This window comes from Podarcis liolepis (assembly GCF_965112155.1).
Source record: "Podarcis liolepis genome assembly, chromosome: 17".
Taxonomy (NCBI): domain Eukaryota; kingdom Metazoa; phylum Chordata; class Lepidosauria; order Squamata; family Lacertidae; genus Podarcis; species Podarcis liolepis.
In genome coordinates this window covers 1,006,117-1,076,592 of record NC_139571.1, presented here as the reverse complement: position 1 = coordinate 1,076,592, position 70,476 = coordinate 1,006,117, and the positions used below count along the sequence as shown (strand labels likewise).

The 70,476-nt window shown below is 45.0% G+C and overlaps 2 protein-coding genes across 7 annotated transcripts; one reads left to right on the top strand and one right to left on the bottom strand.

Moving 5' to 3' along the window:
* Window positions 1–10,447: 10,447 nt before the first annotated feature.
* LOC310696681 (zona pellucida sperm-binding protein 2-like) lies at window positions 10,448–41,668 on the top strand. 4 transcript variants are annotated; one of them, XM_083482437.1, is made up of 21 exons: window positions 10,448–10,687; window positions 12,230–12,288; window positions 14,209–14,301; window positions 14,757–14,881; window positions 16,213–16,359; window positions 17,075–17,170; window positions 17,284–17,451; window positions 18,141–18,237; window positions 19,442–19,665; window positions 28,180–28,333; window positions 29,485–29,696; window positions 30,370–30,487; window positions 31,930–32,135; window positions 35,380–35,494; window positions 36,293–36,462; window positions 36,945–37,018; window positions 37,292–37,419; window positions 38,821–39,010; window positions 39,524–39,662; window positions 40,019–40,115; window positions 41,468–41,668. In XM_083482437.1, exons 1-21 carry the CDS (start codon window positions 10,473–10,475, stop codon window positions 41,545–41,547), a joined length of 2,907 nt encoding a protein of 968 aa, XP_083338563.1. In that variant the 5' UTR covers window positions 10,448–10,472; the 3' UTR covers window positions 41,548–41,668. The 4 variants fall into 4 exon arrangements, with proteins under 4 accessions (XP_083338563.1, XP_083338566.1, XP_083338564.1 ...); XM_083482438.1 differs by lacking the exon at window positions 40,019–40,115 and having other exon boundaries at window positions 10,552–10,687; XM_083482439.1 differs by lacking the exons at window positions 10,448–10,687; window positions 12,230–12,288; window positions 14,757–14,881.
* A 2,096-nt stretch (window positions 41,669–43,764) lies between these two features.
* LOC310696743 (transforming protein RhoA-like) lies at window positions 43,765–66,987 on the bottom strand. 3 transcript variants are annotated; one of them, XM_083482672.1, is made up of 6 exons: window positions 66,496–66,632; window positions 48,209–48,344; window positions 47,327–47,487; window positions 46,139–46,259; window positions 45,549–45,679; window positions 43,765–45,052 (listed from the first exon to the last, which is right to left on the bottom strand). In XM_083482672.1, the coding sequence occupies exons 3-6, from the start codon at window positions 47,480–47,482 to the stop codon at window positions 44,879–44,881; spliced, it is 582 nt and encodes a 193-aa protein (XP_083338798.1). In that variant the 5' UTR covers window positions 47,483–47,487; window positions 48,209–48,344; window positions 66,496–66,632; the 3' UTR covers window positions 43,765–44,878. The 3 variants fall into 3 exon arrangements, with proteins under 3 accessions (XP_083338798.1, XP_083338797.1, XP_083338796.1); XM_083482671.1 differs by lacking the exon at window positions 48,209–48,344 and having other exon boundaries at window positions 66,496–66,987; XM_083482670.1 differs by lacking the exons at window positions 48,209–48,344; window positions 66,496–66,632 and adding an exon at window positions 65,920–66,060.
* Window positions 66,988–70,476: the final 3,489 nt, after the last annotated feature.

The following is a 70,476-nucleotide window of genomic DNA, read 5'->3' as shown; positions in this document are numbered from 1 at the left end:
GTCAGAGGTTTGGAGCTGTTGGGACTTATCTTGGAGGGAATTGGAAACATGTTTACTACTTGAAATATGCTTTAAAATACTACATGGAGTTTAGTCTGGACTATGAGAAAGGGGCTGATCTGTCGAAAAGGGTCAAAAACACTATCAAGCTGGAGTTCCCACGAGTGAAAGGAAAATATGAAGAAGAACTGTGGAAGGGACATGGAAGAGATTTGATGGCCTCGGATATAAGATCACCAGGTTAAATGGGCCAGACTAATTGGGACAAAAAGGACTGATAATCTCGGGACCGGGGGGTGGGGACGCTGGAAGAAGATTGGATTGTTTTTATTCTCTTTTTTTTATATCGTCAGAAATGTTTTTATGAAAGTTGCAAAAATGTTGAAATGAAATTACTAGGCTCTTGTAAGAATGTTTAAAGAATTAGGTAAAAAGGTAATGGTTATGAGAAGCTGGTATAAATAAGATTTAAATTTTAAATATTAAGGTTTAACATAAGATAAGATGAAAATAGAGCAAGGTAATGTATTGACAGAATATTATGAATTATGGAAAGGATTTGCTGTGACAATTATCAATCAAGATACAAGAGATGGGAGGAGGAGGAGGTCATGGAAAGAAGGTAAAGAAAGTGGAGAATTTGAAAATGAGGGTGTTATTTTTTCTTTTTCATTTCTTTTTTTGTCTTTTTTGTAATTTTGTTTTTCTTTTTTCTTTGTGATTTTAAAAATTCTTTTTTCAATAAAGATCATTTTAAAAAAAATACTTCTATACAAACAAACATCTCTGCTTTTCTCCATCTCTTTCTGTATCAGAGTCAGGCTGGGGTCATGCTTATGTAAAAGGGCCACTTACTAAAGCAGGGGGCAAGCCAGAAGAGTAGAAGGTACTATTATTCTTAATCCTTTGTTACCCAAAGGTCTCCAGATGACTTACAACATATTTAAAACACACACCCATATACAGTGGTACCTCGGGTTACATACGCTTCAGGTTACATATGCTTCAGGTTACAGACTCCGCTAACCCAGAAATAGTACCTCGGGTTAAGAACTTTGCTTCAGGATGAGAACAGAAATTGTGCTCTGGCAGCGCAGCAGCAGGAGGCCCCATTAGCTAAAGTGGTGCTTCAGGTTAAGAACAGTTCCAGGTTAAGAACGGACCTCCGGAACGAATTAAGTACTTAACCTGAGGTACCACTGTACATATGTACATATGGTACTTGCATCATATATAAATAGGTTGTAAGTACCATAATAACAGAATTAAACAAACCCCAAAATGGCCACAGGAAGCATTGGTAACACACTGATAACAGGTAAGTACTCTGTTGACCATGTTGTTGGCATTTGTCTGTCTAGAGAGACAATAGAAGAGTGTGTCATCAGAGATAAATTCAAACTATTGGATAGTTACAGCACCTGCTGTGACTGCAGAGACCGATACGGGAGCGACATGTTTTGTTGCAGCTGGGGCAGATGAAGGTGCCTGGTTTCGCTGTTACAGATGCACCATGACATTTCATCTCTCAGCTCTCACCCCCAGTGGTCATTTTTCCTCTGGTCACTGCTGTGGATGCACAACCTGACTGTTTCCAGACACTCTGGTCATCTGCAAGGAATTCTCATATGGCAGGTTTAATGTTGCCAGCCTTTGTGTCACATTTGCAGACATCTTTTTAACACAGATTTGGTCTGCCAGTAGGCCTGGTGCCTGAAGCCAGCACCCCAAAAAGCACATCCTTTGGGATCCTGCCATCTTACATTCTGTGGACATTACCCAGCATAGACGACTTCCCTTGGTCAGTCTGGCTCACCGCCTTCAGGAGTTCCTGCAATAAGGTCCAAAAATATGATGGTGGCTGGAATGCGGGCCACTGAGCTTCATTGTACCTGTTATAATTATTTTAACCTGTTTGTTTGTTTAATTCAGTCCCTCTTCATGCCACTCATACTTTTGTAACCTTTTGGCTAAACTACTGCAACACAGTCTTTGTGTGGCCGTCACTAGCAATGATTCAATAGAGTGAGACAGCCCATCTTCTGTTGCCTTCCAGGAGTAATTAAAGTTGATGGTTTGGAATTATAAAGCCCTAAAGCAAGGTAGCCAACATGATGGCCTTCAGACGTTGCTGGACCACAACTCCCATTGTCCCTGATGGTTGGCTGGGCTGGCTAGAGACAATGGGAGTTGGAGTTCAACAATATATGGCAGGCACCACAAGTTTATGAATTTATGCCTTCTGAGGGTGTCTGAGCCGGCACACCTGCATGATCTCTAGTTCTCCATACCACTAAGGTGACTAGGTAAAAACAATAATGTTACAAGAGTTGGGTGCCACCCATTCTCTCTGCCGGTTGGTAGCAAGATTCCAGGGGGTTCCAGGTGTTCACCCAGGGTCTGTGATCCTTTGGGGAATTGAGACACATTGGAGACTGTTGTAGCTTTAAGAACTATGGTTTATTCACCTCTTTACACATTCAGTCTGCCTATAGAGAGTCCAGATCTTACAGCTTGGTCATTTCGAGAGGTGCTTGTCCCCCACAGCAGTGCAGGTCTGGAGTCCAAGGCAACTCTCCCAGCCTGCCTTCAGCCAGCCTACCCAAGATGGATCTCAGTCTCTGACCTCTCCCTTCTTCCCAACACACCTTGCTCAAAAGACTCTTTTTGTGTCACCTCAAACACACACACCAATCCCATGGCAACCTCAGTTTGCCCAGGCCCAAGATTCCTCTCAGATGGGCCATCAACAGCTTTTGTCATGTTAATGCATCTATCCTGAGTGAGACCCTGACTTGGAAAGTAAGCTTTGCCAGCACTTTTCCATTGGTCTCCAATCTTCCCTTCAATCCTTCAGATAATCAAAATTCTACCATTTATTAATTTCTAGGGTTTAGGGGGAAGAGAAGAATGGAAGAGAAAGGACAGGACTGCTGCACCCTTAAGAGTTGGGCAGCAGAGGCAATTTCAGCACCTGCCATTTGCCCCTTTCCCATGCAACCAAAGTGGAGACAGTCTAGCAGCACACACAACAGAAATGTGTGCACCACTCAGACCCTCCCCAGGAGGAGGTGTAAGTGAATCTGTTGTATTGATCTTGAAGCAAGGGCCCCCAGCTTCAGGGTCCCCCCCCAACTGCTTCCTTTTTTTAAAAAAAGTAAGCAAGCAAAAGTCTCTTGCAGAACAAGAGATACAGAGGGAAATATGCAGGTGCCATTCCAACCAATAGCTTTGTGAAAAAGGATCCCACTACTGCCTTTTAGTGTTTTAACCAATGATTGAGGTCACAAATATAATTTATGTTTATGACAGTCTTCTGTGCTATAGAGAAAAATCTAAAGTCACACATGCACCCGTTTTTGTAGAGGGGACTTCCTGGTTAATTCTAAAAGTGTTTTTCCCCCTTGCAATTGTTGCCTCCCACTTGGACTCCATGCTTCATTAAAAAAGAAAAGAAGGCAAGTCTCTAGTTCTTGTACAATGACTGCCACTCAAGATTTATTAATATAATTGCCTTAAATTATTTGAGGAGCCTTGGTCCAACATGTACTGAACTTCCTGTGGTGAGTCCCAGAGCCTAATTACATGCTACATCCAAATGCATGTAAAAGTATTTTGATACCCTCCCAAAAATGCAAACTGCTTTACAAGAAGGTGGGGAAGATGTTGCCCTGTCTGTACTGCAAAATCTCCCTCTTCACAGGATTCCAGTTATATGTTTCCACTGTGCTTAGATGTCTGCTTGGAAAGGTAAGTAAATGGCTAAGTATTCCCCCCCCCCCCCCTTGCAAACCATCTAGTCTAAATTTCCCTCTCCAGAGGAGTTTCTCTTTCAAAAAAAAATGGCTTTAGGACACTCTTACACACATCTGTAGTTAGGTGCTCAGATGAGGTTTGTTGTGTGTTTTATCCCCAGCAAATTGAATGCATGGCACATTTTAAAGAAAAGAAGAATGAATATCCTGAAGTCTGTGAAGCAGAGATTTGGGGGAGTGTTGGCCATGCAGAACAAAACAGAAGAAGCCCTTGATGACCAGTTACCTGAGTTTCCTGAGATGGTTAAGCAGGTGAGGGAGGACAGGCAGCTGGGCAGATGAATTGGAGGATTATGTATCTCAGTGTCCTTAGACACCACCTCCTACAGGTTACTTAAGCAGTTCTATCTTACTTGCTGGTTTCTGAAGCCAAAAAGGCTGTAAATCCCATTTCAATCTATACCCCCACATCAGACTGTTCCTGGCTAGAAAGACTGTTAAGAGGAAAAAGACCTTGCATGCACATGCATCCTCCCCTCTTCATTCCAACTAAACATCCATCTGACTGTCTTGGTGGATTTCCTGCCTGAAGCACAGGAAAGTGTCTTCCTCTCCTGCTGTCAGGCCAGACATTGCCTTGTCAGATTTTGTTAGTTTAATTCAAGTGTGGGCTTGTTCAGGTTCTGCATACAGCCAAACAAGCATTAGAGCTGGAATGAAACTTGTGCACAAAGAAACCACCAGCTTCCCTGGACTGGGAGGAGAGGTGTGTGCTGTCAGGGGCGGGCAAGGAGTGGCTCACAGACCGATGGGAGCAAAGTGGAGTTGCCAACTCACCAGAAAAATAACTAGCTTGTGTCTTTAACAGCAGCATGTGGTGTAGACATCCACAGGTGGTGCTTTTCATAGTATGGAGATAAGCCTTAGATTACACCTGCTAACATTTGTTGCTAGTTGTTGTTAAAGGCAAAGGACATCAAAAATAATAAAAGCTGGCAACAGTAGAGCAGAAACATGAAGTCTGAGTTTACTCAAAAATAAGTCCCATTAAATGGGATGTTCCCAAGCAAACATAGACCTCTTGCAGTCCAAACCTAGGCATCTATACTCCCAAGATCTGGCCTTTTGAGTGGTGGCTCCCCACTTGTGGAATGCTTTCCCAGGGAGGGAGGCAAGCCTTTACCTGTTTTTAGGCACCAGGCAAAGACTTGTATCTTTACCCAGTTTATACTTTAATTTGAAGGGTAGCATTGAGGCCTCTTTCTGTGGAATCAGTAAGTCCTCATGTGTTTTATCTGTTCTGCTATGTTTTTAGATTTTTATTGGATGAATGTTCTTAGCTGGTTGTCACTTTTTGGTTCGTCTGTGAGAAAAGTGACCAGCAAATACAATAAGAAGTAAGCAAGTGTGTACAAAGATTGCAGCCTTGGCACCATGGCTCTCCATCTCCACCTGTACTAATGCTTCCAAACGGGGGGTAATGAGGACCCTTAATGGGGTTACGCCTTGCCTCAGAATCACAGAATCATAGAGTTGGAAGAGACCACAAGGGCCATCGAGTCCAACCCCCTGCCAAGCAGGAAACACCATCAGAGCACTCCTGACATATGGTTGTCAAGCCTCTGCTTAAAGACCTCCAAAGAAGGAGACTCCACCACACTCCTTGGCCGCAAATTCCACTGTCAAACAGCTCTTACTGTCAGGAAGTTCTTCCTAATGTTTAGGTGGAATCTTCTTTCTTGTAGTTTGGATCCATTGCTCCGTGTCCGCTTCTCTGGAGCAGCAGAAAACAACCTTTCTCCCTCCTCTATGTGACATCCTTTTATATATTTGAACATGGCTATCATATCACCCCTTAACCTCCTCTTCTCCAGGCTAAACATGCCCAGCTCCCTTAGCCGTTCCTCATAAGGCATCGTTTCCAGGCCTTTGACCATTTTGGTTGCCCTCCTCTGGACACGTTCCAGTTTGTCAGTGTCCTTCTTGAATTGTGGTGCCCAGAACTGGACACAGTACTCCAGGTGAGGTCTGACCAGAGCAGAATACAGTGGCACTATTACTTCCCTTGATCTAGATGCTATACTCCTATTGATGAGGCCCAGAATTGCATTGGCTTTTTTAGCTGCCGCGTCACACTGTTGGCTCATGTCAAGTTTGTGGTCAACCAAGACTCCTAGATCCTTTTCACATGTACTGCTCTCAAGCCAGGTGTCACCCATCTTGTATTTGTGCCTCTCATTTTTTTTGCCCAAGTGCAATACTTTACATTTCTCCATGTTAAAATTCATCTTGTTTGTTTTGGCCCAGTTCTCTAATCTGTCAAGGTCGTTTTGAAGTGTGATCCTGTCCTCTGGGGTGTTAGCCACCCCTCCCAGTTTGGTGTCATCTGCAAATTTGATGAGGATGCCCTTGAGTCCATCATCCAAGTCGTTGATAAAGATGTTGAATAAGACCGGGCCCGAGACAGAACCCTGTGGCACCCCACTAGTCACTCTTCTCCAGGATGAAGAGGAACCATTGATGAGCACCCTTTGGCTTCGGTCAGTCAGCCAGTTACAAATCCACTGAGTGGTAGCATAGTCAAGACCGCATTTTACCAGCTTCTTTACAAGAATATCATGGGGCACCTTGTCAAATGCCTTGCTGAAATCAAGGTAGGCTACATCCACTGCGTTCCCTTCATCTACCAGGCTTGTAATTCTGTCAAAAAACAAGATCAGGTTAGTCTGACATGACTTATTTTTCAGAAATCCATGCTGACTATTGGTGATCACAGCATTCCTTTCTAGGTGCTCACAGACTGTTTTCTTAATGATCTGCTCCAGAATCTTCCCTGGTATTGATGTCAGACTGACTGGGCGGTAATTATTTGGGTCCTCTCTTTTCCCCTTTTTGAAAATAGGGACAACATTTGCCCTCCTCCAGTCTGCCAGGACTTCACCTGTTCTCCAGGAATTCTCAAAGATGACTGCCAGTGGTTCTGAGATCACATCAAGACAGTCGTTTCCCTTAAACTGTTTCTACAGTCACAGCAGTAACCCTTCAGCGGTTTGACTACACCTGTGAAGGTGCACTCTTCCCTTGTCCCTTGAGACAGGCATTTGCTGACATGAGGCAGGAAAAAATATAGCTAGAAAACATGCAAACAGAGATAGCAGGGTTGCCACATCTTTATTTGACACTGCTCCTGTGTCAAGTTTGACCCACAGACATTAGCAAGTGACCATGTTTATCCGCATGCATGGAAATGCCATGAATTCTGCCATTTTCTGTAGCCCAAGCTGCCTTTAGCACAGGAGCAAGAAAAATGTTTTTCTTGGTTAGTTGGCAACCTCTGAAATAGAAAGTAGGCTGAAGATGGGTCTCATTTTGCAAGCTGGACTTAGTGGTTGATCTCTAAATGAGAAGCCTAACCCAACATGCCATGAGCACTGCGGTGACTCCTCAGACACCCAGTGTTATCTGCATCTCAACATAAAGATGCTGTGAAGACAGTGGTCTGAATGGTGCAGCAGAAATTCTTCCTTTGCCTTTTGTCCCTTTGAATGTGCAGCAAAAGCTAGTTTTTTAACCCCAATTAACTGCTGGCAGAATGCTTCCGCTGTGTGCTTCCTGCCCAGCTTGGCTGGCTTTGACTTATTTAGCCCACAGAATATTTAACAGGAGGTGAAAACAACAAGGCCAACATGCCATCCAAGCCTTTGATCACAACTTGTAGTCACCAGTGAATTTCTTCCTGTCTTTGTTGGCACACGGACCTCTCTCTCTCCAAAGGCAGCCTCAATCAGCCACCAGGAGGCAGGAAAATAAAGTCAGCCTCTTGAACCAAATAGTCTGGGTGGAGGCAGCATTCGGTCCCTCCCTCTCTTTCTCAGAAGTAATGACTAAACATCTTCAGCAAGTTATGAGATGGCTATACTGTGAGTCCTGTAACTCTCAAATGTAACCCACAAGGTCAGTACAATGATACCTTCACTGGGACAAATCAGTATCTACAAACGGCATATAAGCTTGCACAAAAAATGTTTCTGAGCTAAAGCCCTTGGCTGCTGTGTATTTTCAGTCTTAAGAAGGCAGGTAACAGGAAGAGACTTTTGCAGACTTGACTGGCCCTGAGCAAATCACAACAGACCTTCAGTGTGGGTTTGAGCAGACCCCCACCTCCAAGCCCTAGAAATTATCTTTCCTTCTGGCAATGTTCATAAGAAACAAGGAGGAGATTACCACTCTCTGTACCGACAGAGACCCTTGGCCTTGACCCACTACAGGTGAACCTCTTTATGCCATGTTATGCCAACAGTGTGACGGGCAGCTAAAAAAGCCAATGCAATTCTGGGCTGCATCAATAGGAGTATAGCATCTAGATCAAGGGAAGTAATAGTGCCACTGTATTCTGCTCTGGTCAGACCTAACCTGGAGTACTGTGTCCAGTTCTGGGCACCACAGTTCAAGAGGGACACTGACAAACTGGAACGTGTCCAGAGGAGGGCAACCAAAATGGTCAAAGGCCTGGAAACGATGCCTTATGAGGAACGGCTAAGGGAGCTGGGCATGTTTAGCCTGGAGAAGAGGAGGTTAAGGGGTGATATGATAGCCATGTTCAAATATATAAAAGGATGTCGCATAGAGGAGGGAGAAAGGTTGTTTTCTGCTGCTCCAGAGAAGCAGACACGGAGCAATGGATCCAAACTACAAGAAAGAAGATTCCACCTAAACATTAGGAAGAACTTCCTGACAGTAAGAGCTGTTTGACAGTGGAATTTGCTGCCAAGGAGTGTGGTGGAGTCTCCTACTTTGGAGGTCTTTAAGCAGAGGCTTGACAACCATATGTCAGGAGGGCTCTGATGGTGTTTCCTGCTTGGCAGGGGGTTGGACTCGATGGCCCTTGTGGTCTCTTCCAACTCTATGATTCTATGATTCTATGATTCTTCATTGGTAATTTTAATATTTCTTGTAGAAATATTAGTACAATCAAGCAGTATATAAATTTGTTGGTTAAATAAAAGTAAAAATGCATCTGTTGAAATTCTGCTCACTAAAAACATGGGTGTAGGAAATAAAAAGCAGCTAATGAGACTTGCATAGCGCATCATGCCAGTCTTTAAACTAAAATGTTTAAAAACTAAAATGTTTAAACTAAAATGCCTTCTAGGCAAAATTATCTGTCTGTTTGCAGCCAAAAGTGAAAGCTTTGAAAAGCAACAGTTCTGTCAATAGGCGATAAAAGGAATTGAAAGTGAGAGGAATTTATAATATGGCAGTTGCCCACATTCCTAATCCCAAAAGTTGCAAACGCACAAGGTCAAGTCACATCACCCCCTTTTCTCTAACTGACCATCCCAATAGTCTCCCAGTGTTTTGTAACTCCCCCCCCCCTTTCCAGGAGGTACAGCTTTCACTCACTTCTTCTGCCTCAATCAAGTCTGGCGAGGGTTTACCAGGGCTTAGTATGTCTAGAAAAAGAACAAAAGTACCCCAGGTCATGTGCAGAGTGCACTCCATCACCTATAATAAATCAGTGAGGTGGGTCCTCCAGTTCAGGGAGTATGGCTTGCAACCAAGCATAAGCTCCAGCACCCATTCACCTTGGTTCTTAAAGTATGGCATCTTCTTTCTTCCTCTCCATACTCTATAAAAACCTATAAAGTTTCCAGACCACTTCATGCATCAGATGAAATGGATAACTCAAGGGGTGGTCTAGGCTGCGATGGGTGTTGTTTTTGGCCACTCTAGGCAAGTTCAAATACTTCCCTCCACTCTCACTCATCTAATGGCATGCTGAGCCACAGAATAACATCACATGACCAAGAGTTGACCAAAATGCTATGTTCACATGTTCATTTTAAATGCCTGTCCTGGCTTTATTTCCTCCCATCCCTTTACATTTCCACCTCAGTGGCAGGCCGCCAAGGGAGATCAAGAGGCTCTTGAGTGCGTCCCCTGGAATGCAAAGGATCATGTGGCCCATCTGGTGAGCTTCTGGAAGCTTCAGTCAGAAGTGTAGGTGGTGGCTCTCTCGCCAAGTGCTTGTCCAAATTGGTGTTCTTTCTTTCTTTCTTTCGTTATTTGCAGGACTATTTCTGCAGCATGTTGTTGATGTAATGCTGTTGGCATTGCCTCAAGAGACAGTGGAATGTGTCTGCAATTCTAACCCCACTTACAGAGGAGCATGCCCAATTGAATTCAGGGGGTCTTACTTCTGAGCAGACATGGATGGGATTTGATTGGTAGACATTTTAACAGCAAACGTCCCTTAAATTTTGGCTGAAATAAGAAATAAAGTCTTCAGGGTGACATGGGAATCATGAGGAATCCTTTAGCAGTAACGGATTAATAGGGTTCTGCTCTTCAACAGTTGCATTAAGTGAAGACTGTGAGATACTCAGAGATTGTTCTTAGGTGCTGCAGTTTTTTAATGATGTGTACAGCCCCAGAAATGATTTCAGTGAAGGGTGGCCTAAAAAGGTCAAATGAAGAAGATGTATGGTTCGAATGCAGTTGCAGGACTGGTTGATGAAACGCTTGGAATTCTTTTCTGATTTGTTAGCTGAGGGTGAATATGGACAGGGCAGGAAAGACAACAGGCAGCTGCTGGAGGAAGCTTGTGTTTTGAAATACTGTAAGCCCCCCCCCCGCCTCCCCCCTGGGCCACATGGAGGCGGAGGAGGACAGGGGAGCAACTCTTTCTGGGTGAAAACCAGACCAGGTGGGACGGAGATGCTGCCCGCAGGCTCCCCCCCCCCCAGGAAAAGGGCAGCTGCGCGCCCCCTCCTGTCCGGCCAGCGCCTCTCCTGCGCGGGCGGGGCAGCTGCTAATTGGGCGCAGCTGGGCGGGCGCGGAGCCCTTGAAAGGCGCGCGGGGCGCGGCGGCGGCGGAGGGTCGGGGACGCCTTGCTGGTCCGGCAAGATGGGGAGCTGGAGCCCCGCGGCCAGGTGAGTCGGCGGGGGGGGGGCAGGTGAGAGAGAGGGGCGCTTCTGGTACTGGAATGAGCGGCCAGCAAGGTTTCCTGCGCGGGGGCCGCCCGGTGCAAACTCCCCTCCACGGATAAAGGAGGTTTCCTGTTGAACCTACTGGCTGTAGGGCTGCCCCCAGGAGTCCCGTTGCCTTCCGCACCCCCGCTGCTTCTACTCCGGGAAGCCACGGCCAGTCGGTTCAGACAGACAGAAGCGTTTTTGTTAAAGCGAGACTCCCTGGCCAGGCAGGCGATGCTATTATGTACATCTGACTTCACTGGTTTTCTAGCCTGCTCTTTCTTAAAGTCGTCTTGATTTCTATGTTTTCACTAGGTTTTTCACTTATGGAAACTGTTCTGATATATTTGTGATTAAGCTGCAAATAACTCTTGCAGGTCAGGCGCTACATCCTCCATACACCTGTGGTCTCCAACCATCGCAGGGCGCTCTGCCTTCTCTCCCTCTCCACTATTGGCAGCCTCTGGTGGCTGCCTCACCTTGCCTAATGGCTGGGCCACTGGCTAAGGCTCAGTATTCTCGTGGGTATGTGTAGCAACTGGGGTGTGGAGAGTGTCCTAGCCTGGAACACCTTAGTCTTCTCTCCTCCACAGACTGTTTTCCTCCCAGCCGGCTGCTCTTTTCACACCCTCCCACCCCAGACTCCCCAACCCCGAGAGAAAGAGGAGACAGCCCATTGGGCATGCTCCAGATTAATAGAAAACTTTGTTAGCAAAGATGCCAGAGCAAAACTCTTCCAGATTTGGAAGCCATCTTGGGATTCATCTAGTCAATGCCCTCTGCTCAGTTCAGGAAACTTGCAGCTAGTATCCCTGGCAGGTGGTTGCCAAGCCTCGACTCAGTGCCAGATTTAGGGCAGTGCGGGTGGTTCCTTTGCACAGGACACCAAGCCAAGGAGAGACACAAGAACAACAACAAAAACAACCAAAAAAACCTTTGTTTATATGGGGACCAACTCAAAATTAGGCCCCAGCCAGACAGGCAATTGAGTTGCCACAATTATGATGTAGTGCACTTGAGAGCATGCACAGAGCATGTGAGAGCAAGGATGGCATGAAAATAATATTTAGGGGGGTGCCAGAATTTGCCCTCCCTCAGGGCGCCATATTACCAAAGTCTGCCCCTGCTGTGCTTAAGTACTTCCAGTGAAGGAGATGTTGCCATCTTATGAAAGACTGTTGAATGGCTCTTGCTGTTAAGCAACATCTCCAAACATGTAGCTGAAATCTGTTCCCTTGCTACTTCTGCGCCTATAGTTTTGCTTCTACCCTTCTGGAGCAACGGTAAAGATGCAGAACCATCTTTGGTGTTATCTCCCTTTGGCTCCCCCACTCTTGTTCCGTGTTTTGCCAGGTTTCTAATAGCTGAGGCAGTTTAAGATTAAATTACAAGAAAAGAAAAGAGTGACAGTCTGGGAGCAACCTAGGAAAGGCTGGCCTCCCTCTGTCTGCCTTCCACTGTTTGCAGGCAGCGTCAACCACTGTTCCATGATTCTCTTTTCAGGTTGCTGCTTCTTGGCTTTCTGGCTCCTGGAGTGTGCTTTCAATTTGTTCCTGTAGCAGGTAAAAACCACTTGGCTAGGTGAATATAATGCCTAATGTGTTTTTCAAAGCTTTTGCATGCCCTTGATTTCCTTCTTGTTGTGAATAGTCTGTTAATAGGGAAGGAAGAAGGTACATCATTTTCCTCTTTAAAGAAGGTGTGTCCCACTCTTGAACGGCTTATTCATGCAAAGTAAACAGGACAGGAGTTGGCAGCTCGGCCCTTTTCCAGGCGTCTGTCTGCCATGGAGTGGATGATCATAATACTTGCAGCTCCTGTCATGGGTTGGCCAAGATTTGACAGTTGCTGGGTGAGCCCAGACCCATTGAGAGCCACCCAGCTGCAGGCAATGCTACTCTTTGCACTTGGGACACTAGCATACTCTAAGTTAGCATATACAGTGGTACCTCGGGTTACATACGCTTCAGGTTACAGACTCCGCAAACCCAGAAATAGTACCTTGGGTTAAGAACTTTGCTTCAGGATGAGAACAGAAATCGCGAGGCGGCGGCGCAGCGGCAGCAGGAGGCCCCATTAGCTAAAGTGGTGCTTCAGGTTAAGAACAGTTTCAGGTTAAGAACGGACCTCCAGAACGAATTAAGTACTTAACCTGAGGTACCACTGTACTGCTTGCTAACATCTGACTTATTGAGGCCCTGAGAGCAATGCAGAAAAGAGTACATCATGAATAAATACACCATCTGCTGCCACAAGGGACCTGAGTACATTTAATTCAGTGAGTTTTTGCCCACCAAAGTTTACAATGAGAACCTGTGGCCCTCTGCATGTTGCTTGACCACAACCCCCATCATCCCTGACACTGGCCCTGCTGGCTGCACCTTGTCAGTGGGTGGAATCCAACTTCCAGAGGGTGGCAGGTTCTCCACTGCTGGCTCAGGGCATATTTTTAGTCTTGAAGACTTGCGTTGAAGAGAAGTCTACCGATTGCTGTAGAAGCAAAGGATGCAAGTCCTTAAGAATTGATCTGTTCCCTCTTTATGTGGCACTCTTAACTGAACTTCTACAATGTTTCCACTCCTACCCCAAGCCCATCCTACTTAACTGGCTGCATTTCTTTTTCTTCCCCTGCCCATTCGCAAAATAGCCCCTGCAGCCTGGCTCCTTTTGCCCCCCTCCTCAAATAGCGAGACCAGCATTTCTCAAACTTGGGTCTCCAGCTGTTTTTGGACTACAGCTCCCATCTTCCCTAGCTAGCAAGACCAGTAGTCAGGGATTACTGTACTTCACAAAAATGGATCTAGTGCTGATCCTGCTTTCTGTCTTCCCACAAGAGGAGGAAACTCAGTGGGTGCATTATATATCATGGGAGAGCCCTGGGGCTGCTGTGTAAAAAGACTAGGCAATCTTCCACCCAGTTCATGTGGCCAGGGAGAAGGAGAACTGAAGTTCACAGGGTGGGCAACACAGAAGTCAACCCTAGGAGCAAATCAGTTTCCTATCTTGGCTCTTTGTCTTGGAGAAAGAGTCCATGCTGGTCCTTCTGGAGTAGACATTCTGGAAACCCTTTGGAATGTCATTGTCAACCTGGAGCATAAAACACAGCTGTGAACAGATGGAGGTAGGTAAAGAAAGACTTATTGAAGAACAGCAACACGAAAACAAGATTTGGCTGTCATTAAGTGGGCTACTGTTAGATGGCGCTGGAGGGAATTAGGGCTGCCACCTTTTGAACTCCCCTCTGGCTGTTCCTCTTTGTTCTTGTTTAGAGGGTGCAGTCGTAGGATGGAGGGCAAGGGAAGGGAAATGAGGAGCAAGCCCGTATAGATGTGTTGAGCATCCCCAAGAGGCTCAACCTGATACTGGGACCATGGCTTGTGAACCATTTAGGAGTTTTGCTCCCATGTTGACTTGAGCCTGATAGAAGGTCGGTGCCCAGTTTGCTAACAACTTTGATTTTTTGTTATCTCCTTGCCCTTCAGATCAGGTTAACGTGCAGTGTCTAGGCAGCCTTGCCCGACTCCGATTGAGTTCAGCCTATTTCCAAAACAAGTACATCAGCTTTGCTGCCATTGGTGAGTTCAGTTTCTTTTCCTGCTTTTGATGAAGAGAAGACTTGGGCGTTGTTCTACATGTAACATTCTTTCTTTCACCTTTGGAGAGGGGGTGCATGGGTCCCGCATGTGCGCCTTAACCAGGTTCTGGCCAGTGGCCAGATGTTTGCTTTGCTTCACTGGCTTGAGACAACCTCTCCAGAGATGCATTGGCTGATATCATCACTGAGGCTTGCAAGACTGTTTCCTGGTGCATGATGACTCTTGTTAGCATGCAAAGCCCATCTGGCCAACTATCGAGTATCTGGTGCCACAGCCTGTAGGTGCCTCTTGTCCCACAGTCAGACGTTTGCAGCAGGGTCTCAATGAGGTATGTTAAAGAATGAAATATTAAGGCACACAATGCTGTTGTGGGTAACTATTCTGAAGCGATTTCCCTTTCCCTCATCTAATGATCTACATTCTTGTCCTTCCAGACCAGTTTGGCAGGCCCTGGCCTATAGACGAGGTCCAGTCAGCAAAATGTGGATACACCATTTCCCAAGACGTTTGGGGGAATATAGAGCTCCGTGCCTCGCTGCTTGGCTGTTATACTCTGATGGTGGGATATAAGGCTAAGCTGTATGCTGCAGGGATTGTGAAGAGGCTTCTGGACTGTTTATGGGAAGCTGTCTTAATGCTCAAAACAAACTGTTTTGCACAGCGGTGAGGAGCCGCCAACATAATGAGGCCTGGCGTGGGTCCCAGTTTGGCCTGTGAGGTGATTCCCCCACAAAACACACCCACTTGCCCCCATGCCTGATGTCATCTATGATATCATGTGTGGACATAGTCCAAAAGGAACAGCTGGGTCCTTAAAGCCATTTCCCCCATTGTTCCTTTGCAAATGGAGTTCCTTGATACTGCTGACTGACGCTGACAGGAAGGCCCACTGGGATGGGCAGCACTAGGGCATTCTCCATTGACTGTTGAGGCAGAGTGGATTGAAGCCTAGGCAATGCTGACAGCCTGTGAGAGACTTGGGGACGTTTCAGATCAAAAGGGCAAGGCACTATGAAGCACTGAGGCCTTATTTTACCATTCAGATGGCCCAGAGCATGCAGAACTACCTCCCGCCAGAGCTGTGCTATCTGCTTGCTCTGACCAAAGCGGCTGAACCTGTGTGATGGCCTTTGAATTCTGCATCTGAGTCTGTGCAGTGCCTGGAACCCATAAGTCTTCCTGATGGGAGTGAAAGTTATGAGCAGAAGTATGTGCTTAAGCATGGAGACTGCTAGAAGAAGGTGACGGAGTTGGGACATAAGGCAGTCACTGTTCCTGGTCTTAGGAGCATCTTAAAGTTGGATCTGCATGCAATGCCCTGTAGCTTCCATGAGGACTAGCAATTTAAAACAAGCAGGAGAATACAAAGAATACAAACAAGGGTGCCATCTAGGGAGGGGGGTCGTTGTATTATGTTTCAGGCCACCTGTGGTTAGTCCTCAGGAACACCTTGACATCTAGTTATTCCACTAGGTGTACGAAGCTAAGCACAGCTAACTGAAAGCAGGTGCTTTTTAATCTCTTAAAATTTGAAAATATCCACAAATAAATGTTGTGTCAAGTTCATTTTAGTAGGCATTTCTTAATGCAGTGTCTATAAAGTCCTTCAGCCGCTTTCCTTTTAAAGACCCTTGGAAACATATGCCAGTCCTTGACCCGCCCCAAACACTGTCTTGTGGCTAGGGCCTCTCTCTCCAGCCAAACTGACAACTTTCCCTCTTGCATAATTGCTGGATTGCAGACATTCTAGCAGCTTTGTTCTCTGAGCAGCTGGAATGTTTGTTACATATTTAATCCAGCTCATCCTATACTGCGGGAGGAACACTTCCACCACCGCAAGCATAACCCTTAATGCAGGTTAACTGTTGGTCCTCTTCTTCCCACATTCAGGATGACCAGCGCTTCACTTTGAACATCCAGATAACAGCAGCGACAGACCCTGGGATGCAGCATACGGTGGTGCTTAATGTTCCAGTGAGCTGCTCATATGGCCCGTGGCAGCCTCGAGAAATAGTCTGTGAGGCAAACTATATGGAGGTAAATTTTTATATTAGGGAGCCAAGCAGCATTTTGAAATGCATGAGAGGCGTACCTTGAGATCTGCTGCCGCCTTTCAAGAAGCCAAGTCTCTGAGCATGAAGACTTTCACTTCCTCGAGCAGGAGGTTGCAGACACAGTGTACAGATTCCCCCAATGGCACTGCAGTTCTTTTTTTTTAAGGTGATGGGAATTGTAGCTCTGTGAGGGGTAAACTACAGTTCCCAGGATTCTTTGGGGGAAACCATGTGCTTTGAATGTATGGGGTGTACACAGCCTGTATTTACAGTGTACACTAAAATGCTCTTGAACCTCTCTGACTCTGCTTATGTCATGTGTGAAAGTTGATCTGGGAGTAGAATGTGGAGGAAAAATTGTGTGTTCCAGATGCACATGGGGAGAGGTGGGTGGCAGGCTTAAAGGTTAGAAAAAAATATGAGATGCCAAAAATAATTTGAGGTATACACTTCAAAGGCCAGGAGCCTTGCTCCTTGATTTCATGTCGGTTGCCAGAAGAAGCAAAAATGTTTAGTTGGCAAATCCTAATTGCAAAGTGTGTGTCTGTGTGTGTGTGTGTGTGTGTGTGTGTGTGTGTGAGAGAGAGAGAGAGAGAGAGAGAGAGAGAGAGAGACTCGGATAAGGCATGTGGGAGATCCTGTACAGAGAGTAGCTGTGAAGTCTCTCCCAATTACAATGTCCCCTTTCCCCACTCAAGGTCTCTGTAAGAAGGAACGTACCACCAATCCCAGATGGCTTTCTTCAAGATCAACCTGCAGGTCCCCCTGAGGACTGGGCTGCTGCCTTTCCGGAGGTATCTCTCTCCTTTGCCACAACTGAGAAAGAACTGGGGGGCAGCAGACTTCCCTATGGGAGGTTATTTTAAAACTCTGAAATTATTTCTTCCCTCTCCTCCCTCCCCCATAGGCTGTCGCAGGGGCCTCCTCCATCTGGCAAATCGTCTTTCACATGGATGCCAGGAGGAAGGCTATGCGGGTGGAAGAAGCTCATGCTGCTGGCTATGGAGTCAACACCACAGACACGAGGATTGTGCTCAGGGCTCCCTACAATGCCACTGAGGCTCAGAAGGTGGAGGTAAGTGCATAACCCCCCCCCCCAAAAAAAAATAAGGAGGTGCATGTCAGAAGGAAACAGCAAGAGTTTGAATGGTTTGTAGAATTAAGAGTTGTATTTTTGTGTGTGTGTCTTTACTCTGCTTTGATGGCCTCAAGCTGTAAAGCAACTTATAAAATTGTAAAGTAAAAACAAAACTTGCATAAGATAAATTTTGCACATATATTTACCTTGATCCCTTCAGCATGGAGCATCCCTGGCATGGCCAGGGACACCTGTGTCTTTTTGAGCTTGGAAAATGTGCACTTTAGTAATGAGAAATGTAGTGGGTGGGTAGCATGTAGTCAGCAGAATGCCTTGGCTAGGAAGTCTCTCTGAGTGTTAGATGATATATTTCTGCAACTGAAGTAGAAAACTGGGAGTAGTACTAATGATGGTGATGGAAGCTAGACCCTTGACCAGGGCTTTATGTAGACTCATTATCTGTACTAACTTGGCATGAATGGATTTGAACTGAGCAACAAGAGGTGCTGAACTATTTGGCCAACATAAATGATGCAAACTAAGCGCAATTTGAATGGCATGTGCCTAATTCTGCAATGCCATTGAAAATAACTCTGCTCTTGCTAGTTCACGGGAAAAGGGACTGAGCTGTGAGGCACTGAAACATGAGAAATGGCAGAGACAGGAGCTGCTGCTTCTGTTTTCAGGTCAATGGGATTCCCTTCTCCTCTGTGAGGTCCAGCACCTACTACAAGCAGCGCTGGATGCTCCTAATGGTGGACACAGCAGTGACCTGCCCTATAGGTATGTAAACAAGGGGGTCTGTCTTTTGAGCTGTAGACCCCTTAAGCCCACAAGAGTTTCCATGCTTTGGATTCCCTCCTTGATGGGAATTCAAAACAGTTGCATTGAAAGGTGAACCTACCTTCTTCACATCTTCTGAAACAATATGAAAACAAACACAGCTATACTTAAAAAAATGCTTCTCTGAATTTTGCAGTACAGTTCTTCAGACAAGTAAGGTGTACAGCATTGCTTATACTGGGGATAAAGTGTGCATAAACATTCATATTAGTGAAAATTGGGGGGGGGGGACGACTCACTGCCAGAACTCACTGGAACTCAGTTGAAGCTCTACTCAGGTTGGTGCCATTGCAATTGTACAAGAACAAGGTGAATGCTGAACGATTTTCATGTGGACTTAGCCTTTCCCTTTTTTATCTTTTGCAAACTAATGTTGAGAACTAAATTTGAGGTTAGAAAAATGAGAAACAAAGGACTTATTCACACCTTCCCTCCACTCTTTCCAGGCACAGTCTGTAATTTAAAGCTCTGTGTCTGAGTGCCCCCCCTTCTTTTTTTTTGTTCTGGAGCTTTCCCTGTGAAAACCCAATCCTAAAGCTCAGTCAGAGCAAATGGTCAATCTGCAGAAAATCAGAACTGACATTTGCTTGAATTCAGCTTTAAATAGTGGGTTTTTGCGGGGGGGGGGGGAGCTCTTGGACATGGAGCATTGAAGCAAGGACCTCTGCCAGACTTTAGAAAGAGCAAAAGGCAAGTAAGTGGATTCAGCCCCAAAAGGAGCCAAAACTGGCATGTTCCTCCATCCACTGACAAGCTGTTTGCTTAACATTCATCCTGGTTTGCTTGCACAAAAAACTTATGTGGAGGTTAGATTACATGCCGTCTCTGTCATTCTGATTTGTTTGCTGGGTAGTTATTTGCCAATGAGCATCCAACCTGCATTCATTCCAATTTGCTTGCAGTGTGTCTTCCTGTTGCTCATTCATTCATCCCACACTTCAGTGCCTTTCTCTGTCACTTTCTGACCCTCAAAGAGCCTGTTTCTTTTTCAAAGTGGTTTTGTTGTGCTGGGGCAACAGAACCCTTTAAGCCACTCACTGGGAAGTCTAAACTTCTGGAATGGGCTTCAGTCTCTCCCACAAAAGAGTGACCGTCTGGAGACTCCCTAAGCTTCCCTCTCTCCCTCCTCTCTCCCCTCTGCCAGATGGTGTGTACTACTCGAAGGAAACAATTACCTGGACTATTCCCAAGAGCATCCCTCCTCTCCTGGTTGGAGCTGGCATTGTCAAGGAGCTGCAAGTGGACATGGGGGTCAACCTGGACAAACTGTCTACACAAGACATCAGAAGTTGGGGATACTCACTGGCTAGTGACAAGGATGCTATTGTACTAAAGATGCCCATTGGTGCACCGGGTGGTAACTACAAGGTGGGTACGGATGTTGTTCCTGGATGCTTTAGATCATTCAGTGGTCTAGCACAAAGTGTTTTTGAATGGGGAGTAATTTGTTAAGTGGCAGGGAGGCAAATGGATGGCCATACATTGCTTCACTCCTAAACTATGTACTCTACAAGAGGGGTGGGCAGAAGGTGGATTGGGATCTACTGGTAGTTTCTGGATTGTTTGTAATGGCTCAGCAGGGGGTTGTCTCACAAGGCATATTCATACAAGGTGTCGATGCCTATATGGGCCATTTTTTTTGTGTGTGCGCCATTGTCAACATATGAGTGCTTTCCATTTTATGCCTCCAAAATATCAATATTTCTTCATGCCTAGATGGGCTTGGTTCACACTCCGTGCTGCCCCTTTCCCATAATAAGTTATTCCAACCCCTCTCCCTACAGGTCAGGAAACCTGGGGTCCATTGTGGCCATGACAGCAGGTATTTGTTTACCAGTATGCATGCACCTTCGTAGTGGAATTGTGCAACAATTTTCCATCAAAGCCAAATTTGAAGCATGACTTTTTTATTTTAAAAAATTGAAATACAAGTTTTTCGGTCTATCAGATTTGCACAAAAGAGCAAGTCAAAAGAGAGATGTGTGTGTTGTTTTCTTTTAAAAAGATATTTATTAAAAGTTTTTAAGATATAACAAGAAAAAAGAAAAATAAACATACAAAATAAAAAACAGTTAAAAACACACATTAATTTTCAATAACATAACTTCCATACACTTATTTCCTCGGACCTCCTCATACCTCCCTTCTTTGTATTCCAGTTCGATTTGTTAGTTCAGCAAATCCTTACCATTAAACTTTTACCCATTTGTGAAACCTCCTTTTTTTCATATCTCTTAAAGCATTACAGCTGGAAACCGCTTAGTTTCTATCCAACATCCTTCTAACATTCATTAATTTTACAATGTTTCTGTAAGTAGTCTTTGAATTTCTTGCAGTCTTCCTTCACCGACTCTTCTCCCTGGTCTCGGATTCTGCCAGTCATTTCTGCCAATTCCATGTAGTCAATCACCTTCATCTGCCATTCTTCCAGGGTGGGTAGATCTTGTGTCTTCCAATACTTTGCAATAAGTATTCTTGCTGCTGTTGTTGCATACATAAAAAAAGTTCTGTCCTTCTTTGGCACCAATTGGCCGACAATGCCCAGGAGAAAGGCCTCTGATTTCTTCAGGAAGGTATATTTAAATACCTTTTTCAGTTCATTATATATCATTTCCCAGAAAGCCTTAATCTTTGGGTACGTCCACCAAAGGTGAAAGAATGTGCCTTCAGTTTCTTTACATTTCCAACATTTGTTATCGGGCAAATGATAGATTTTTGCAAGCTTGACTGGGGTCATGTACCACCTGTATATCATTTTCATAATATTCTCTCTTAAGGCATTACATGCCGTAAACTTCATACCTGTAGTCCATAACTGTTCCCAGTCAGCAAACATAATATTATGTCCAACATCCTGTGCCCATTTAATCATAACAGATTTCACCGTTTCATCCTGAGTATTCCATTTCAACAGCAAATTATACATTCTTGACAAATTCTTAGTTTTGGGTTCTAACAGTTCTGTTTCTAATTTTGACTTTTCCACCTGGAAGCCAATTTTCTTATCCAAATTATATGCCTCCATTATTTGATAATAATGAAGCCAGTCTCTCACTTTGTTTTTTAATTTCTCAAAACTCTGCAATTTCAATCTATCTCCGTCTTGTTCCAAAATTTCCCAGTATGTCGGCCATTTGGCCTCTATATTGAGCTTTCTCTTTCTTTCTTTTTTATAAAATTTTTATTTGGTTTTCTGCTTTTATAAAGACAAAACATACACAAAGAAGACAAAAGACAAAAACATGTATAAAATCAGCAAATCCCCATTTCATAACCTTGTTCCTTGACTTCCCCCCACCTCCCCTCGTGCATCCCAGTTTCAAGATTATATCAGCAAGTTGGTGTTTCTCCTCTTAACAATCTTATTCATCTTATTACCTTTTTTATAATAAAAATTGATTTTCATAAGTTGGACTTAAGTTCTCTTCCATCGATTTTCATTTTATCTTAATTAAGAGTCATCTTAACCAAACCTAGAAGTCTTAAGAGTTTATAAGAGTCTCTTCTTCCCTCCCTCCCATCCCCGGTTTTTGTCCCTTCCCAATAAAAATCCAAATTCGAGATTCTCAGCCTGGGTTCCTCACGTCCGAGGCTTTCAAATCTCTTTCAGTCCCTCTTCGCCTGTCCTGTTGGTAGTCCTTTATGTCAGTCGTCGAGTCTGGGAAAAGTTCTTTCACCATCAAAGTGTATCCTCTTCCCACAAGAAGATTCAAAAGTAACTGCTGAAGAATTTCCACAAAGTCTATCCCTTCAAAGTCTAAGTCCAAACGGAGGCCCCAATCATATTTCTTTATTTTAAATTCCTGTATTCCATTTTGTCTTGGGACCTCCTCCTTCTTCTTCTGTGTCTTTCGCAGACTTGTGGTAGATATGTTCCCAGCGTCTCCTTGCTTGTATTCCGCAGATGTCAACTTTTGGTTGTTGCTTCCCAGGATTACTTCTTCTTTTTCTTGTTGTTTAGTCTCTTCCAGCTCTGTAGATATTGTTTCCCAATCAGCTGTGGATTCTTTCTCATTGAGGTCCTCAATACAAAGAGCAGAGTTGCCTGTTCCCAAGGTCATAGTCTCAAGTTGTTTATTCATGGCCAAGCTCTGCTCTTGTAAGATTCCCACCAGTTGAAACATCCTTTCGATTTCCACTAGTAACTTTCCTTCCACAGCCATTGTATCCATTGTAGTTTCACAGAATTCCCCCTAGGGGGAATCTGGTTACTTATTTGCCTTTTCACCAACAATCCTTTAACTGATTATTGTTACTTTGTTTCCAACAGTTTTAGCTCAATTATAACTCGTCTTAGTCCAGAGGGATCTTAAATGGCAATTTCTCACTTTAAACCGCCCGTTTGGCAGCTTTGACAGCTGTCAAACTCCGCAGCTCTTACGCAGGCACAAAAGCAGGACGTTCCCGAGCCCGGGAGGGGGGGTTGTTTAAAACAAAAGGAAGGTTTCCAAAACTCCGCTCTCCAGCCCAAAATTTCCTTTAGTTAAATCTTGGAAGTTAATGTCCTTTTTCACTCACCCCGCCAAGGGTAGGCTCTCCAGCTTAGCTCTTGTGTCGTTACTTAGATCGTCTGCAAGGGGGGGGGGTGCGGACTTCCTTTTAGCACACCCCCCGGTCGTCTCCAATTTAGGGTAAATTTTTTAAAGTCCCAATCCGTCTTACTCACGGGTGATTCTTTCAGTCCAAATTTTCAAGGAAGGAAGTCAGCGCTCTCTGGTCATGGCTCGCGGCTTCGCTCTACCAAGGTAGCGATCGACTCTCAGTGCCACGCCACCCCCGTATCCCCTCCGCAGCCTTTAAAAAGGCTCTTTGCGAATCAGGGGGGGCGCTTAAGGCACCCGCCGAGTCTTCAGTCCGCAGGCTTCCGCGCCTGCGGTTTTTAAGGGTCCCCGCGTCGCCGGCGCGGCAAAGACCCATCCTCGGTAGAGCCGATTCCCTCCGCAGCTCGGAGGGAATCCGCCATTTCCAGATCGCGTCAACCCGGAAGTCCCTCTATATTGAGCTTTCTCAAAGCTTTTGCTTCCATTGGTGAGAGCCACCTTGGGGTTTTATTTTCCAACAAGTCCTTATATCTTATCCAAACATTAAACAAAGCTTTCCTGACAATATGATTTTTAAATGCTTTATGAGCTTTGACCTTATCATACCATAAATATGCATGCCAACCAAATACATTGTTAGAACCTTCTAAATCCAAAATGTCTGTGTTTTCAAGAAGTAGCCATTCTTTCAACCAGCAAAATGCTGCTGATTCATAGTTTAAGGTCTGGCAGGGCAAATCCACCCCTTTCCTTTGCATCTGTCAGTATCTTAAATTTTATTCTGGGCTTCTTGCCCTGCCAGACAAATCTAGAAATATCTCTCTGCCACCTCTTAAAACAATCCATCTTGTCCACAATTTGCAATGTCTGAAATAAAAACAACATTCTCGGCAGTACATTCATTTTTATCACAGCAATTCGGCCCAACAGTGAAAGCTTCAAATTTGACCAAATTTCTAAATCTTTTTTCACTTCAGTCCAACATTTTTCATAATTATCTTTAAATAAATTCCCATTTTTGGCTGTCATGTTAATCCCCAAATATTTCACTTTCTTTACCACAGTCAATCCTGTCTCATTCTGAAACCTATCTCTTTCAATCGGTGTTAAATTTTTCTCTAAGACCTTGGTTTTTAACTTATTCAGTTTAAAACCAGCCACTTGACCAAATTCCTGAATTAATTCTAAAACCCTTTTAGTACTAGATTCTGGCTCCTGTAACGTCAGTTCTAAGTCATCTGCAAATGCTCTCAATTTATATTGTTTAGCTCCGACCTGTATACCTTTAACCAACCGGTCCCTTCTAATCATATTTAGCAGGACCTCCAGGACCGATATAAAAAGCAGTGGGGAGATTGGGCACCCCTGTCGTGTCCCTTTTTCTATTTTAAATTCTTCCGTAACCACATTATTTACAATTAATTTAGCCTTTTGTTCAGAGTATATTGCACCTATACCATTTTCAAAGCCTTGGCCTACCCCCATCCCATGTAGGTTCTTCTTCATGAAACTCCAAGAGATGTTGTCAAAAGCTTTCTCCGCGTCCACAAATATCAAAACTGCTTTAGTGTTTATATTCACTTCTAGTTTTTCCAAAATATCTATTATATTCCTCAAATTATCAGACATGTGTCTTCCTGGGAGAAAGCCCGCTTGGTCTTTATGGATCTCTTCCATCAATACTTTTTTCAATCTCTTGGCCAAAATGTCTGCAAAAATTTTATAATCCACATTAAGTAACGATATAGGGCGGTAGTTCTTGAGCTGAGTCTTTTCAGTCTCTGTTTTCAGTATAAGTGTGATGTACGCCTCTTTCCACGACTCTGGTGCCCTTTTCCCTTCCAGTATTTCATTGCAGACTTCTTTCAAAGGTTGCAGTAACCACTCTTTCAAAGATCTATAATATCTAGAAGTCAGCCCATCCAGTCCTGGAGTTTTCCCAATTGCATGTTTTGAATGGCACCTTCTACCTCCTGTTCAGATATTTTATGGTTCAGCATTAACTTGCTTTCTTGAGAGATTTTTTGTAATCCATTTGTCTTCAAAAATTGGTCCATATCCATTTCTTTCTGTGGCCCTTGCATGTATAATTGTTTAAAATACTTCTGAAAACAATTTTTAATCTCAATTGGATTATGTATATTCTTTCCTTCCACTTCTAAATTTTTAATAGTGTTTAAGTTTTGTCTTTTTTTCATTTGCCAGGCCAACAGTTTCCCACATTTATTAGCTGATTCAAATGTTTTTTGTCTCATTTGTTTAATTTTCCATTCTATTTCCTGATTCATTATTTCCATATATTGTACTTGATATAATTTTATTTCTCTCAAAATCTCCTGGAACTTTGGTTTTGCTCTCAATTTCTTCTCATTTTCTTTTATTTTCTCCAGAATTTTATCTTTCTTCTCATTTTGACTTCTCTTCTTTATAGCATTCTGCTGTATCAGAAACCCTCTCATAACAGCTTTGCTTGTGTCCCAGATTACTCTTTTTTCTGCATTGGTGTTCATATTTATTTCGAAGTAGTCTCTCAAGGTTTTTTGGGCCTTTTTATACACTTCTTCATCTCTAAATAAGGTGTCATTCATCCTCCATCTGAAGGATCCAGTTGTTATTTGTTTCATCTCCATCCTTACAGCGTTGTGGTCTGAGCAGGTTTTTGGGCAGATTTCTATTTTCCTTATCTTTGGTGCCATTCCTCTAGTTATCCATATTTGGTCAATTCTAGTCCATGTCATCTTGACTTCAGCAAAGAAAGTTCCCAAAAGAGAGATGTGTGTGTTGTGCCACACAAGGGCAAAGAATGACCAGGCAGGGAGGAGCATGGGTGCCTCTGATCATTGACTTAAAAGTTTTGGGGTGGATTCAGTGGGGCCATGCAAGCGCTGTGCTTGAATAAAAGGATGTTGCTCTCATTTCTGAGAGAGAGAAAGTCCTACTTTGTCTTGTTGGGAAAGTTCTTCCTTTCTTTTTTTCTGTACATGCAAGGGCAAATATTATTATTGTTATTGTTATTATTAAGATTTTCCAACAAAATTTTCACATACCGTATTTCTCGGCGTATAAGACGACTGGGCGTATAAGATGCCCCCCCCCCCAACTTTTCCATTTAAAATATAGAGTTTGGGATATACTCACCGTATAAGACTACCTCTCTTCCAACGCACACCAAATAAAAATTTAAAAAACCAGTCTCCAGTCCAGCTTGGAAATCCGCTTCACTTCCCAGTGGCCAGGAGCTTCTGGGGCCAATTTTCAAGCATATTTCTGCTTCATCTAGAGAGCTTGGTGTCCTCTGATTTAATTTGCTGTTGTTTTATCCTTTGGTGATGAGTTGCTGCAGGAACTGCTGCTGTAGCCAGAGTATAAGATGACCCCCGACTTTTGAGAAGATTTTCCTGGGTTAAAAAGTAGTCTTATACACCAGAAAATACAGTAATCAATGCTAAAAACAAACACAAATTACATCTTATATTTTCTATTATCCCCCCCTCAACTTCCCCCTACTTCCCTTTCTGGTTTATCACATATTCATTTCTTCTGCCTATAATTTTATATACCTTATATATTGAAATTGAAATGATACCTTATTAACATTTTCTTAACATTTTACCCTCATATTTATATTTTCTGTTTATATTGATTAATTGTAAGTGTCTTAATCAAATCCTGCAAGTGAGTCCATTTCAGTGCATTGTTTCTGTATATACATCATAAAAGATTCCTAATCTTTCTTGAAATAATTATTGTCCTTATCTTTAAGTCTCTCCGTCAGCTTTACCATTTCAGCATATTCCATCAATTTTTCTTCCCATTGTTCTTTTGTTAGTATTTCATCACTTTTCCATCTTTGAGCTAATAAAATTCTGGCCGCTGTAGTCACATACATTAATATTTTTTTCTTGTCTTTTGGTAAATCTTGACCTAAAATACCTAATAGAAAAGCTTCTGGTTTTTTAACTAATGTTATCTCAAACATTTTTTTCATTTCATTATAAATCAAATCCCAATAATTTTTGTTTTACAATTCCACCACATATGAAAAAGGTACCTTCCTTTTCTTTGCATTTTCAGCACTTGTTAGAGCTTGTTCTAAATATTTTTGCCATTTTTACCAGTGTTATATACCATCTGTACATCATTTTCATATAATTTTTTTAGTAATATACAATCATTAAATTTTAACTTAATTTTCCATAAAATATTATTTTTAATACATCTGTTTGTGCTAGAGCAGCTCTGCAAAAAAGAAGAAAGAAGCTGCTTTTTAAATTTCAAAAAAATAACCACACAGACTACATATTTTCCTTTGGGACAGAAACCAAATGGGAGTAAGGAGTATAGTGCACAGATGACCCCCAGTGAAATGGCACCACACATATAAAAAAAACCCTAACATGCCCAAACAGTGCACATGTGTTTGTCCACCATTGGGTAACATGCACATTTATATTAGCTAGACTCTCCTTATTGGATTATCCTCATATTCGAAAATCCAGATGTAATGTGAGGAAGTGCAGGCTAAGGTTCAAGGAGGAGGCGGTCATGTGGATGAGACTCAGCTGCTTCAAATCCACATTAAAGTCCTGTGTGGGTGATCCTGCAGTTGCCTGACGACAGCAGCCACTAAAAGGCTTTCTTCCATGAAGCAGGCTGCTGAGAGAGAGAGGGGAAATCAGTAGTGGATTTTTGTGTGTGAAAATATTGAGTGTGGTTCTGGAATTAGATTACTCCTTGGCACAGAGCATGTGCTTGGAGCCACCCCACTCCTGAATTCTAGAAAGAGAATGTTGCCCTTCTCTATCCTCAGACACTGAGCTCATCTACACTTCCACTTGTTCCGCTGCTTTCACCCAGGAAAACCCGCTGGAGCAAATATCAGTTAGGTTTTCTACAGATTGATGTTTGCTCCAATTCAGCACTAGAGAGCGGGTTTCCCCCAGGAAAGCAGCGGGACAAACTGAGGACTGCTTGGAGCTGTGATTTCTTGGCATGGGATAAGCAGCCATGTGGACAAGCCCACTGTTTTGCACTTGGCTTTGGTTGGCAGAGCTCTAGAAAAGAGTTATAGAAAAGAACAATGTAGATATGCTCACTCCTGCTGTACAAAATGGTCTTAATGGCACTTTCTTACAAAATGAGGGAGATGAAATGTGTCAAGTGTACACCTGTATTAGAAATCCTTAACAAATCTTAAAGTCCAGAGCCCATGTTTTGGGATGGAAATAGCAACAAGGTGGGAACCTGGGAGACAAGGTTCTCTCACACATCCTGTCACAACATGGCTTGTATTAACATTAGGTCCCTTTAACGATGTCTACTTGTTTATCTCTTGCTCCAGACCTATGTGATTGATGGGAAACCAATGATTACCTACAAAATCGCCCCTTATGTAGCGCATCTGTGGGAAGATGACAAGAGGGGTATTACGAAACATACCATCCTGAAGGATATTAGCACCCCTCTGCAACTTGTGCCCGTCATAGTTACAGATTGTGAGTGTTCATTGTAAATAATAGTTCTATAAAGTTGTTGAAACATTGGTGATGGCTGCTTCACAGACAACTGTGTGTGCTAGTAGATGCCTTCTATTCTAGCAAGATCAAATTGCAGAATTCCCCTAGATGTTCTTAACTCTTCAGTAGGAGAGTTAGAGATGGCCTCATACTCTTGGTCAAAGAGTACACTGGCTTACATTGTTCCTCTTGAGCACAGGAACCACTTTACTATTGCTGTGTGTGTGTGTGTGTGTGTGTGTGTGTGTGTGTGTGTCTATATGTCTATTCTTGATCCTTGAATTCAGGGAAGAGCTTGTCGCTCCATGGTAGAGCCTTTACATTGAATGCAGACGTTTCCAGGTTCAATCCCTGGCACTTCTGGGTAGGGCTGGACGAGAATCCTGTCTGAAATCCTGAGGAGCTGATGCCAGTCAGTGTACACATTACTAAGCTTGATGGACCGATGATCTTACTTGGTATAAGACAGCTTCCTCAGTCCCCTGGGTCCTGCCCACCTGCACTGAAGAGCTGTAGCTCAGGGGCAGAGCACATACATTGCCAAAGGTCCCAGGTTGAAATGTTAGCATCTCCAGGTAGGACTGGACATGACTTAGGACTGGACATGACTTGTATATGAAACCCTGGAGAGCCTCTGCCAGTCAGTACAGGGCTATATGGTCCAATTATTGGATTCCATTTTCTTTGTTGGAGGCTAGCTGATTTGGTGTCTTCAGATGCTGCTGGACTCCCCTCAGCCCGCCAGTGGTCAGGGATGCCAGGAGTTGCCAACCCACCACATCTGGACAGCCACAGGTTGACCACCCTTGGTCTTTGTCTTTGAAGGAAGAACATTGGATTGGTGAAGGAATAAACAAATAAGCAAACATGTTCTGTGGGAAGGATGAGCTTTGTTAAATAGGAAAATTGTCTAGCTCACTAACGTCCTGAAAATGTCTGCAAAATGACAACCTTGAAGGATTTATAGAAAGGAGAAGCATCATATACTTGTTGGGGCTTGTTGACAGAACAACTGAGGAAATCCATTAGAGAGCAAATTTAATTCGTAAGCCTGATGAGCAAAATTGATATGGGGAACTGGCCTAGAAAAAGGTTTTGTTTTACAAAAACAATTTCTCTTCTCCGTACAGATACTAATGCCAGTCTCCAGCTCTTCAATGCAACAGTTGGCACCTTCCTGCCAGATGTAGTGCTGGTCAGTATTACTGTGGATGCTTCAGGGCCCTTGCCACTACCTGAGGCTGAGAAGAAGGGCTATAAGATCTATGAAGCTAAGTATTCCAATGGAAGTCAGGGCTATGTGGTACAAGTCCCCTTTGATGCCCCTGGAGTTGGAAGGGAGGTGAGTGCTGCCACCAACCAAGCCTAGTCTGTGGGCTCTTGGAGGGGAGTGTATTGCAGTTGTAAGGGGCAAAGCATAGAGAGTGGAAGTGCTGGGAGTCCTGTTGACTGGGGAACTTCAGAGTTGACATTTAAATAACACTTAAGCACTTGTAGATACATCAACTATCCATCCTTAAATCATCTGAGCTAGGAAAACAAATTTTGGCATGACATCCTTGGAAAGGTCTAACTCAAAAGAATATACTTGGGACATGGAGCTTCTTTCATCTAATTCTTTCCACGAGGTTGCATCTCTTCCCCCCTGTATCCTATAACTGAATTGAGACTTGGAAAGGGATGGTGCTTGTTTATGCCTCTGGAACTGCAAAGTTGCCTCTCACTCCAAATGTGTATTGTCCCTGCAGTCAATAGCTGATGGGATGGAATATATGGATACCTTCTCTCTGGAGCATATTAAAACTAAAAACACTGCAAGGGTATGAAATCTAGTAGGCCACAATGCATGGTTTGTAGGTTAAAGTGTAGGTGCCTATCATGCCTAGCTTTCATGAGCACAACAGAGGCTCCTTCCCTTGAGAGCTGTTACACTCTAAATGATGGTGATATAATAACAAAGGTTTGTCATGATGCTGAATAACCAGAGCTCACCTCCGCTCAAATTATCTTCCCAGTATGTACCAGATAACATCAGAAGCTACACTACAAACCCTATATTGGGATTCAGTGTGACTCCTCAGGGAGACACCTTTGATGTCCCTGTTCCTCTGACAGCCCTGGTCCAGGATGCAGGTGAGTCGGTTGGAACCAACATTCTTATCACTTTCCATTTTGAATTCAAGAATCGGTTAGTGGAAATGGTGAGCTTAACTTTAGTTGCTGAAGGTTAAATTTTGGGGAGATGTACCTATTACCTATTGTTCAATTTGAAGTGGCATCTAGGATTTCACCAGGGTCAGGGAGGGTACTTCTGGTTTGCCTGTAAAGAACACAAATATTTAACTATGAATATTGAATAGCTTGGCATCATTAAAACAGTGGTGACTAAATGGAGAAGTTATGCCAAGGTTTAGATAACTATTTGTATTATTTTGTAATGTTGATGCTTGGTGTAGAGGGTGATTTAGCCTACCTTGAAGTGTTATGGGGAGGAAAAAACGAAAGTGGGGCACTCCAGTTCTCCATCCTGGGCAGCTCCTGGAAGAAAGTTGCAATGTTACAGAATTCTGTGAGCTGCTGAACGTAAGAGGCATCCTCCTGTTGCCGGGGATGCTGGTCCACTAGGGCAGAGGGGACACTGTCCCACTCACCTTAGTCTTCCCTCAGCCAGCCCTCACCTGCCTACAATTGGTGCAGGGGAAGGCCCTGCCTGCCTGCCTGCCTGCTTGCTTGTCCTCCTTAGTCTCGGCAGGGAGTAGGATGGGGGTAAAGCTGGAATCAGTTGGCTCTGCTGGTCATTGGCTCTGGTTTCTTCTGCCTTACCAGTCCCAATGGGTGCCAGCCACTATTCTGTTGACTCCTGGAAATATAGCTAAGTACTAGAGTGGCAATTTTCAGTAAATAGAGATTAGTTTCTAGCCTGCAATAATTATTCTAGAAATTGTGCCTAGAAGCATAAAACAAATTGCCCCTTAGAGAGGATTTCCAGGAGAAGGTTGGGCGGGACAAATGGTTGTGGGATTCTTTTGCTCTAGGTAAGGTGAGAATTGATGGCCCTTTTCACTTCATAATCAGTAGCTCTACTTCAAGTACTCTTCAGTGGGCTAGGTGGTAAAAGCATGTTAAATGAACACAGATATAATTTGTCATTGTGTGTGGATCACATTCTGTTTGAGAATCCACAGGGAGCACCTTGTCTTTGTAGGTGCTCCACAACAAAGAGCCTTAACTGTGTGAATGGGGTGGAGGGTTAACAAACATGCGCAGGGCCTTTCCAGGTGAGTGGCCAGGCACTGTGTCCCACCTACCTAGACCCAATGTGACCTGAAGTGGTGTGCCTCCGTGCACCTGTGCAATACCTGAGCCTTGGCATTTGGCTTACCCTGTAGAGCATTTGCTTCCAGCCTCATGCAAATATTCCTTTTGGAGGAATTGTCCTTGTCTGCTGCTCGGCTGCCTAGAAAGTTGTACTACTGTTAAATCATGCCGGTGGCATTGGAAGGGCAGGTAGAATGTGAATGGACGAGGGTTCCTGCTCCTGAAAGCCTTGCTTCTTCCTACTGCCTCCCTCCCAGTGCTGCCCCAGGCTGAGGGATTCTGTGATGACGAAGCCCTCTACCTAGTGGTGAAACGAGGCAACGTGGACCAGGACTGGCTTCCCTTTGCGGGGGACGATCTTTTGACTCGGGAGAAGGCGCAGGCACTCGGCTATACTTTGCTGGACAATGGGACCCACTTGGCCTTAAGGGTGCCCAGGCAGGCAGCCCACGTGCGCTATGAGGTAAGGGGAACACGGTGTGTGGGTGGGTGTGGGTGGGTGGGTGTGTAGAAGCTTGGGTTGCCCAGCCATGAAGCAGGGAAACAAGAAGCAGCTGTGAGGGGTACGGTGATTGGTTTCCTTGGGGTAATTGTTTCCCAAGAGTCATAGGTGCCAACGCCCTGGGTGCCTGGGCACCCACAAATTTTGGTGCCAGGCCCTGGGCACCCACAGTCATGGGGCCAAGCTGGCACTCCTGCCAATAATATGGTTCTCTGGCAAGCTCACTTGTACTGTACAAGTACTTTTATTTTATTTTTTTAATGATATTTATTAAAGTTTCAAAGAAAAGAATTACATGAATTAAAAAAAGAAGAAAAAGAAAGACAAAAATAAAAATAGAAGAAAAAATACAAAATACAAAAAATATAAAAAACACTTAAAAAAATACATCAGTCTTTCCATACCTTACATTCATTTCCTTGTTTCCCTGACCTCCTCACGCCTCCCTTTTTTGTATTCCAATTCAGTTAGTTAATTCAGCAATTTCTTTCCCTCTTTGTTTTTATCTTAGTCCTTCCATTTTTACATACACCTTTATAACATTGCTGCTTAAACCACTTAACTTCATTCTGACATCATTCTAACATTCATTAATTTTGCAATATTTCTGTAAATAGTCTTTAAATTTCTTCCAATCTTCTTCCACCGACTCTTCTCCCTGGTCTCGGATTCTGCCAGTCATTTCCGCCAATTCCATGTAGTTCCATGTAGTCCATCACCTTCATCTGCCATTCTTCCAGAGTGGGTAGGTCTTGTGTCTTCCAATACTTTGCTATAAGTATTCTTGCTGCTGTTGTGGCATACATAAAGAAAGTTCTATCCTTCTTTGACACCATTTGGTCGACCATGCCCAGCAGTAAGGCCTCTGGTTTCTTCAAGAAGGTATATTTAAATACCTTTTTCATTTCATTATAAATCATCTCCCAGAAAGCCTTAATCCTTGGGCACGTCCACCAAAGGTGAAAGAATGTACCTTCCGTTTCTTTACATTTCCAACATTTATTATCGGGCAAATGATAGATTTTTGCAAGCTTGACTGGTGTCATGTACCACCTGTATATCATTTTCATAATATTCTCTCTTAGGGCATTACATGCCGTAAATTTCATACCTGTGGTCCACAACTGTTCCCAGTCAGCAAACATAACATTATGTCCAACATCCTGTGCCCATTTAATCATAGCAGATTTTACCGTTTCATCCTGAGTATTCCATTTTAACAGCAAGTTATACATTCTTGAAAGTATCTTAGTATTGGGATCTAGCAATTCTGTTTCCAACTTTGATTTTTCCACCTGGAAGCCAATTTTTTTATCTAAATTGTATACCTCTCTTATTTGGTAATAATGAAGGCAATCTCGCACTCTATCTTTTAATTTCTCAAAACTCTGCAATTTCAATTTGTCTCCTTCTTGCTCTAGAATCTCCCAATATTTTGGCCACCTGGCCTCCATATTGAGCCTTTTTTGAGCTTTTGCCTCCATTGGTGACAACCACCTTGGGGTTTTATTTTCAAGTAAGTCTTTATATCGTATCCAGACATTGAACAGTGTTTTCCTGACAATATGGTTTTTAAATGCCTTATGTGCTTTAACCTTGTCGTACCACAAATATGCATGCCACCCAAAAACATTGTTGAAACCTTCTAAATCCAAAATGTCTTTGTTCTCAAGAAGCAGCCAGTCCTTCAACCAGCAGAAGGCTGCTGATTCGTAATAGAGTTTAAGGTCTGGCAGGGCAAATCCCCCTCTTTCTTTTGCATCAGTTAGTATTTTAAATTTTATTCTGGGTTTCTTGCCCTGCCAGACAAACTTGGAAATGTCTCTCTGCCACTTCTTGAAACAGTCAATTTTATCCAAAATTTGTAACGATTGAAACAAAAACAACATTCTTGGCAATACATTCATCTTAATAACAGCAATTCGGCCCAACAAGGAAAGCTTCAAATTTGACCATATTTCTAAGTCCTTTTTGACGTCCGTCCAACATTTTTCGTAATTGTCCTTAAATAAGTTCCTGTCATATTAATCCCCAAATATTTCACCTTCTTGACCACTGTTAAACCTGTCTCATTCTGAAACCTCTCTTTTTCAGTCATTGTTAAATTTTTCTCAAGAACTTTGGTTTTTAACTTAGTCAACTTAAATCCTGCCACATGACCAAACTCCTGGATCGGTTCTAATACTCTTTTAGTGCTAGATTCTGGCTCCTGTAATGTCAGTACTAGGTCATCTGCAAAAGCTTTCAATTTGAAAACTCTGCGATTTCAGTCTATCTGTACAAGTACTTTTAAATGTAACACATTTCCACCCTGCTCCCTAGCTGAAAATGCTCCCAGAGCAGCTTACAAAAGTCAGTAGTAAGACGGTTCTTTCCAGGTTATTGTTAAAAAGACATGATGTACATGGAAGAAAGAATGGAGCTAGAGGAACCTCAGGTGCCAGTTCTTAGTCCTGGTGCATGAATGAACAGCTGGCGTGTAAATGATTCTAGTGGTATGATGAGAGAGGACCACAGGCAGCTGGCCTTGGCGGCAGCGGCACCACAAGAGGCCTTCTTCCCTTCTCTGCTCTTGAGCATGTTGGGCACTGGGTACCATGACCAGAATGGCAAATCTCTTTGCTTCAGCAAAAGGAATTACTTACCGCCTATTCTCCACCTCCAACAAAAAATCCTTTTAAGGGCCCTGCTTTGCTTTCAGTAGCCCTGAACCCAGGCCCTTGAGCTTTGTGGGAGATCCATCTAAGGCTTAAGGTGACCTTGAGAATCTGGGGCAGAAGACAGGCTGATGTTCCAGTCTTCTGCACACTAATGTGTGAGTGCTGATGACTAGAAACTATGTAGGAGATAGTTTGAATCTTTGTTGGTGCTTTGTCTGAAATGGGATTTGTGTGTTGTGGGGAGCATCCTTGGCAGTGAAAGATGTCCACAGTCTGGCCTGGGCCTTGGCAGGTGCCCACCTCGTCCATTGGCTGCTGGATATCCTCTTCCATTAATCCAAGATATGGGTCTAAAAGGGCCGTTCATGCTGCTACCTCCCGCTTTGTCCAGAGGGAGGATGACTGAAACCAAGGGTGCAAGCAGGTAATTGAGGACTGCAGAATATCCACCTTGGGTTGGAAGTGGTGGCGGTGAGGTTGTCTAAGCCTCCTAATGCAGCCGGCTCTTAACTTGTGCAACTAGTCTGGTCCCCTTTGCTTTGTAGGAAATAGATTCTTTTGGGATTTTGGTCACCTTCCGGTTGCAGCTGAAGGACTATCGTCTCGCTGAAATGATAGACTTTGCCGTTTCCTGCAGCTTCTCTCCAAAAGACCTCATTGGTAATCTCTCTCTCGAGCCCAGGGGTAGGGGACCCTTTCCCATATGGGGGCCACCTTCCCTTCTGGGAACCACATGCCAGGGGTGGGTGGAGCAAGAAACATCAGAGGATAGAGAATCTGATGCTCTGCAGAGCAATGTGCATTTCTGTTGTGTTGTACTCTGTATTTTTATTTGCTTTTCCTAATGTCAGTTCATAATTTCTATCATGTTCATCTTGGGAACCAGCTATTTGTTCTTCATTTTCATTAGCAGAGAAAATGGTTTCGTTTGATGGTACAGTGGTACCTTGTGTTACGTACTTAATCCGTTCCGGAGGTCCGTTTGTAACAGGAAACCGCTTTTACCATGAGGCATGCTTTCCCTAATGGTGCCTTCCACTGCTGCTGTGCCGCTGGAGTGTGATTTCCGCTTGCATCCCAGGGCAAAGGTTGCAACAAGGGGCATCTGCTTCCGGGTTAGCGGAGCGCGTAACCCGCAGCATTCATAAGTGGCGGTGCCACTGTATTGAAGTCTCCTGCTTGCTACTCTGCTTATATTCAGCAAGCCACCTTCTCTCATCTTCTTGTCGCTTCCGCTTCTTGACTAGTCTGCGGAGGCAGATTTAAGGGAGCACAACCAGTTGGGTTGCACTGCATGTGGAGCCTTGGGGGTGCCACAACTATGATGTAGAATGGAAGGTGAGAGGCAGGGTGTGTGGAATTTGGGTGTCTCTCAGGGTGCTGTTGAAATTTGAGACGCCAAGGTCTGCCACTGCTTGTCTGTTATGCTCTGGCATATATAATATATTTCCCTTGCAGATTGCCTGGCTAATGGCACAGTGAGGATCTCTGCCTTGAAGCTAGTTGGCACCCCAGATCTGGTGCCTTCTGGCCTAGTGCTGAGAGACAGACGCTGCAGGCCACTTTCGGTGACAGAGGAAGGAGCAACGTTCATCTTCAACGTGACCTCTTGTGGGACAACTCGCAAGGTAAGAAATGGCTGCTTTGTCAGGAGCAGAGTCCATGAGGCCACTCATGTTAGAAGAAGATGGTTCCTGAATGTTTGCTCCATCAGTTCATGTCAAGCTCAAGAAACCATGCTCGCTCTTGATTTGGATTGTCTTGGGTTGAAGCAGGCTGCCTCTGTGAAGCTTGGCACAAAGTCTTCTAGTCTGGTACTTGAGGCTCCCTGCCTCTCAGGGTTGTTGGGAAGATGGAGGGACAATGTACATGCACAACAAGTGCTATGCTGAGCTCCTTGGGGAAGGAACATTAAGACTGGGGTGGGGTAACCTGTGGTTCTCCGGATGTTGCCAGATTCCAAATACCCAGGAGCCAGCATGGCCCATGGTGGGAAGGGGATATTGGGAGTTGTAGCCCAACCGCATCTAGAGGACCCCAGGTTGCCCAGCCTCTGCTCTAGAAGATGGCTGAAACCGCCTCCTGTTTTATCGTCTAATCTCATCTGCAGTTTGAAGATGCCACCATGTCCTATGAAAACGAAGTCCTCTATTTTCTCACAGGCCAAGCAGCACCCATCTATCAGTGAGTACTCGTGGCTTGGGCGAAGGACTGGGGAAGGAAGCTGTTTACCGCATTGTAATACAAGGGTCACTTGGTGACATGGCCCCCATGTACAAGCTTGTCCTAGAAGGAGATGCATCCTGCCTTTAAACATAACCAGCTAGAACTCTTGTGCCAGTTTCTGCTGCAGCTTCCTTTCTCCCCCTCCACCCCTCAAAGCAGGGCTATGCCCTCAGAACTGTTCTGGACTGGAAGGGTAATGAATGGACTATTCTCTCACTTGTATTTTTCAAGGTTGAAATGTGCTTGCCGGTACTTTATGGGTGATACCCTGTTGCTCCAGTACAGCCCAACAGAAGCCCCATCGCCAAGCATCCTGCCTGGGCTGGGGGTGCTGGTGCTTGCCCTTAAGCTGGCCAGAGGTAATGTCACAGCACAGCCTTCTGTGGGAGCCTTGCAGGTTAAGGCTGCAACCAAACTTTATCTCAAAATTTGTGAATTTTATCTCAAAACAGCAGACAGGAATAGATAAAACATCTATGAGGAACGTTTTTTCATCTGACATCAGGGATGGGGAACCTGTGGCCCTTTTAGACATTGTTGGACCGCAGCTCCCATCAGCCTCAGGCATTATGGCCAGTGGCTGTGGGTGATAGGAGATGCAGTCAAAGATTTGTAGGGACAGATCTACATGATAATACAAATATTGTCTTGATGGTACTCCTGTGTGTTGAGGGAGAATACTTCTTAAGATGTTGCTAGTCAAATGCAATTGCAGTAAGTATTCACATTAAGTCTCTCCCCCCCCCCCCACAAGGTAGGGAGATTTAACCCAGCCTACAGTCTTTGAGTGTTGAATACCTAGTTTATGCATTGTGGGCTGAAGAGTTCTGTTGCCTTTTCTTCAATCACCCCAAAAGCATGTGGAGGGGCGTTTTAGGAGCAGCCAGGAACATCTCTTGGCTGTTTTGGGTGGGTGGGTGGCGGGGTTATCAGTGGCCTAGTTGGGATTCCTCACAGCAAGTGGTTTGGTAGTGAGCACCAGACTTTCCCAGACCACCTAGCAGAGATGCAATACACAGAGATGTATTGCAGAAAAGGATTCTTTTTGCTCAAAGTCACTTTTCCAAGCTCCTCAGGAGTTCTCCCACCTTGATCCTTGGGAGCAGCTTTTTGTGTGATGGTGGAGGATCTGTTTGGGCAGATTTCCATTTGATTTGCTCTAGATTCAGGCAATTAAAAAGCTTGTTCTCTGTCACTGGTATGAGGTCTTGCCATAGTTCTCTGTGACCTCTCAGCCCTGGTACCAGAGCTGAAAGCATTGCACCAGCCTGGCTCTCGTGCTGGAGAACAGAACCTACTAGGGAGAAATAGCCTGGGCCAGCTGCTCTCAACCTTGAGACCCAACTCCATCACCCCTGACTGCTGGCCATGCTGCCTAGGAATGATGGGAGTTGTAGCCCAACAATATATGGGGGCTTAAGGTTGAGAAAGGCTGACCTGGTTGGAAACTCAAGGCAGTAGAAACGTAAGATGATTGAAACCCCACTGAACTTGAAGCATGGGAAGCCCCAACAAAAATTTATAATTTGGCAGAATATTTGGACTATATGATATGTATTTATATAATTTGGAATACTTAATGTGATTTGATTGGATTGTTAAAATGGAAAATTTAATAAAAATTATTTTTAAAAAAGAGAGAGACAAAGGCTGACCTGGACTGCTCAGTGCCAGCCTTGGCTTGTTAAAAGCAACTAATTCCTCTGGGTTTGTTAAGGTCCTGATATGTGCTTTTCTTCCCCCCGTGGCACCCTGGCAAGATAAGTCCTACAGCAGCTTCTACCAAGACATGGAGCACCCGGTAACTCGCTACCTTAGAGAACCGCTTCACTTCCAGGTTGAGCTTCTCCACAGCGAGGACCCACAGCTAGAACTTTTTCTGGAGGACTGCTGGGCTACAGCATCTTCTGACAGGAAGAGTCTTCCGCAGTGGAACATAGTGATGGACAGGTAAGAGTCTGAATAATACATTACTAGTTCTAAGAGCAAGGATGATGTTTTCACAGCCTCTTAATTGAGGGGTGAGGTGGTTGGCTGGTTTGGCTGCATTTTAAAATAATATCGTTCCCTTAGGTATCTGGGGCAAAAATAGAAAAGCACTTCTGGGTGGAGGAGTGATGGCAAAAACTGAATGAAATGATACGGAAAAACACACAACACAAGGCAGAATGGAGCATGAGAATCAGTACTACCTGCTGCTCTATTCTCTTAAGTACCTGACCATATTGAAACAAACATTTCTTAACGGGGGGAGTTTTAGTAAGTTTCAGAAGCCAGAAACAGGGGTACTAGGCTTGTGCTGAGCATCACAAGTGTGCATAATAGCAGGTCACAGGCTCCAGCTTTTCTTGTGGCATTCAGGCTGCCCCAGTGTCTTCATTGCCATGGGGCTGCTAGCCAACAATGATGTGGCAGCAAGGCTTGTATCTCTTAGCTTCTCTGTCATGTTTCCCCCACCCCAAGTTGTGAGAACACAGAGGACTCTCATCAAACCACATTCCATGGAGTGACTGAGGACTCTGTCCCATTCCCTACACACCTGAAGCGGTTTGAAGTGAAAATGTTTACATTTATGGTGGACAACCAGGCACTTCAGGGGCAGGTAAGGGAAGCTCTTGACCATGGGATAATGCTTGCTATTGAACTCTTCCCCCCCCCCCACCCAACGTGGTCCCATAAGAGTACAGACTTGCCTGCCTCAGTTGCTGTGCTCTGATAGTTTCTGTGGATGCAAACAGTCTTAACTATTACTTTTTATTATTGTAAGCTGCAATAGGAATTAAAGTTAAGGTTTATTGATTTAAAACAATAAAATTAAAGCTGAGCTGGTATGTATTTTGGCACCAGGAGACACGTGCTGGGGGCAGGGAGGGGAGGACATAGTTGTTGGTATCCCGACTGTTGGGAGTTTTGCTTCCTGGTTCTCCTGCTATGTTATTTTGCTTTTACTGTCCTCAGATCTACTTCCACTGCAGTGCAGTCATCTGTGATTCCAGCTGGCTGGCCATGGACATCTTCTGTGCCCGGCGCTGCATTCCCAGAAGGCAGAGAGTTGGTAGGTGTCTTGTGAGGTAAATGGCTTCTGTAGAGCTCTCTACCTTCAAATCCTAGAATCATAGAGTTGGAAGAGACCACAAGGGCCATCGAGTCCAACCCCCTGCCAAGCAGGAAACACCATCAGAGCCCTCCTGACATATGGTTGTCAAGCCTCTGCTTAAAGACCTCCAAAAAAGGAGACTCCACCACACTCCTTGGCAGCAAATTCCACTGTCAAACAGCTCTTACTGTCAGGAAGTTCTTCCTAACTGCTCTTACTGTCAGGAAGTAACAGCTCTTACTGTCAGGAAGTTCTTCCTAAATACAGCAGCAGGAGATCTGTGGCTCTCAAAGCAACATGGCCAATGGGAACTGTATTCTTAACAGTGGATCGCAAATTCGTCACCTCTCTTCTAATCCCCTGCCAGAGGCCAGCATGGCTTTCCCTAGAACACAGGTGGGAAACCTTTCTCACTCTGCATGCCATGTCCTTGGCAGGATCTGCTTTGCAGGCCAACCCATCTGTCAGTCACCTGAAAGGAGGACTAGCCTGCACAGCCAATGCAAAATTGAACCCCACCCCCATCAGCAGACATCACTGTTACCTTGAAATGTGGGTGTGGTTTTCTGGGGAAACAGATGGGTTTTAGGTCAGCTCAAAAAGAAATGCACTCAGCAATTGATGTCTTGTCATGTGCGCACATGGGTATAATGCACAGGCAGAGTTTTTTGTTTTAAACTGATGAGCAGATAGTCTCAGTACTGAGATGTCTATTGTTGCCATACGTCAGAGGCCTTTTTAAGGCTACAGGTTCATGCAAGCTAAACACATCATTTAGACTGCTCCTTAAAAAAACAACTATAATAGAAATTGCTTTATAATGAGGAAGTGTGATATTAAGTCTAAAACTCATGAAGACGTAATGGCACTACTTATGAAAGCATCTGTTTGACTCTGGAAATCTATCTTAGGAGAGCAGCCTGGCTGAGGCTGTGCTGCGGACCACGCAGTTCTCCAGGAGAACTACAGTGCAAGCTGGACTGTTACAACTTTCTGTAGCATTTCAGGAAATGGCTTTTGTTCACTGGGTTTCTATAAACTAATGGCATTTTGGGACATATGCAATAGTAAAGAAAAAATGGAGTAGAACACGTGCCGTTGATCCTTAGCCAGTGCAAAAAAATGCTTGTCAGCATGTTCAACTGAGATGGTAAAAAGACATTGAAAGTGTGAGATGATGCATTTTGATGGAAAGTGGATTTCAAGTCTGCATAGCTTATTAGCTACATTATACTGGTTGCAGAGTCATTCTGCTTTAGGAGGATGTAAATGAATGTGGTAATGCTGCCTTTTCCACCCTCCCTTTCCAGGCCGAAGCATTGATTCTACCCGCAGTCGGCAAGTGCACGTCTCATCTGGACCAGTTGTGATAAGGAGGGACCATACGTGACCATCCTAGGAATAGGAAGAGACTGGACTAGGACCATCATTTAGCAACTGAAATGGCAAATGTTGTGTTGCTGGCTGTTTCAGCGGTGTACATCTTGTGCAATAAAGGTATACAATAGAGATTTTCAGAACTTTTGCTTTTTGGGGGTGGGAAAAACTAAAAGGCCAAATATTTGATTAGTAAGCACCTTATCTAAACTATTGCACTGACCTCTGTATTGGAAATTCTGTTTCCTACCTCTGAAAGAAGGGCTAGAGCATTCAAAGCAGCTAAACTGCATTTAAGGAGCTAAAGCAAGATCTGACTTGCTACCCACCCTAGGCTCTGAAGCAAAACATGGGAAGCTTTAAATTTTGCATTAAAATGAAAATTACAAGCACCATAAGTTTCTTTCCACCGCATTGCTCAGAAGCTATTGAACTCCTTTTAGACATTAGCCTGGTTTTTCCAGGTGTTAACTTCCATAGTGGCTGGAAACCTGCTTAGCTAGAGGGCAAGGAGTGACCTCCCTTACAAGAAGGCCTCTGGAATTAGAGACTCTCCTACTTCAATTTTCACCATGACTGGCTCTATCAACCTCAGCACTACACTGAGTTTGAGGAGGTTACTTTAAAAAAAGAATAGAGGATATATTTAGAACAGAGCAATACAGCTACTGTTCTGGGAATTAGAATGTGTGGCAACTCAGAAAGGAATTACTTTTAAGTCAGAAGACTACCATTTGCTGTCAAACAGCTGAGGGGAAAAATCTGGTTGTCCTAAAACCATACAAGGGAAAAAACGTAAAAATAGATGTTGATAAAATACTGTCCCTTCCGCTTGTCCTAAAATTACAGAGAAAGTAGGCCAAATGTTTTAGAAGCTACAAACAATAGATAATGATACAAGCATGAACTCCAGTGGCATAGAAGAATGGTGGTGGTGGGGGGGGGGGTTGAGGTTGCTCAGCTGTGCCATTAAGCAGAAGTTATCCTAAATAGGCCTGGCTTTAGGTAACTGAAAGTCACTAGACTTACGCTGCAGATGCATTGTAGTATTAAATGGTGCAGGTCATGATTACATATATCCAATACAGTGGTGCCCCGCAAGACGAATGCCTCGCAAGACGAAAAACTCGCTAGACGAAAGAGTTTTCCGTTTTTTGAGTCGTTCCGCAAGACGAATTTCCCTATGGGCTTGCTTCACAAGACGAAACGTCTTGCGAGTTCTTGCGAGTTTGTTTCCTTTTTCTTAAAGCCGCTAATAGCTGCTAAGCCGTTAATAGCTGCTAAGCCGCTAATAGCCGTGCTTCGCAAGACGGAGACTCGCGGAACGGATTAATTTCGTCTTGCGAGGCACCACTGTACTGATACCATGAATTGACACCACAAGGAGAAGAAACACTGTTGGTAGTTTTCTGTAGCTAAAAAATTTCATCAGAATGTCAATTAAGTGCCTGTTCACTATTTAAGGCGCCTAAGAGAAATTGGATTTCATGTTAACAAAAGGGGAGAACCAGGAGAGAAAGACAGCAAAGTCACAATCTTGGACTCCAAAGAGTAGGCACAAGGACAAGGCAGGCAGAGTACTGTATAATGTTCACCTACCAGCGGTTCTCAACCTGTGGGTCCCCAAATGATGTTGGACTAAAACTCCCATCATCCCTGAGCTCTGGCCTTCCTAGCTAGGGATAATGGAAGTTGTAGTTCAACAACATCTGGGGATCCACAGGTTGAGAAAGGCTGAAAGTGAGAAGGCCCGTGTTGCTATTGTGTGTACAAATCAGCAAATAATCAACTATGAGAATGTCTCCAGTAGTTTTGCAAAGTGGTTTCTAACAGAACTGTTTGGAAAGTTTACTTTCCACCACATTTTCTCCATAGAGCGCCCTACACTTTCTAGAGCTTCAGGAATCCAAAGGGGCAGCAGGCCTACCTGAAGCCAAGCTCTCTATGCTTTGATTAGCTCCCAGTCTACTGGACTGCTTCTACCACCATCCTGCTTCTTGCTTAAAAGATTTTTTGTTTCTGGGTAAGACTTGTTTCCTCATGAAGGTTATGGGAAGTGTATGATTACTTTTACCAGCCATCACAATTTACTCCAACCAAAGCACTTCATGGGATCAGCAGTTTGGTGGGACAGTGCTGTACAACTGCTGTAAGAAAATCAATGCTCACCTTTTTACTGGTTCCCTTTCCACAGCAGATTTTAAGAGGCAAAAAGCAAAGCCCCACCATGTACTAAACATTGCTACAAATTTATTACAGATTTTTCTTTCAAGTACATTTTGAAAAGTAACAACCACTTTTTAAACATGTGAATACAAATTAAACACAAAATCATACACCCCGGTGGCAATGCAGTGAGTACAAAGAAGGCGGAAGGGAAGAGAAGCAGGAGTGTTGGGGGAGCAGCGAGACAGAAGCAACAGAGGAGGTCCTTTGCACTTGAAGCTGTGGCAGTGGCTACTCCAGCTACCAGCTATCCAGAGAGCTTCCAAACAGCAACAAACTGGCTCATAGCATCTCTGCTTACAAATATAGATTTTTGCTAGAAAGGGGCCAGGCTGCAAGGCCCAGTCTCTTGGGCCAGTTTGAAGGAAAGGCAGCTGTCTGCTCTGCTGTCAGGAGATAAATATTTAAGTGGAGACAATTCTGTTCTGGGGTGGGAGAGAGAAAAGGTGGAGGACCTGATGTCACTTTACTGAGACAGCCCTCAAAGTGACAGTGGGTGGCTTTTGAACTGGGCTATGTTCGCCTTGTGGAAGGGGACAAGCGCCAAAGTGGTTCTGCTCTAGCCTAAAGAGCAGAAAAGCCAGCTAAGGGATCAATGAGTCTGCCAAGATAAGGGTAACTGCTTGCCCACTGTGCAGGAACACTGGCTCCACTCACAATGAATGACTTGTTGACATGTCAAGAGTCCCTTACTAGGCAGGGCCAGATGTTCCAATTCAAGGCTCTGACCTTTATTGAAGCAAAGGGCTTTCACACTTTGGCAAAAAGTCTTCTACAAAGAAACGGCCTGGAGCAGTGTAGTGCCCTAGGCTGCCAACGAGAATCAAGACTGCTGTGAGCAAGCACGCGGAAAGATAAGGAGCTCTCCCACTGACCCACCGAGGGCCAGAATTTTCTGACCTGTTATGAGGGAGTCAGAAGCCTGTGACGGAAGGGGGAAATACCACCCCACCTCCAAAGTTAGTTGTCATGCTCCAGAAGAGCCCCTGCCCAGCTCTAGCAAGCCCCCTCTCTGAGGAGACCTGCCAGTCCATGGTATCACAAGAGAGGCAAGCCTGGAAGCTAAGAGCTCAAAGGCTTGGCTGGCTGGCTGGCAGGGAAGGCAGGCTGGGAAGGAATTACAGCAGCTGGCATGAGGTCTTCTTGCGCCCACGTTTGGCCTGCAGGGCAGCCCGGGTAGCCATCTCAAACACTTCCCGTACTCCATCCTTTGTCTTTGCAGAACATTCCAGGTAGCCAAAAGCACTAATCCTGTTTGCCATGTCACGTCCCTCCTCTGGCTTCACTGGTTCCTGAAAGGGAAGGGCGAAACAGACAGTGAGGTTGCCTGGGATCTATCCTGGTAAGGGAAATGAGGTAGAATCTAGCAATCAAAGCTAGAGCCTAGCTATCAGAACTCCTGGCTCCTATAACCACACAATACTAACTCCCTGGGACTATATCCTTTGCTGAAAACTGGTACCCAGCCCTTGCTAGGGTTGTGAAGTTGGAGGTTATTTTATGGTATCATGCAAGCAAAGTGCTGTCTTCAGTCCAAATAGAGTGTGTTGTGAAAAGGTACTGAGAACCCCATGGAAACCAGTAGCTTCGTGCTTCGCCAAGCCCCCTTCAAAAATGAGAAGAAGGCCACAATATACCTCTCTGGATGGGCTTGTGCTCAAATGTAAATGGAAAGGACATAGATTCCTTTCAAGCCCCAAATGGCCATATGCATAGCTGTTTGTACCCTCCTCCTATTCTGATGGCAATACTAAATCCCAGCAAAGAATGTCAGTTGCCTCTCTGCACCTGCTTCATCTTGGCTAGCTCCCGGCGTGTATGCTCATCATTACGTAGGTCCTTCTTGTTCCCCACCAGGATGATAGGCACATTGGGACAGAAGTGCTTCACCTCCGGAGTCCACTTCTCAGGGATGTTCTCTGTAGGGGCACAAGGTAAAACCATAAGCATAAACCTAGGAAGACCGTGGAGTTCTCAGCCACTTGTGCCCCAAAGCAAAGATTTGGGAAACTGTCTCGAGTTCCTTCAGACACCACCAGGATGAAATTTAAAGGACTTCCACCACTGTGGGTACAGGAGTAGCAAGCTCAGAAAATGGATGTGGTGCAGCCAATGTTAAAGCTGGGATATGTGTACATGGGGGGGGGGGAGGCAACGGGGGAAAAGACGGAAATGGGGAGGGACAAGCGGCAGAACACTGAACGCCAGCCGTGGTGTGATGTAATACACAGCATATGACCAGCTAATCAACCACTATGACAGTTTAACTGCTCCCATCAGCAACCTGGCATCTGGGAAGAGACCAGAGCCAAAGGTCTACAGAAGTCTCTGCTGCTTCTTATTCAGTCAGCCCTCCCACATACTCAGGGGAGACCCACCTAAACTGTCAGGGCTGTCAATGGAGAAACACATGAGGATGACGTCTGTATCTGGGTAGGAGAGGGGTCTCAGGCGGTCATAGTCCTCTTGGCCAGCTGTATCCCAAAGGGCAAGTTCTACCTGTAGAAACGCAAATATGATAACTTAATGGGGGCAAGTCCTCAAAGTGCTGTCATCACTCCATTAAACGAAAGCATATTCTGTGATGTGCTAGTGTCTTCCCTATTAGATCCTTAAAGGTAAAGGACCCCTGACAGTTAAGTCCAGTCACGAACGACTCTGGGGTTGTGGCGCTCATCTCGCTTTACTGGCCGAGGGAGCTGACATTTGTCCGCAGACAGTTTTTCTGGGTCATGTGGCCAGCATGACTAAGCTGCTTCTGGCAAAACTGGAGCAGCGCCTGGAAACGCCGTTTACCTTCCCGCCGGAGTGGTACCTATTTATCTACTTGCACTTTGATGTGCTTTCGGACTGCTAGGTTGTCAGGAGCTTAGACCGAGCAACAGGAACTCACCCCGCCGCGGGGATTCGAACCACCAACCTTCCCATCGGCAAGCCCTAGGCTCAGTGGCTTACACCACAGCGCCTGTAATGAATGTGATTCTGTAATGAATCACAACCAAAGTGGAAAGATGCTGGTATTGTTGTAATTCAATCAGAAAAGCCTACTCCAAACTCTACTCCCAAGAAATGCAGTTCCAAAAGAACCACCTGTTCTTTCTGCAGCTATTCTTCATTTCTCTCAAATCAATTCCTCTCTGCTCTTGGGAGTGGGGAGAGGAAGAGGGCTATTTCACACATTACACTGACCAACTCAGAGAAGGAGGCCAAATGCCCCAGACAATATATAAATATATATAGTGGGCAAGCAGCTGGCCTCCAATTTGGGCTCAGCACAGGAGCTTGCAGCAGGACCCCAGCTGGGCCTCAGAGAAATGGAAAAAGTAGAATGGTTCATAATGCTCTACAAAATACTCAGACTCTTCTGCTGCTGCGCTGCTGTGTGAGTCAGGTGGCTTGCAGAAGCTGCTGCTCTTCTGCTGAAGTGCTACCACATGAGCCAACTGAATTGCACCATAGCATGGTAGCAAAAAAACACACCAGCCAGCCAGATGGTGGAGATATCAGGCCCTATCATTGCGCCCAGGCATCTGCCCAGCCCAGCCGGCTCCCAACATCAGTATTACCTGCTTTCCATCCACCTCAATGTCAGCCACATAGTTCTCAAAGACGGTGGGGACGTAGACCTCTGGGAATTGGTCCTTGCTGAAGACAATAAGGAGGCAGGTCTTTCCACATGCTCCATCTCCTACAATGACAAGTTTCTTGCGTATGGCAGCCATCTCTCCTGAAGGAAGAAAAGCAGCACCCTCTTAGCAATTGGGGATGGGCGAGGGCTTCCTGACTCCCACACAATCGGACCTCAGCCGTGCCAGTAATTCGGGTTGATATGGGGGTAATTAGCCCTGGCAGACTCCCTAGGGTGGGGGAGGACTGTCTCGTAGACCCGCAGATCGTCCAAGATTTGTCAGCTGGCATCAAGGTGCAAGCGGCAAGGACACTGGGTCCCAGAGCACGGCACGGCTGGCACTCTCCAAAGTCACTCTCGTAAGCCGGAAATATCTGTTTCATAAAATAATTGGGTTTGGACAATAAACAGACATAGTCTGGACCGAAGAAGATTGAGAAAAAATCTGCAGAATTGCACAGTCCCTGGTGTTTAAGCTCAGACTTCCAATAGATTCTCATCATGGTGCTTGGATTTACGGAGGTGACTGGTACGTTCTTTTTTCTTCTCTATACCTACAATTGTTTTTCTATGCCAAGCCTCATTAAGAAACCTATTTTTTAAAAAAAAAAACGGAGTACAGATGGACTTCTATTTATAATTTAAGTATTCAGCTGCGCAGCTTTACTTAAACTTGATAAAGATAAAAAAGAAACAAGATGGCGCTTGTTTGTATGACGCAGTACGGAAAAATGAGAATTCCTCCCTTTTTCGAGGGAAGTGGGAAATACTTGCTAGCTTACATTATAATGACTTGAGATAACAATTTGGGACAACGTACAGTGCATCTGTTTGCAGAATTTCTTTATTATGAGCGAGAGAGAAGGCTAAGTTGATGTCTAGCAACCCCCTTTCTAGGGCCCAGAGGGGGGGGGGTGATCTCCAGGAAAGCTGATCGATCGCCAAATGACCTACATCTGTGGAATACAGTTCATTTACATTTCAATATTGCAAACAGTATGTGTCAGGGAACTGCCATCAGTGCCCGAGGGAGAGAGCAAAAGCCAGAGGGATTCCAGAGAGCGTCCAGGGATCGAGAGAAGCAGCCCATCTTCTGGGGAAGAGAATCAGCGTAGCACCAGTGGAGAAGGGGGGCAGATGGGGAAGCGGCGAGGCGGTCTCATGACTCCTTGCCTGGGACCAGTGGGGAGAGTAGGGGTCCTCCGTTGCCCACGCCCTCCTTGCGCATAAGGCTTTCGCACAGAGAGAGTAGGAGGAGACTAGGCGTCAAAGAGCTTCTTTGCTGGAAGAAGTTTAAGAAACGCCCACTGATGGATTCTGCCAGCGATTGAGCCAGCCACGGGTGAGTGGCTGTCCGGACAGAAAAGGTTCACTTTGGCAACCCACCCAGGTGTTTGCACCCAGCCGGGAGATAGACACCTGCTTACGCACGAGCAACCCCTAGAACCATCACAGCAATCCGTCAGTCTCTGACGTTGCTTGTGCGCAGCCCCGGGAAGGCAGCATGATGAGCCAAACAGGGCCAGCTGGAGAGACAGAGCAAGAAGCCATGGTGCGAGGTCTGGTCGAGAGGAATCGAGACCTGGAGGCACATGTCGCTACCCTGTCAGCGCGGCTGGAGGAGAGGCGGGCTCAGGATGCACAGGTCAGAGCCACCCCAATAGGGAGGAAGGTCCTGGGGCTGGTAAATAAGTTTGGAGGAAAGCCCCAAGACTACAATGCTTTCTGAACGGAAATTCAATACGCTTTGGAATTGCAGAAAAATGACTTTGCTGATGACGGGGAGAGGGCGGCTTACATTGTTGGACATCTGCAGGATGGGGCGCACAAATGGATCAGGCCCTTGATGGCAACGGGGAATGATGCATTGAAAGATCTTAAGAAATTCTATCAGGCAATGGACGCAATGTTCTCCAGTGACACGGAGGGAGCTGATGGGGTACAAGCAGGGGAGCCTGTCCGTCAGAAACTACTGGTCGTGTTTTGAAATGTTAGTGCACAAGCTCGGGTGGGATCTGGACTCTGAACCAGTATGCCAGTCACACTTCTTCGAAGTCTCTCAGCCCCACTCACCTCACAGAGTGTTTGTTGTGGGGGAGGAAGGGAAAGGAGAATGTTAGCCGCTTTGAGACTCCTTAGGGTAGTGATAAAGCGGGATATCAAATCCAAACTCTTCTTCTTCTTCTTATAAATGCTGTTTGAGACAGGTTTGGACCCCGAAGTGAAAGACGAGCTGTCCAGAGCACCCCGCCCGCGGTCGATGGATGAGCTCACAAAGACTGTGCTTGCGATCGGGGTACGCCAGGAAGCGCGGGCTCAGGAAAAGCGGGAGATAAGACGTTTCCATGGCAACAGCATTCCTGAGATGCCGAGGGAGCCTTCCCAGGCGGCAGAGCCGATGGAAATTGATGGAGCTCCCGGAAAAGGGAGGGGAAGGAGTGGAAAACTACCAAGAAGTGTTTCCTCTGCCAGCGGCCAGGACATTTTGCAAAGGTCTGTCCCCAACGAAAGGCCTGGCAAGGCATGATGGGGGCTGCAGGCCACGACGAGAAGGGGGAGGAAGGGCCGGTGCAGGGAAATGAGAAAGCCTGGCTGCCAACCAGCAGGGGCAGCAGCCAGGCCAGCGACCAATAGAAGTGCCCCAGCCTGACCCTCCCAAGGCAGCTATAGCCATTGAAGTGGTGCTAGAACTCCCAAATGGGCACCCAGTCAAGGTGGAGGGGCTGCTGGATTCTGGCAGCTCGTGTAATTTCTTCGGCAGAGACTTCGCTCTGGAGCACCAGCTCCACCTGTTGCCACTAGATTTTCCCTTACAGGTGACCACCATTGATGGCAGGGAACTACTGGGAGGGGAAGTGACACACCAAACACCGCCAATGCGGATGAGTGTTTCCAGGCACACGGAAACCATTGCCTTTCATGTAGCCACGCTGGCAGGACACCCAATAATAATGGGAGTGTGCTGGCTGGCAATACACGACCCGGTGGTGTCATGGCATCAGCGGTCGCTCACCTTTGGGTCAACTTACTGCTTAGAACACTTTCTGGGAGGGAAGGAACCAAGAATGGCTGTGGCCAGGGTGGCTGGGGTGGCCCTGGAGGAAAAAGGGTGGGTGCCACCACAATATGCAGATCTGAAGGTCTTCAGCGAGAGGGAGGCAGACAGACTGCCCCCCACAGGCCATTTGACTGCCAAATCAACCTGCTTCCAGGGGCTCAGTTACCGGCGGGTAAGCTGTATGCCATGTCCGACCGGGAGATGCAGGAGTTGAGGCAGTTTATTGACAAGAACCTGAAGAGAGGTTTCATAAGGGAATCGAAGGCGGTGGGGGGCAGTCCAGTGTTCTTTGTGGACAAAAAAGAGACTAATCCGCCCAGATTAGTCGTGGATTACAGGGCCCTAAACTTGGGTGTCAGAACCCATGACTTTCCCAATGCCCAGGATTGACGATATTTTGACACGTGTGAGGCAGGGGAAGATTTTTACCAAGCTGGACCTCAGGGGGGCATACAATCTGATTAGGATAAGGGAGGGGGACGAATGGAAAACGACCATATTCACCCACCTGGGGGCTTTTGAGTATTTAGTTATGCCATTTGGATTACAAACGGGGTCTGCCTGCTTTCAAGCCGTCATGCACCATGTGTTGGGGTCCCTGCTGTACAAGAATTGCATAGCCTTTTTGGATGACGTCTTAATCTATTCGGAGAATGAAACGCAACACGTCAGAGACGTCAGGGAGGTGCTACAGAGATTGAAGAAGCATCAGTTGTGGGTTAAGCTGGAAAAATGCCAATTCCACACCAGGGAGGTCGAGTTCCTGGGGTACAGGTTGGCAGACAAAGGACTGGCCATGGATCCAGGCAAGGTGAAGGCAGTGCTGGAATGGAAGGCTCCCCAAAACAGAAAGGATGTGCAGAGGTTCCTAGGCTTCAGCAACTTCTACAGGAAGTTCATAAAGAACTTCGCTCACTTGACAGCGCCCATAACGGATTGTCTTAGTAGAAAAAAGAAGTTTGCATGGACAGAGGATGCCCAGCAATCCTTTGAAAACCTGAAGAAGGCGTTCGCCTCGGAAGAGCAGCTCCTGCACGTGGATCCGGAGAAGCCCATGAGACTGGAGACGGACGTGTCCGACCGCGCGATTGGAGCGGTACTTTTGCAACCCGGGTCCAAGGAGAACTGGAGACTGTGTGCCTTTTTCTCTAGGAAGCTGAGCAAGTCAGAGCAAAACTACACGGTGTATGACCGAGAACTGCTTGCTATCTATGCGGTATTTTGGCAATGGAGACATCTTTTGATAGGGGCGCGGTACAAGATCCAGGTCCGAACTGACCACAAAAACTTGGAATACTGGCGGACCGCGCGAGTGCTCAACCAGAGACAGATCAGATGGTCCCAGGAGTTCGCCAAGTTTTTCTTCGAGATACAGTACGTGCCGGAAGGGGAAAACGTGAGGGCAGATGCACTCTCCAGGAATCCGGAGTACATGGAAGGGGAGGGGCCACCAGAGACCAGGCACGTGTTCCTCGAGGACCGGTGTGTGTGTGGGGGGAGCGTTGGTAGGGAAACAAGAACTAGCAGGGCTCACCAGAGACGATGAGTTTGCTCAGACAAAAATCAGGGAGCTCAGGGACGGAAAGGAAGGCAATGGGGGTTTGAGGAAAAGGAAGGGCTACTGTACTACAAGGGGGCACTTTGGACAGCATAAGACCATGCTACTTGTCACCAGGCAGTTCTGGTGGCCAAAGGTAAGGGAAGACGTACGAGAATATGTACAAGGGTGCGACCAATGCCAGAGGGCAAAGGGGGAAAGAACTGCCCCAGCAGGACTACTGGAACCCTTACCTACACCGGAAAGGCCCTGGGAGGTGGTGTCCCTTGATTTTATGACAGATCGAGCCCAAGTCAAGGGGAAAGACAGCGGTCATGGTAGTGGTCGATCTACTGACTAAAATGTGCCATTTCGTAGCTTGCTTGCATGCAGTGTCGGCAGAGGAGACAGCCAGACTGTTTGTGGACCACATTTTTAGACTGCATGGAACCCCATTGAGGGTAATCTCAGATCGCGGGAAACAATTTACCTCCCGGTTCTGGCGGAGACTCATGAGCTTGCTGCAGGTCGAGGTGAGCTTCTCGACGGCGAGGCACCCAGAAACCAACAGACAGGCCGAAAGAGCAAACGGTATACTCCAGCAGTACCTATGCTGCTATGTCAGCAAGAGGCAGAACGATTGGGTAGAGAAATTAGCTTTGGCTGAATTTGCGTACAATAACGCTGAACACGTGTCCACGGGAATGAGCCCTTTCATGGCCAATTACGGGTGCCACCCCAGGGCCTTCCCGGGGCGGGGGGAGGAAGGATGGAGTGTACCTGCGGCTGAGCAATTTGCGGAGGAAATGGAGGCCTTACACCAGCAACTCAGGCTGAACTTGGAGCGGGCCAAGGAAGTTTACAAGAGGCAGGCAGACAGGCACCGTCAGGAGGGGGAAGCCATACGGGTGGGAGACCGGGTGCGGTTGGCATCCCAAGGGTTGCCCCTAAAGGAGGGTGCAAGAAGTTGCAGCCTAGGCGGCTGGGGCCTTTTGAGGTAATATAGCAGGTTAACCCAGTGGCATTCAAACTCAAGTTGCCTGACAGCATGAAGATACATCCGGTGTTCCATAGGTCCCTACTTTCACATTACAGGGAGGGGCGGGAATTCCCGGGACGGGAGGGAGGGATTACCACCCACCCGCGGGTAGAGGAGAGGGTACACTGTAACGAAGCTACGGAAATACTCGATTCGAGGTGGCGAGGTCGCCAGGTAGAGTACTTGGTAGCCTGGGAGGGAGAACCAAGGTCTGAAAACACTTGGGTCCCTGCTGAATCAATCACTGATGGGGATCTAGTGGAAGAGTTTCATGGTTTGTTCCCGGGTAAGCCCAAACCATTAGCTAGATTCTGGAAGGAAGAATTTGGACCCACAGACGACGAAGGGGACTTTGTGGGTTTTCCTGCCTCCGAAGAGGAGGGAGATGAGGTGTCCGAGGGAGAAGAATCAGACTGGGAGGTTCAACCAGCTGGAAGAGGTCCGAGCGGATAAGAGGCTGGGTTTGAATCCTCAGAAGACAATGACAGTTCTTTCAGGGGATTCCCCACATCGTCGGTTGAGGAGAGAGAGGAGGATGTATCGGAAGATTGCGCCAGGGGTGGGGTGGGGGGGTCCTGAGAAGGAGGTGGATGTCAGGGAACTGCCATCAGTGCCGGAGGGAGAGAGCAAAAGCCAGAGGGATTCCAGAGAGCGTCCAGGGATCGAGAGAAGCAGCCCATCTTCTGGGGAAGAGAATTAGCGTAGCACCAGTGGAGAAGGGGGGCAGATGGGGGAAGCGGCGAGGCGGTCTCATGACTCCTTGCCTGGGACCAGCGGGGAGAGTAGGGGTCCTCCGTTGCCTACGCCCTCCTTGCGCAGAAGGCTTTCGCGCAGAGAGAGTAGGAGACTAGGCGTCAAAGAGCTTCTTTGCTGGAAGAAGTTTAAGAAAAGCCCACTGACGGATTCTGCCAGCGATTGAGTCAGCCACGGGTGAGTGGCTGTCCGGACAGAAAAGGTTCACTTTGGCAACCCACCCAGGTGTTTGCACCCAGCCAGGGAGATAGACACCTGCTTACGCACGAGCAACCCCTAGAACCATCAAAGTATGCTTAACAACTTAACATTGGGAATTTATTGTGAACAGTAACAATTTAACAACTTGGGAGTTACTGCGTCATTAAACTACAAATGACAGGCTTGGACAACAAGTTTACTATACAGCGGAAAGGAGCAGCCAAGCATACTAGGACTCAATTTCTTGACTTTAAGAAAGCCAACTTCATAAAACTTAGGGAAGTGCTGGGTGAGATCCCATGGACAGTAATACTAAAAGGAAAGGGAGTTCATGATGGCTGGGAGTTTGTTAAGAGGGAGATAGTAAAAGCACAACGTCAGGCAATACCAATGAGATGGAAACATGGAAGGTGCCTAAAGAAGCCAGGGTGGCTATCTAAAGAACTTTTAACTGAGTTAAGATTAAAAAAGGATGTGTATAAAAAATGGAAAAGGGGGGAAACCACCAAAGAGGAATTCAAACAAATAGCCAGCACGTGTAGACACAAAGTCAGAAAAGCTAAAGCACAGAATGAACTCAGGCTTGCTAGAGAGGTTAAAAGCAACAAAAAAGGCTTTTATGGGTATGTTCGTAGCAAAAGGAAGAACAAAGAAACAGTGGGGTCACTCAGAAGAGAAGATGGTGAAATGCAAACAGGGGACACAGAAAGGGCAGAACTCCTCAATGCCTTCTTTGCCCCAGTCTTCTCCGATAAAGAAAACAATGCCCGACCTGAAGAATTTGAAGCAAATGATTCAGCAAAGGAAACACAGCCCAGAATAACTAAGGAGATAGTACAAGAATACTTGGCTAGTTTAGATGTATTCAAGTCTCCAGGGCCAGATGAACTGCATCCAAGAGTATTAAAAGAACTGGCAGATGTGATCTCAGAACCACTGGCAGTCATCTTTGAGAATTCCTGGAGAACAGGCTAAGTCCCGGCAGACTGGAGGAGGGCAAATGTTGTCCCTATTTTCAAAAAGGGGAAAAGAGAGGACCCAAATAATTACCGCCCAGTCAGTCTGACATCAATACCAGGGAAGATTCTGGAGCAGATCATTAAGCAAACAGTCTGTGAGCACCTAGAAAGGAATGCTGTGATCACCAATAGTCAGCATGGATTTCTGAAAAAAAAGTTATGTCACACTAACCTGATCTCGTTTTTTGGCAGAATTACAAGCCTGGTAGATGAAGGGAACGCAGTGGATGTAGCCTACCTTGATTTCAGCAAGGCATTCGACAAGGTGCCCCATGATATTCTTGTATTTATTTTTTTTTATAAAATTTTTATTAGTTTTTCACCTTTTATATAGACAAAATACACACAGAAAAGACAAAAGACAAAAACATGTATAATTTCAGAAAATCCTACTTTCCTAACCTTGTTCCCTGACTTCCCCCCACCCCCCTTCATGCATCCCAATTCCCAGAATTGTGTCAGCAAATTGGTATTTCTCCTCTTAACCATCTTAATATTACCTCTTTTATAATGAAGAATAAATTTTTTCTAAGTTGGACTCAAATTCCCTTCCATCGATTTCCCATTTTGTCTTAAATAAAGGTCATATTATCTGAACCCAAAGGTCTTGAGTGTTTTTAAAATTCTATTCTTCCCTCCCTCCCATCCCCGGTTTTCGTCCCTTCCCAATACATGTCCAAAATAGCAGTTCTTAGCCAGGGTTCCTCACGTCCGAGGCTTTCAAGTCTCTTTCAGTCCCTCTCCGCCGGTCTTGTTGGTAATCCTTTATGTCGGTCGTCGAGTCTCGAAAGAGTTCTATCACCATCCAACCATATTCTCTTCCCACAAGGACATTTGGAAACAGCTGCTGGAAAATTTCCACAAAGCCTGCATCTTCAGAGTCAGAGTCAAAGTGGAGGCCCCAATCATATTTCTTTATTTTAAGTTCCTGTATTCCATAAACTCCCAGGGCCTCCTCCTTTGTCTTTTGCATCTTTCGCAGATTTGTGGTAGATGTAATCCAAAAATCTCCTTGCTTATATTCCACAGATGTCAGCTTCTGGTTGGTACTTTCCAACTTTACTTTCTCTTTTTCTTGTTTAGTCTCTTCCACTTCTTTAGATATCATTTCCGATTCAGCTGTGGATTCTTTCTCATTCAGGTCCTCAATACATTCAGCAGAGCTGCTTGTTCCAGAAGTCAAGGTCATGAGTTGTTTATTCATAGCCAGACTCTGCTCTTGTAAAATTCCCACCAAATGAAACATTCTTTCGATTTCCACTAGTAACTTTCCATCCACAGCCATTGTAATTTCACAGAGTTCCCCCTAGAGGGAATCTGGTTACTTGGTAATCTTTCTCCAACAATCCCTCTAACTTATTGTTGTTACTTTGTTTCCAACAATTTTAGTTCAGTTGTAACTCCTTTTAGTCCAGAGGGATCTTAAATGACAATTTTTCTGCTCTAAACTGTCCGTTTGACAGCTTTCCCATGATATTCTTGTAAAGAAGCTGGTAAAATGCGGTCTTGACTATGCTACCACTCAGTGGATTTGTAACTGGCTGACTGACCGAACCCAAAGGGTGCTCATCAATGGTTCCTCTTCATCCTGGAGAAGAGTGACTAGTGGGGTGCCACAGGGTTCTGTCTTGGGCCCGGTCTTATTCAACATCTTTATCAATGACTTGGATGATGGACTCAAGGGCATCCTGATCAAATTTGCAGATGACACCAAACTGGGAGGGGTGGCTAACACCCCAGAGGACAGGATCACACTTCAAAACGACCTTGACAGATTAGAGAACTGGGCAAAAGCAAACAAGATGAATTTTAACAGGGAGAAATGTAAAGTATTGCACTTGGGCAAAAAAAATGAGAGGCACAAATACAAGATGGGGGACACCTGGCTTGAGAGCAGTACATGTGAAAAGGATCTAGGAGTCTTGGTTGACCACAAACTTGACATGAGCCAACAGTGTGACGCGGCAGCTAAAAAAGCCAATGCAATTCTGGGCTGCATCAATAGGAGTATAGCATCTAGATCAAGGGAAGTAATAGTGCCACTGTATTCTGCTCTGGTCAGACCTCACCTGGAGCACCAGTTCTGGGCACCACAGTTCAAGAAGGACACTGACAAACTGGAACGTGTCCAGAGGAGGGCAACCAAAATGGTCAAAGGCCTGGAAACAATGCCTTATGAGGAACGCCTAAGGGAGCTGGGCATGTTTAGCCTGGAGAAGAGGAGGTTAAGGGGTGATATGATAGCCATGTTCAAATATATAAAAGGATGTCACATAGAGGAGGGAGAAAGGTTGTTTTCTGCTGCTCCAGAGAAGCGGACACGGAGCAATGGATCCAAACTACAAGAAAGAAGATTCCACTAAACATTAGGAAGAACTTCCTGACAGTAAGAGCTGTTTGACAGTGGAATTTGCTGCCAAGGAGTGTGGTGGAGTCTCCTTCTTTGGAGGTCTTTAAGCAGAGGCTTGACAACCATATGTCAGGAGTGCTCTGATGGTGTTTCCTGCTTGGCAGGGGGTTGGACTCGATGGCCCTTGTGGTCTCTTCCAACTCTATGATTCTATGAACAAATGCACTTCCAAAACAGACTGGAGAGTACCATTTGATGCATCAAATATTAGAATCATAGAATCTTAGGAGTTGGATAAGGTCCTAAGTCTAACAAAAGGTCTGACGTCCCACCATAGCCCCGGGCAGTTCTCTACTTATCTTTCTCATCCAATACTCAGCGGCTAACGATCTGGTGTCCCACCAAAGCTATGGTAGATCTTCAAAAGCGATTCAGTGGAAGCTCGATACTTTAAATCCTATCAATATTCTCAGAAAGTTCCATATATTTTGTAATAATCCATAAATATTATCTTGTTATCAGTGATTTCCTCTTGCTTTTTCTCACTCCATTAACTCTCGGGGGGAGGTTTGCCGAATCAATAAAGCAGCAAACATGGTATATAAACCACATTTTACCAACTTTCTCGTGAGAATATTATGGGGGACCTTTGTCAAAAGACTTACTGAAATCAATATGCATTATGTCCACAGCATTTCCCTGATCCACCAAGTTTGTAATTCCATCCATAAAAATAAATCATATTGGTCTGGCATGACTTATTTTTGAGAAACCCATGCTGGGTCTTAGTAATCACAGCATCCTTTTCTAAATGCTTACAGACCGACTGTTGAATTATTTGTTCTAGGACCTGATTGGTCCTTCGGGTCTTAAGGATAAAAACTTTAGGAAAGGAGCCTGCAGGCGTGCACCCATCCGCCCTTCTGCCATATTCACCGCCATGCTGGCAGTCACTTCCTTTCTACATTGATATGCGTGTCCTTTGTGATGTAGAATTCCTGTTGTCTTCTTGAGATGCTGATTCAGCTGAGAACGCCCTAACTTTTCTTGTGTTCTCGTTTTTTGTTTTTGTAAGTACTTTAGCTAGGGATGCTTTAGAAGAAGAAGAGAAGAGTTTGGATTTGATATCCCGCCTTTCACTCCCCTTCAGGAGTCTCAAAGCGGCTAACATTCTCCTTTCCCTTCCTCCCCCACAACAAACACTCTGTGAGGTGAGTGGGGCTGAGAGACTTCAAAGAAGTGTGACTGGCCCAAGGTCACCCAGCAGCTGCAGGTGGAGGAGCGGAGACGCGAACCCGGTTACCCAGATTACGTGACTACCGCCCTTCACCACTACACCACACTGGCTCTCAATGTTTACAATGTTTTTATTTTCCTGTCTGAAACCCTGTAAGAGATGTGCCTACTTTTAAGTATATTTAATCTTGTTTTTTAAATAAATCTTAAAAAAGGATTTTCCCATTTTGTTCTGTGTGCCTTTCGTGGGGAAAGTCTGAATCCAAAGTCTGACCACTCAGTCGCCTACTGAACCTGTTGAATTTCTGCCTGCAGTTTGTGGTGAAGCAATTGCAGGGTGGGGCAGCCGGTAACACTGAAGAGTAGCCGTCTCCCTTGGGTTATTCTTCTGGGCTCTCCCCAGACAAGGGTGTGGTGGCAGCATCTACCCTTCTGTTGTGTTTTGTCCTGAAAAATAAAAGTAATTTGGCCCACCTCTCTCTCTCAGCCTGGTCCTGCTGGACTGGAGGACAGGTGAGGAAGGTGGGGGCGTGGGCCAACAGACCACCATTAAGGTTGGTGGTTTATCAATTTGTGATTCCAGATATTCCTACACATTTATGATATTCCTGATGTTACTCTGAATTAGGCGGCTGGGGAAAAAGTCAGCCTGGTCTTTATTACAGTCTGTTATTACGGCCTAGTCTGTATTACGGTTTGGAGAATTTTTTTCATTCTTTCGGCTAAAATATAGGTGTAGAGTTTATAGTCGTTGTTCAACAACGAAATAGGCCTATAATTGGCTATTGACAGCTGGTCTGTTCCCTGCTTTGGGATCAGTGTGATGTAACTTTCCTTCCATGATTCAGGCATTATGCCATATTCTAGGATGTTGTTCATTGTTGTTTCCAAGGGTTTGAACAATACCTCTTCTAATTTTTTAATAGTAAATTGCAGGGAGGCCATCAGGCCCCGGTGTTTTTCCTGATTTGGAATGCTTAATTGCCTGTTGGACTTCAAAAACTGTGATTGGGTCATTCAGAATTTTGTTTTGTTCTTTAGAAATTTTGGGGAAATTATTTTGGTCCAGGTATTCTTTTATCTCTGCCTTATACTCTCAATCTGGTCCTGCTAGCTAGAGATCATGGGAGTTGTAGGCCCAAAACATCTGGAGGGCCAAAGTTAAGGAAGCCTGCCCTTTACTCTCAATCTGCTTTTCATGCTCCAGGTCATGGATTTCTTCACAAGTGAACACATCCTTTATATATAATGCTACACCTTCTCCCTTCCTGTTTGGTCTATTCCTTTTGAATAGGTTATACCCCTCAATTCCTACATTTCAGTCATGAGTCTCATCCCACCAGGTTTCAGTAATGCCTACCAGGTCATATTTGCCACCCTGTACTAAGAGCTCCAATTTCCCATACTCTGTGCATTGGTGTAGAGACAAAGTATGGATGCACCACCTTTCCAAAAGTGAGATCAAGGCTGAATTTAGGAGACTTGCATGACTGTGCGTATGCACACTCTGTAGAAGGATCTTTATCATTTTGAAGTTTACTTGATGCCCTTCTAAAATAAACGGGAACTGCTTTGTTTTGGAACGTGAAGTAGTCAATGGCAACTGGCTAAATTTGTTTTTGGGAGCTTAGTTTTACTACTTACATCTAGACACCAAGCATAGATGCTGAAATACTAATCACAGTCAACCTTTAGTCAAAAGATCTAGGATGGTATTCCAGTTTTACTCAGAGTAGGCCCACTGAAATTAATGGGCCTAACTTAGTCATGTTCATTAATTTTAACAGGTTTAGTCTGAGTAAAATTTTGTTGACCACAACAAAAGGATAAAGATGTCTGCTCCCTTTCTCACTGCATTAAGAGTACAATGATTCACTATAAGCTACAACTATTAACACACAATATTGAAAACTGCCCTACTGATGCTGTTTATGAAATGGGACCAAATGAGCTAGTTGGCTCTTCTTCTAGTTTGACTCATAAGATCCAGAACTGAAGCCTTTTTCTCTAGGAAAAAAAACCCCACTGCCCAGTTCTGAAACATGTACTGGGGATTCATAGCCAAGTCTAGCTTAGCGGGAAGCCTGCATGCTTTTATGTCAGAACTTGGGGTTACGATGGGAAGAACAGAATACCCTGGTGACTAATTAGTTTGGATGTACACTGAGAGGATATATAAAGCTAGACAAGTTACACCCATATCTGTAGTTCTAAGCAAACTTCCCGCTTCAAAAAGAAAAGAAAAAGGGCTCAGTCTGCTTGGCCAAGATTTAATGTCTGCTTTCTTAAAAGGGTTTTAAGGCAAGAATTAACCAATCACATTAAACTCTAGATTAATCGTCTTGTGAGATTTCTTGTAAGGGTATTACAGCTATGAATGTCAGACTTTCTATCTCCCATAGTTTAGAATCCCCTTTAATGGGAAGACATCTCACAACAAAGATTCTCTGGTAGAAAATAAAGAAGAGAGAGCTTCTGAATAACCTTTCCTTAGTATGCAACAACAGCAGCAAGAATATTGATTGCAAAGTATTGGAAGACACAAGATTTACCCACACTGGAAGAATGGCAGATGAAGGTGATGGATTACATGGAACTGGCAGAAATGACCGGCAGAATCCGAGATCATTTTCTGAAAATGCAATTCTGCTGGCACTTAATGCCATCAAAACTATCGAAAATGTATAAAAATACCTCAAGTAAATGTTGGAGATGTGGGAAGGTACAATGCTACATATGTGGTGGAACTGTAAGAAAATAAAGGAATTTAGGAGGTAATCTATAACAAGCTCAAAAAGATGTTTAAGATCTCTTTTATAAAAAAAGCCGGAAGCTTTCCTCTTGGGGATACTAGGTTCAGACATACCTAAAAAAACAAGGACAATATTATTGTACGCTACGGTAGCTGCAAGAATATTAATCACTTCAAACTGGAAAGGGGACACAATTCCAACCAAACTGGAGTGGCAAAGCAAACTGCTAGAATACACTAAGCTGGCAAAAATGACAGGGAAATTGAGAGGACATACTAAACAACATTTATCAAAGAATGGGACATGTACAAAATATACTTTAAGGAACATCGTAATAATATGATGTCAATGGCAGGCCTTGAATGACTTCTGTGGTATAATAGGAACTTATAGAAGAATAAGTCATTAATGAAAATCAATAAAGGAAAACGGAAAGTGAGCTCAAAGAAATAGGTGGTAGATGCATGATGGAGTGACGGGAAGTCATTACAGTGGTACCTCGCAAGACGAATGACTCGCAAGACAAAAAACTCGCTAGACGAAAGGTTTTTCCGTTTTCGAGTTGCCTCGCAAGACGAATTTCCCTATGGGCTTGCTTCGTAAGACGAAAACGTCTCGCGACTTTGTTTCCTTTTTCTTAAAACTGTTAAAACAAAGGGTGCTTAGCTTGAACAGCTACAGTTGCGACTTGACTTCGAGGAGCAACTGTTAGCACGTGGTTTTGCAGCCTTTTCTCAGACTTTGCTCACTTTTGAAGCTTTTCCAAAACTTTTCCAGAACTTCTCTTGCATCCATTTGGTAAGTTAAACTTTTAAAACTTTTTTGGGGGGTTTTGGATTTTGGGTTGGGGTGTTTGGGATTCAAGGACTTGGTGTTGTGGGGGGGTTTGTGATAATCTGGGAGCTTGTGGGCCTTTTTTGGGAATTTTTATGATTTTCTGTGACCACTGGGCCAGTTTTTTTTTTTTTTAATTTTCCCCCCCTGAGTTTGAATTTCTGAGTGCTGGCTGGCTGGGGGAACAGCTGGAGAGGTTTCTGCAGGAATCTGGGAGCTTGTGGGGCTGTTTTGGGAATTTTTATGATTTTCTGTGACCATTGGGCCACTCTGCTGTTTTTTTTAAAAAATCTGGATTTGAATTTCTGTGTGGTGGGTGGCTGGGGGAACAGCTGAGGAGGGGGTTCTTCAGCAAGAAGCAAAGAGTGGAAGAGGAGCCTTCTTCGAGTGTTCCCCCCGAGTCTTAGAAAATGTACTGTACACTTTGATTTTTAAATGTTTTTCTGTCATGTTTATAAAGTTAATTTATTTTCCCTTCAATTTTTGAACTGCTCTTTACAGTATGTGTGACTTTAAAGAGCAGTTAATAAACTCTTGTTGTACCAAATTTGGCTTTGTTTGGACTTTTTTTGACCATAGGAACGCATTCATTGATTTTCAATGCATTCCTATGGGATTTCGTGATTCGCAAGACGACAAAACTTGCGGAACGAATTAATTTCGTCTTGCGGGGCACCACTGTATAGATGTAATAGGAATTTAATGTGATATGATGTAGCATTTTCTATTGTTATTTCTGGATGAATTTCTGTTTGTCTTTTAATTTCAATAAAGCATTCAACAAAAGAAAAGTAGGAACAATCATCTCAGACATGGAATAAAACACTTTCTCCAAATTCCCTTGAAATTTCTGACATGAATCTAGAATGTATAACTTGTTGCTGAAATGGAATACACAAGATGAAACAGTTAAATCAGCTATGATTAAGTGGGCACAGGAAATTGGTCATAACATTATGTTTGCTGACTGGGAACAGTTGTGGACCACCGGTTTGAAATTTACGGCATGTAATGCCTTAAAGGAAAATATTATGAAAATGATTTATACGTGGTACATGACCCCAGTCAAGCTAGCAAAAATTTATCATTTGCCTGATAATAAGTGTTGGAAATGTAAAGAAACTTGAAGGTACCTTTTACCACCTTTAGTGGACATGCCCAAAGATTAAGGCTTTCTGGGAAATGATATATAATGAAATGAAAAAGGTACTTAAATGTACTTTCCCTAAGAAACCAGAGGCCTTTCTCTTGGGCATAGTCGGCCAATTGGTGTCAAAGAAGGACAGAATCTTTTTTATGTATGCCACCAGAGCAGCAAGAGTACTTATCGCAAAGCATTGGAAGACTCAAGATCTACCCACTCTGGAAGAATGGCAGATGAAGGTGATAGACTATATGGGACTGGCTGAAATGACTGGCAGAATCCGCGATCAGGGGAAAGAGACGGCGGAAGAAGATTGGAAGAAATTTAAAATTTATCTTAAGAAACATTGCAAAATTAATGAATGTTAAATGTCGAGGTTCTAGGGAAAAATGGGGGTTACAGCTGTAAAAAATTAAGTAAAAGAAAAGAATAAGGAAAATTTTTTGATAAAATTAAGTTTTGTTAGGATTTGCTGAAATAATTTTTGAAATTGGGATGTAGGAAGGGGAGGTATGGGGAAGTCGATGTACGGTTTAAGGGAAAAAAGGATATGAAATTATACATGTTTGTTTGTGTGTTTGTTTGTTTGTTTATGTTTATTAAAACTTTGTAAAACCAATAAAAATTTTATGAAAAAAAATATGAAATTTCTGACATGAAAGCTCATGACTCAAGAGAAGTACAAGTGATAACTGACCATAGAAATCAATAGAGAAATCCAAGCTTTCATTATTACAGTGATGGGAAACTTTCTGACTACCTGCCCACTAATAAAGGACACAAGTTTGCAAATCTGAAAAATTTGCATAACAAATATGTTTGACAAATTTGCTAGTGCTTCCTATGCTAGAAGGCAAAAAATTAAACTGTTCAATATTATTCCCATATGATGGTCAAGAGCTAAAGTTGAGAGAGGTGATGCTCACAATTTACTCCAGTGTCATCCCTTGAATGCAAGAGGGGATAACTGGACTGAGGGCCCAGGAAAAAACACAAGAGGAAATTAGTTTTTTCCCCCATTCTGCATCCCCCTCTGCCAATATTTTTTCCCCTCATTTACCCACTCAAAAAAGAGAAAACTGAATTCTTGTGCAATATTTTATATTTCAATATTATGCAACTGGTTAGCATTATTGTTACAGAGTTAATTACATTGCCACAGAACCCAGGTTTAAAGGTAATGACAGCAGTGCTACTGTATTTGTCTAGATTATTTAAGAAATTCCCAAGTCTACCAAACATATTGTTGCTGTAACCTGGTGGCAAGGCCTTTGCACGTCTCAAGACTCCATCTTTTATTTCAAGTGAAATAAAGTTAATACAACAAACACACATGAGAGCAGTAAATACATAAGGAATAAAGAAGCAGAAACTACGGATCTTACAGACCCCGATTATGCTAAAGACAAATATACTGATTTGTGCTAATATTTTCAAGGATATCATCTATGAAGATGAAGTGAGATGTGAACTGCATTCAGGATAGCTGACTTTCTCTACAACTAGTTTTGCAACCTGTTTTCATGAATATACAGAACCAACCCCCACCAAGTTCAATGGAGTTCATTCCCAACAGAGTGTTTCCAGGTCTGCAGCATTAGTATGATGATGTACTCCATGTAGAACCACTTCTTGTTTGTCTTATAGGGGTGCTTATGAATCATCGCTCTAAATATATGAATGTCTTCTGATTCTGTGTAATTATGCCTACCTTCTAAGATCAAATAGCAAAATCTTTTCATTACCACGTGGGTCTAAATTTCATTTTTTAAAATTTATTTTCCAACTAGCAAAAACTAAGATACCTCTTAGGGTCTTACAGCTTCATGTCCAAAACTTGTGTATCAGTATCTAACTTCTGCCTTAAATTATTTACTCCTCCAAAAATAAAGGGGAATGTGTTTTTATGGGTTAAAAAAGCTATATGTTAATAATACACCCAATATCAGTTTTGGAGGAAGCAGCAGCTGATAATGACATCCTATAATGTAGATGACTGTTAGTATTCTTGTATTTAGACTAAAGCAAGACAACAAAGGTCCGTATAGTAAAAGCCATGGTTTTCCCAGTAGTGATGTATGGAAGTGAGAGCTGGACCATAAAGAAGGCTGATCGCCGAAGAATGGATGCTTTTGAATTCTGGTGCTGGAGGAGACTCTTGAGAGTCCCATGGACTGCAAGAAGATCAAATCTCTCCATTCTGAAGGAAATCAGCCCTGAGCGCTCACTGGAAGGACAGATCGTGAAGCTGAGGCTCCAGTACTTTGGCCACCTCATGAGAAGAGAAGACTCCCTGGAAAAGACCCTGATGTTGGGAAAGATGGAGGGCACAAGGAGAAGGGGACGACAGAGAATGAGATGGTTGGATGGTGTTCTTGAAGCTACTAGCATGAGTTTGATCAAACTGCGGGAGGCAGTGGAGGACAGAAGTGCCTGGCGTGCTCTGTCCATGGGGTCACGAAGAGTCGGACACGACTAAACGACTAAACAACAACAACAACAAAGACAATTACAAGCACCATTCCATCAAAGTGGAAGAGATTATACTTGGGCAGCGATCCAGCAAGGAATACTTGAGTATAAGCTTTTGAATTTAACAGGACTTACTTCTGAGTAGACATGCACCCCACTTTTCCATCAAGACTTTTATCATAGGTTTGACCTCCGGTCCTACATGGTGCCCACCTGCCACCCAGAGGAGCCCAGGCGCACCGAGGCCTTGCACGCCGACCCACTTCAAGTTGCTGGAATTCGCCCCAACTCCGCGATTTAAAAGTGCAAGCGACTGCGATTACAGCCAAGACCACGCGGCGGGCGAGACCGGCCTTGGCCGCGCCCAACGGGGGGGGGGCTCGGGCAGCTCCGTGTTTGCCCCCCCCCAGGCCCGGATGGAGGCCGCACATGCGCAAGGGGCTCCGAAAGCCCCTCGCCCTCCGCCCCCTTCCCCGCGGAGCCGCCCAATCAGGCGCGCTTCCTCCCCCGTCGCCGCCGCGACCCCGCCCAGCAGCCAACCGTCTTCGGGCTTCGCGCATGCGCCGCACATTCGCCTCTCGACCCCCCCCCCAACTTTTCACCAAGAGCTTTTTCGTGAGGCTAAAGCCCCTCCGTTTTGAAGGAAGCGAGGCCCAGTCGCCACGAGGGCCGCTGCCTCCCGTCCCGCCGTCGTAGGAACTTCCCTCTTACCCGCTTCTCTCGGCGGCCTCCACTGCCGGCTCCGCCCGGCTCACTCGCAGCCGCCCGGACTCTCCTCAGCAGCCCCTCGCAGGCCCCACCCACTTCGGGATTGACAGAAGCCACCGCCCAATCGCGTAACTCCGTACTGACATCGAGGCCGTCGCTGTCTTATAAAAGGCGGCTGAGACTTCCCTTCCGTCGGATTGACAGAATGATGCGGCCAATGGGAGAGCGTCATTCGTGCCAAACGAGAGGTTGGTCGCGTCATCGGGCGCTGTCCGATTCCGGAACGGGAGAACACGGCGGCCAATCGCCGCCCACCCACAGAATTGCCTGATAGGCAGGTTGAACTGACCAATCGCGCTCGACACAAGTGAACATTGCTCCTATTGCCGACGGAGGCCGGGATTTCCACCTCAGCCTCGTTGACGAGTGGCAGCCTGCGCCGCTAATGGGAGCCCGCCGTGAACCAAGGCGCCCTTGTGATTTCCCGGCCAAGGCGGGGCAAACGCCCACCCGGGGACATCAGGGTCAGCGGCCACCAATGGCGGCTTTCCCGACGAAGCCCCGCCCAGCCCGCAGGAGAGGCGCTTCCCGGCCAATTGTTGCTCGGCTGAGTCGGCCTGGCGGCCATCTTGGGCGCGTCTCTCGGGCGCCGCGCAGAGGCGGAGAAGTCTTGGCGGCGCGTTTCGCGACGCAGATCTTCCCTCACCGGCCTCAGGTGCCCAAATGTCTCGGGCTCCTCCTGGACGGAGCTGCCCTCACTATCGCAGTGGATGCAGCCTACCTTGATTTCAGCAAGGCATTGGACAAGGTGCCCCACGATATTCTTGTAAAGAAGCTGGTAAAATGCGGTCTTGACTATGCTACCACTCAGTGGATTTGTAACTGGCTGACTGACCGAACCCAAAGGGTGCTCATCAATGGTTCCTCTTCATCCTGGAGAAGAGTGACTAGTGGGGTGCCACAGGGTTCTGTCTTGGGCCCGGTCTTATTCAACATCTTTATCAACGACTTGGATGATGGACTCAAGGGCATCCTGATCAAATTTGCAGATGACACCAAACTGGGAGGGGTGGCTAACACCCCAGAGGACACGATCACACTTCAAAACGACCTTGACAGATTAGAGAACTGGGCCAAAACAAACAAGATGAACTTCAACAGGGAGAAATGTAAAGTATTGCATTTGGGCAAAAAAAATGAGAGGCACAAATACAAGATGGGTGACACCTGGCTTGAGAGCAGTACATGTGAAAAGGATCTAGGAGTCTTGGTTGACCACAAACTTGACATGAGCCAACAGTGTGACGCGGCAGCTAAAAAAGCCAATGCAATTCTGGGCCTCATCAATAGGAGTATAGCATCTAGATCAAGGGAAGTAATAGTGCCACTGTATTCTGCTCTGGTCAGACCTCACCTGGAGTACTGTGTCCAGTTCTGGGCACCACAGTTCAAGAAGGACACTGACAAACTGGAACGTGTCCAGAGGAGGGCAACCAAAATGGTCAAAGGCCTGGAAACAATGCCTTATGAGGAACGGCTAAGGGAGCTGGGCATGTTTAGCCTGGAGAAGAGGAGGTTAAGGGGTGATATGATAGCCATGTTCAAATATATAAAAGGATGTCACATAGAGGAGGGAGAAAGGTTGTTTTCTGCTGCTCCAGAGAAGCGGACACAGAGCAATGGATCCAAACTACAAGAAAGAAGATTCCACCTAAACATTAGGAAGAAGTTCCTGACAGCAAGAGCTGTGGAATTTGCTGCCAAGGAGTGTGGTGGAGTCTCCTACTTTGGAGGTCTTTAAGCAGAGGCTTGACAACCATATGTCAGGAGTGCTCTGATAGTGTTTCCTGCTTGGCAGGGGGTTGGACTCGATGGCCCTTGTGGTCTCTTCCAACTCTCTGATTCTATCTGTCATCTCATCTCCCGCCTTCTGTTTAAGGAACACACCCAGCCCGAAAAAAGCAGGATTGAGGCAGCACTAAGATGCCTGATCTATACCAAACATCCACCCCCATCGCTCAGCCCGGACGCGGAGGGGCAGCTCCGAGGGCCTTCCGGGGAAGCTACAGGGAACCAGGCAGAGGGCCTCTTCCGTGGTGGCGCCCACCCTGTGGAATGCTCTCCCGTCAGATGTCAAAGAAATAAACAACCAGCTGACTTTTAGAAGACATCTGAAGGCAGCCCTGTTTAGGGAAGTTTTTAATGTTTGATGCTTTATTGTATTTTTAGTATTTTGTTGGGAGCCACCCAGAGTGGCTGGGGAAACCCAGCCAGATGGGTGGGGTATAAATAATAAATTATTAAATATTATTAAATAATATTGAAGTGTTGTTAAGACACATTGATGAAGTAAGCACTCCTTCACCTCTAAATCTTCCAGGTTTCCAAGTATCTGAGCAGTAACGTCTCTGTCAGGCAGCACTGGAAGACTAAGATGAACTTGTGGCATTTGCCAATTGTAGCTTCTCAACAATAGGAAAATGCCATGTTGGTTTCTGTTCATGTGCCAGGCAGTCTCAGCAGAATGTGGTCTAGGCACTGGGCAGTTTTCACCCAAATAAATGTGCAAGCTAAATGACCTCCACTTGTGCAGGGGGACATTCCCCCTCTCCTCCCCCCACGGATTGGGGAAACTCCTGGAAGAGTTTTAGGGGGCACCCAAGTGGGGAAGAGGAAGTTATTCTTTTTTGTCAGCATAGTAGCTGTCTTTTCTCTCTCCTGACTGTAAATGTGTTACAGGATTTCACTAGTTGTAGAAATACTGGTAACTTCTCTTAGCTTAGTAATCTGAAGACTTTTACAGGTCATGCCACTTTGAAACGATCCAGCAGCAGTGTTGAGGTACAACTTGAGAGCGCAGTATGTGGGACATTTTGTTGTTAGCGGCTTGTACTGGTTTCTCCACCTTCCTGTTGCTTGAGAGTAGTGAGGGCTAGTGGTGATACAGGGAAACTTGTAAGATGTCCAGAATGACTGGGGCTTAGCTACTGTCCATTGCATCAGACTGTAGGTCACATTTTCCTCTGGTATGCCAGTTAACAAGGATCAATTGTGAAAGAACGCTGTGACAAGTAACATTAGCCAAGGAGAGCGCAATATACTTTGAATAATATTATGTTTACATTATTTCCACCATGCTTTTTAGGGCAAGTTCTCCCAAGGTAGCTTAACATTTCTATTGCAATGCTCAAAATAGTAATGCGTAGAACAACAAAATAAAAACAATAACAGATGGTACCTAATCCTGAATTCACGCTTGTTCAAGGGGAATTCCACACTCCTCTCCACTACAGCCTCTCCTGAGAGTTTTGGGGGTGGCAGAAGTATAAGCATGAGGAAAAGGTGCGGCGTTATTGGGGAATCATAACCCAGATATTTTCAACCTCTTCAGAGCCAGGACCCATTTTTAACCTAAACATGCATTTGGGCACCCACTTCTGGATCTTTTACGATATATTTTATGCTATATTTGCATGGTGGCAGTGCTCCTGTTGCAACCCAACTAGGATCAGGCCACAACTCACTAGTGGATCCTGACCCACCAAATGAAGATCAGTGACATAGTCCACAGCTGCCAGATAGTATCAACCTTTCAATTCACACAGGTCTCTTACAACATCAGGGAAGGCTGCAGTAATACATTTCTTTCGTTCTGCTAATCGATTTTCCAAGATGGCGAACGGCACTTAGTCAGCGTGAGTGTGAGCTCCCTGTTTTATCTTTTAACATTGTTTTAATGAGTATAGAAACCTTTTAACTTTTAACTTTAGTTTTTAGTTTCTAGTTTTAGTTTTAAATTAGTAAGTAGGAGGACGCCTTTTTCTATAACTGTAAAGTCTGCATCGTAAATCAGCTTTAATGAGCAGATAATTGCATTCTCCGGCAGCCCCGGAAGCAGCCTTCGACTTACTGGTTTTCCGCCAGCTCACGCCCAGTTGTATTTCTATTTTTACTACCTTTTATTATCTTTTAAGCACTGCTACT

Bases quoted from the DNA above. Each gene is read 5' to 3' on its own strand.
- LOC310696681 (XM_083482437.1), top strand. From the start codon at position 10,473: ATGCTGCCCGCAGGCTCCCCCCCCCCCAGGAAAAGGGCAGCTGCGCGC. The intron at 14,302-14,756 runs GTGAGTTCAGTT...TTGTCCTTCCAG, and splicing joins CATCAGCTTTGCTGCCATTG to ACCAGTTTGGCAGGCCCTGG. The intron at 30,488-31,929 runs GTGAGTCGGTTG...CCTCCCTCCCAG, and splicing joins AGCCCTGGTCCAGGATGCAG to TGCTGCCCCAGGCTGAGGGA.
- LOC310696743 (XM_083482670.1), bottom strand. From the start codon at position 65,965: ATGATAAAAGTCTTGATGGAAAAGTGGGGTGCATGTCTACTCAGAA. The intron at 46,260-47,326 runs GTAATACTGATG...GCGTTTCTACAG, and splicing joins TTGAGGTGGATGGAAAGCAG to GTAGAACTTGCCCTTTGGGA. The intron at 45,680-46,138 runs GTGGGTCTCCCC...GTGCCCCTACAG, and splicing joins TGACAGCCCTGACAGTTTAG to AGAACATCCCTGAGAAGTGG.